Consider the following 72,089-nt stretch of genomic DNA (forward strand, 5'->3'; position numbering starts at 1 on the left):
AGAAAACGAAATCCTGCCTTTGGCATGCCTCTATGACCACCACTATCACCATCACCATCATGCTTGTGGTTCCCATCCTTGAGACCGGAGGCAGCGTCTCCCTGCCTCCAACCTGTGCTTTGTTCATTTTGGCTGATAACACACAGAATGTAAAACTTTTAATTATTCAAAAGAGAAATGGGGAAATAATACAGAAGAGAAAAAAAAAAACAGTAGAAAGGGGGAGAAGGACCTTGGCCCAGTATAACTATGGAGTTTCTTCCAGCTCACAACTCATTTTCCTTTAGTTAAATCTTTTGTGTTTACATACAAAACTGGCTAATTGTGATGTAGGAGGCTTTTTTTTTTTTCTTTGAATGCCACTGGAGGTGTGGCAGTGCAAGGCAAAGTTACGGTCAACTTGTACTTGTGGGTGAAGGGGGTGAGGAGATGGGGGCTGGTGATGTCATTCAGAAGCGAAGTACTACTCAGTATTTTCAAGGTGAAAATAAACTGGAGAGGAAACAGATCACCCTCTGTATTGTATGTCACCATGGATTTCTCTGCCACACAAAAGGCGGCCAAGTTTAACATGTGTGCATTTCACTGGGCTGACTGTTTTTTAATTTGTTTATAGAAATATAGTTGACTTACAATGTTGTGTTGATTTCTGCTCCACAACAAAGTGATTCAGTTATACATATATATTTGTATTCCTTTTTAATATTCTTTTCTATTATGGTTTATCACAGAATATTGAATATAGTTCCCTGTGCTCTACTGTAGGACCTTATTGTTTATTCATCCTATATATACTAGCTTGCAGCTGCTACTCCCAAAGGCCCAGTCCTGCCCTCTCTCATCCTCCCTTCCTGTTGGCAACCACAAGTCTGTTGTCTATGTGTGTGAGTCCATTTCTGTTTTGCAGATAAGTTTATATGTCTCATATTTCAGATTCCACATGTAAGTGGTATCATAAGGTGTTTGTCTTTCTCTTCCTGACTTACTTTAATTAGTATGATAATCTGTCTAGGTCCTTCCATGTTGCTACAAATGGTATTATTGTATTCTTTTTCATGGCTGAGTAATAGTCCATTGTATATATCTATCATGTCTTTTTCACCTTTTACCTTTCAGTGGATATTTTGGTTATTTCCATGTCTTGGCCATTGTTGATAGTGCCTGTATGTATCCTTCCAAATTAAACTTTTGTTCAGATAAATGCCCAGTAGTGGATTGCAACTCTATTTTAGCTTTTTTGAGGAACTTCCATACTGTTCTCTCTAGTGGCTGCACCAATTTACATTCCCACCCACAGTGTAGGAGGGTTCCCCTTCCTATATACTCTTTCCAGCATTTATTATTTGTAGACTTTTTGATGATGGCCATTCTGCCTGGTGTGAGATGATACCTCATTGTAGTTTTGATTTGCCTTTCTTTGATAATTCTGATAAGTCTGAGTAAACTCCGGGAGTTGGTGATGGACAGCGAGTCCTGGCGTGCTGCGATTCATGGGGTTGCAAAGATTTGGACACGACTGAGTGACTGAACTGAACTGAACGGATAATTAGCCATGTTGAACATCTTCTCATATACTTATTGGCTCCTATTCTTTAATTGTCAAAATACCTTTTCTTTCAACAGCTATGTGTGAACCTGGATGCAAGTTTGGTGAGTGTGTGGGACTAAACAAATGTAGATGCTTTCCAGGATACACCGGGAAAACCTGCAGCCAAGGTCAGTACTATAGACCACGGTGGTGATACAGACCTACCCCAGGGCTTTCAGAATCAACTCAGGCAGTGCAGTCGTGTTTGGGACACAGTATAGCACTCAGGATTCTGTAGTATGTAACTCCGATCTTTAAACAAAAGTGTCTTCAGAATAAGATTTTTCAATCTCTTCTAAAAAACCTCAAAGTCATTCTGATGCTTTTGTTAGGATGCCAGATAAAAAACAGTATTTTCCCTCTGAACAAATAATGTTTATTGTTTTTTTTAAGCTAAGGAAGCAATGCATATATTTTATTTAAGAAAATCCAACAAAAAAAAAGGATATAAATTAAAAAGTGAGTGTGAACATCCACAGTCCATCCTCCACCCATAGCTAAGAGTTTGACCTCCATCTCTGCAGTTTATTTTCTGTTATAGTTACAAATATGGATATTTCTCATGGGCATTTTTGCATGTCAGCACAAAGAGAGCTGTCTCATACTTTTTAAGGCTGTATCCTAGTCCCTAGGGCAAATGTTTGTGTCATTTACGTAAATATACTTTAACCACTATTATAGAAGTTGCCCCCAATATTTTGCCACTACAAATAGCACTATATCAGTCATTATCCTATGCATATCCTTGCACCTTTGAGTATTTTTATAGGGTAAATAACTAAAAATGGAATTGTTGGGTTGAATGACATGCATATTTTTATTGTAGTTGATATATTTTAAAAGGCAATTTATGACTTTTGTCATAGGCTGTTTATCTGAAGATAATAAAGCAGTTATAATATTAAGAACAGTGGTTCTTAAGGTAGCCAGTTTTGTCCCCTAGGAAGACTTGCCAGATAAAATACGTATCCCTAGTTAGATTTAAATCTTATTTTCAAATGCAATTTCACATAAACAACAAATAATTTTATAGTGTATGTAGGTTGCAAATATTGTATGGGACATTTACCCGGGCATCCTGTATTTTTATTTGATAAATCTGGAAGTCTTACCCCCGAGGTCATCTGGCGGTGCCTGGAGACATTCAGAGGGGTTTCTACTGACATCTAGTGGGTAGAGCCCAGCTGAACATCTATAGTGCACAGGGCAGCCCCCCTGCTAAGGGTGATGTGGCCCCAGATGTCCACAGTGTGGAGGAGCCTAGGCACCAAGAAACCTGTGCTAATTAAGAAAGGGTCCCCAGTTCTATAACACAGTTAAGCAAAGAGCAGAAAATCCAGTTCAGCTGCCATTAGGAAAGATCCCTTCCAGGGTTCTAGAAGGGAGAATGGAATTCCAGAGGAAGCCAGGGGTCTGTCCCACTCTGTCCCCCTGCCCCCAGCTCACTGCCAAGGCCAGATGCTCACATAGCCTTTCTCTGTGCTGGCAGACCTGCAGGCTCAGGGAGGAGCCTCTAGCTCTCCTGTCCCGACCCCAGGACGGGAGCCAGCACCGCCAAGGGGCTCCTTAGAACTGTGTCCAGAAGGCTTGAGGGAAGTGCGGCAGGAGCCATGCTCTCAGAAGTAATAATTCAATCATGTCCCTTACCAGAGCTTTTCCCACCTGAAGACCTGGTTTTCCATATGTCTTGGATTCTGTACCAAGATACCTTCTCAAGAGAGTTGGAATGGAGAAGGTGTTTTTTCATGCTGCTTTTCAAGTCCTGGCAAAGTATTCACTTTGAGGGAGTGTCCAGTGGCTCAGATGTGGGGCTGTCTGGCTTTTCCCCACAGCCTCCCTGCCCCAGGGCCACCTGATCAAAGTCCATATATATCCACTGATGGCCACAGGCCTCAACCCAACTGATGTCTTTCCCCAAAGTGCTTCTTGCAAGAGACGCCTCTGACTTAGCTCCAAGTGATGGGATATCCCTGGCTTTCGTGTTATGTCCAACCAGCATTATTTAATTCATGCATTTGAAGCAGTTAGGATCCATACAGGAGATGGTAGTGTACAGGGGACTGGCAGTGGAGAAGGGGGTTCAAGTTTCCAGCTAATGTGCTGGAAAAATCTCCATGGAAGGTTCTTCTCAGAGGTGAAAGCAGCCACTTACTTAGTTTCCAGAATGGCCTTTGCCATTACTATGTTGAATTTTGGTCTTGATTGGAATTTGGTTCTTTTCTCCTTTCTATATCTGCCTTGGGAGAGATACGACATGTGGGACCCACATCACCATGTGCCCAAAGACGAAACCCATGATGGCTTTACAAGATTTTTCCTTATGTATCATTTTTTATTTTAATAAAAGCTACTTCATTCTTAATGTTTCATGTTTTAATCCCTGAAAAGCTCAGAGAAGAAAGCCCCTCTCAATCTTCCCAGGAGGTAACCATTATAAATGTATAGAGCCTGGTCTCCCAAGGTTTTTTTCCCCTGCCTGTGCCACATTGCTTGCAGGATCTTAGTTGTCCAACCAGGGATAGAATGCAGACCCCAGCTGTGAAAATGCTGAGTTTTAACCACTGGAATGCCAGGGAATTTCCCTAGGAAATTTTTCCTATGCCTATTTTAAAAATGTGGTATCTATATACATATTTTTGTAACCTTCTTGTGTAACAGCATCCTCTGAGCACCTTGATATGGGATTAAATATTGTCCTGTGACCTGACCACGAGTAATAGCTGCCTAGCAGGGCTCCCTCAGGAAAGGTGTGAGACAAGGCCATTTGTCCATCATGAGGCCGCTCAAAATAATAACTGAAAGGAGATTGTGCTGTTGGCATCTGTCACAGACTACCTGGAAGAGCTTTAAAGGCAGCAGTATCTAGATTATGTTTTAACTTTTTATTCAAGTAGGAAACACAAAATTGTACACCTGTCAACAATGTACAACTGCATGAATGCTAAAGAACACCCATGGAGCTGGCATTCAGATCAAGAAATGGAAACTTAGCCTCCCTGAAGACCCCTCATGCTCCCCTCCATCACTTGCCCCCAGCCCCCAACAAGGGACTGTACCTTGTCTCTCACACCAGAGTCACTGTGCCTGGATTGTTTTGTTTCTTTCACTCATGCCTGGTTTTCAGTGTGCGCATTTGTGTCCAGCTTCTCCCAGTCAGGATCATGTTTGTGAGTTTCATCCACAGTTGTTTGTACTTGTGGTTTGCTCAGCCTCACTGCTGTACAGTGTTCTATTGCATGAGTGTACAAGTCATTTATCCATCCTTTTCGGAGGAGAGATTTAGATTCTTTCTGGTTTGAGACAATTCAGAATAGTGCTACTGTGTTCATTTTAGCATGAGATTTATGGTGGTTTAGTTGCTCAGTCGTGTCCAACTCTTTGCGATAGCCTGCCAGGCTCCTCTGTCCATGGGATTCTCCAGGCAAGAATACTGGAGTGGGCTGCCATTCCTTTTCCAGGAGATCTTCCTGATCCAGGTATCGAACCCGGGTCTCCTGCATTGCAGGCGGATTCTTTACTGACTGAGCCACCAGGTAAGTCTGGTGGGCATGTACCCATGTTTCTGTTGGATATTTGCCCAGGAGTGGAATGGCTGGCTCACGAGTGTCTGTATCTAGCTGCCACACAGTTTTCCAGAGTGGTTGTGCCTATATTTGCATTCCCTTCAGCAGTGTTAGATGATTCAGTTTGGTCCACATTCTCACCAACACTTTAATGATGGTTGGAGAAGAGGCAAGTCACCACCCTTTGTACCTACCTCCATAGCTGGCGTCCAGGGAGGCCAATCCCATTCCACATCTGGGTGTTTCCTCCTTCAGTTCACCTTTCTTCATTTCCTGACTGCCCCCTGCAGATGTGAATGAGTGTGGATTCAAACCCCGTCTGTGCCAACACAAATGTGTGAATACACACGGTAGCTACAAGTGCTTTTGCCTCAGCGGCCACATGCTCCTGCCGAACGCCTCATGTTCCAGTAAGTTTCAGCAGCTGGCCTGCTGTCAGTCAATCCAGAGGCTTGACTTTTGGCATTTAATGCTTGGGACAAAGTTAAATTAAGTTATTGGAGTGGAAACACCCCCCCACCACCACAGAGACTATCACATCACCCTAGACTAAAACATCTTTGCGCACTTATTTTTTTCAATTTATTTATTTTTTAATTGAAGGATAATTGCTTTACAGAATTGTATTGATTTCTGCCAAACATCAACATATATGTGTGTGTGTGTGTGTGTGTGTATGTATATATATATATATATATATATACCCTCCCTTTGGGACTTATTTTTAATTGTAGTAAAATACGTATATTGTGCAATTCACCATTTTGACAATTTTAAGTGTACTTCAGGCATTTACACATTCACAATGTTGTGCAAACCATCACCGCTCTCCAGAATATCTCCATCACCTCAAAAGGAAACCCTGTCCCCATTAGCGGTCAGTCTCCACTCATCTTCTCCTCCACCCCAGCCCTGCATTCTGTCTCTCTGGATTTGCCTGTTCTGGCCTGGTCGTTTTTAAATAAAAAGACTAACTAAGGGGAAAGATACATTGAGTCTCTCTATATATACACAGATGAATTAGAATTCTTAATGAAAAAATATACATACTGAAAATATAAGCATATTGTTTCAGAAAGGTGATAAATCTCAGTTCCATCTCAGGACATCAGTTCTTCCCACCAGCTATCTTTCTCACGCCCCTTGCCCCATGCTCAAAGATTAGTGACTCTTGTTGGAAGTCCATTCCAGCTCACATTCCTGGAAAGAAAAGCCCTTCTCTGAGAAAGAGAACCCGTGTCCTGTGGGAGCCTAAATGTCTATATCCGTTCATTTATTGAGAAGGAAGGCTTTTCAGATTTTATGTTGCAGCTGAAAACCAAATCCATCTGCCCTGCCACCCCCAACAAGCCTGCAGCTTATGCCTTCTGCCAGCTTCCCATGGTTGCAGGGTCCTCTGACTCCCCAGCCTATCCTGGGCTCTCCCTCCATTGGTTGTAAAATCCAGGCTCCTGCATAGCTCACTTCCCCCACCCCTGCCTCACCCTTGAGCTGCTGGCTCCACTTGGCAAAATGCCCCAACACCACTAGAGTCTCCATTAGCAAGCATGTTTAAGAAATAAAGCAGGCATTCAGAGAGTTTTTTTTTTTTAATTTTGAGTATTTTAAAAAAATATTTATTATACATTAAACAGAAACCCCCAAGAAACAAATATGTAGCTTAATGAATTCTCATAAAGCCAGCATCCATGTAACCAGTACCAAATAGAACTTTGCCAGAACTACCCCCTTCACCCCCCAGCCCCTTGGGAACAACTGTCCAGGGTTTTCTAGTCATCACGTAACATTTTTAAAAAGATACATGCTAATGGATGTTTCTGAAACATTCCACAAAAGCCTTTTTAGTGCCAAAAAAGATATCTTTCTCCAAATGGAAGAATGAAATGAGGTAAATTTCGAAGATTAATTTTGAAAGGAGACAACTAAAGAGAAAAGGAATAAACTAGAAATATAACCATTGGTCAGTGTTTGCTACATTACCATGGTCTGTGTGTCTGTCCTGGTGCCCTCTTTGTCTATTACTATACATGTGAGGGTTGCCTCTGCCTCCCTGTTTATAGCTTCCAGTGGCCAGGTGGCCCTGAGTGTCTCTCACGGATGCTGATTTTACTTACCCAGCCCTTTGCAGTCTCCTTCGTCCAGCTGGTTGACTGGCATGTTATAGATGCGGGTGTATAAAGAGAGGATATTCACTGCGCTCCCCTGTTATAGGCACTTTTGATCCATATGTACTGGAACCCTACTCGGGATATGTGTTTTTGTGAGATATGGTCTATTTAGCAATGAGTGACAGAAAAATCGAACTAAATTGTCTTTACTTTTAAAAGCTGGAGGTAAGCAGTTCCAGAACAGGTCAGCAAGGACTCTTCAGGGTGAGATGGCCTCTGCCATCTTCAGGGTATTGATTTCATCCTCATGCTTGTGGCCTTGTGGTCACAATATGGCTGCCCTAGCTCCAGATATCACACACACATCAAAGGTAGGCAAGACAAAGGGAAAAGGAGAGATGCCAGGAAACAAACGCCTCTTTTGTGTCCATTGTCTAGTCATGCAGCAGGATCTTTTCCAGAAACTCCAACAGACTTATCTTAATATCTCTTTGGCTATATTCGAATCATATGGCCACTCCCTTGTTGTTGCATGGGAAGCTAGGAAAGAGATGTGTAACTGGCTTTTCAGCCTCAGTAATGGGAATGGCTTTTGGGTAGCTGATCAGCCTTATCTGCTGCGTGTTTTAATACATGCACCTAAAAGACAAGGTTTAATGATTTGAGTGACTCTCACAAAGGCTAGATATGAATGGAGAGGTGAGTAGAATTGGCATCTTTTTACCCTATTTATTCAAATGAATCATCTCTATCAGAGGTTGCATTTCAGCCAATAGTAGAGACCAGCCAGGTGACTTAAAGGAGCTTGTATAGGAAGAGAGAGAGAGGCCATCTTTGATGACTGAGGGGTGCATGCTCTGCCTAAAGACAGTCAGGTGCAATGCATTGGCCAACAGAATCAACCATGGGGCCAAAAAGACACCACTCCTGCACAGATTCCATTTGGATCTCGATCTGGGGCTCAGATGATGAAGCTTATCCTCTGATACCATTCCACGTGTTACATTTCATATCTCAGGGGTCAGGGATTGTTCCTTAGTGAGCATTTTTTTATCATCTCCTGGGGAAAAGGCTAACCCATGCCTCTTTTCACAGACTCTAGGACGTGTGCCATGACCAATTGCCAGTACAGCTGTAAAGACACGGAAGAGGGACCATGCTGTCTGTGTCCATCTCCAGGCCTCTGCTTGGCCCCCAATGGAAGAGCTTGTCTAGGTAGAGTATCTGGAGTTACCTGCTCCCCTGACTTCTCCCTTTACTCCATTCCTCCTTTTTCATCCTTCACAACCTACTTGTTGACTAGACATCGAAAGTTCCTGAAATGACAGATTTATGTCCATTTCCATGACATTTATAGCACGAATGTTCTAGATGCACTTTGCTGTGCTAGAGGAAACACTTTTCTATAATTTGTTGGGTTGCCTCATGCCATAATGGAAAAAGATACAAGTAATTTTATTTTTGTGTATTTACCCTGCACTTTTTACTTCAACTACCAAGTTGTATATACTCTTAGTGTATTTAACTATATTGCACTAAAGATAGATAATATTATGACCAAGTTAACACATAGCATTAATATGGGATGTCAGACCAAACAGAATGTTGAAAGAGTTGTTAATCTTTTTTGATGGAAACAAGCAAATAGCACTATGATTTCATATTCTAACTTCTGGACTACAATAGAAATATTTTTCAGTTGAGGTGGTTGGTGTTTATTTACCATAAATGTATTGATACATAACTTGATAAACCATATTTAGAAATCTCACTCAAATAGATCCTAAATCAGTTAACCACTTTAATAGAAGTCTGTATAAATTAACATTTTGGTTCTGCTTTTTGAGAGCAGGCAAATATTTAATCCAATTCACAGGGTTTAATGCTCTTCAGTAAAATCAGATTTATGTCAAGGCTAATTCTTGACCAAATGAATCCAAGTGTTCACCCACCTCTTTGATTTGTCGAGTGCCATTTGCATTGCAGGAGAAACTTGATGTACATGAAAGTGATCCCTGAAAAATAATTTTGGTCAATCCAACACTTACTCGTTAATTATATCAAGAATGCAAAAAGAACAATAAGCCAGCACCAAATTTCTTGTTTAACCACTGTTTCAAAATAATGATGGTTCCAAATTTACTTGATTTGACATCTGAGAGTTAAGGCAAAGTCTGAGTCTTAATGGTTTGGTCAGCATAGCTGTCAGCCCCTCTGTGATGTGACTTTCCATGGTAGCAAAGGAAGGAAGCCTCTTGTCTCCTAAGTTGCATCATGGCTTCATTCCACTTGACCCACAATTTATGTATCACTACATTCTTTAAAAACCGTGTTTCTATGATTTGGGACAATATGACAGGATTTGGAGGTGGTTGCTAATGAAATAATTCTTTCATAAAATGCAAGCTTTGAATGTTTGTGTATTAGGTTTGCCATGCAATATCCATAGCTGGAAGAATATTAATTCCTTCAGCAAAATGGAGCATCTGTGTACCAGGTGTTGCCGTATGTTCCCTGCCCCAGGAAAGGCAGGGCCTAATGAGAGAGAAAATGTGAATAGAAGTAATGCCATTACAGCAAGATAATACCTCTAAAATAAGCTGTACAAAGTGATAGAAATCCAGTGAATGTGCCTCGGGGATCCAGAACTCTTCCCGGGGGATAGGACGTTGGTAGCAGAATAATCAGAGTTTCCAGTGAAGAAACCACACGTGTGTGTGTGTGCTGTGTGCTCTGGGTGTGGGCACAAGAGTGTGTTGGAGAGAGGGTGCTTTCTTGGTGTGTCTGACGTGTCCTGGTTCTCCATCCTAGACATCGATGAATGTGTCTCTGATAAAGCCTCTGCCCCTACAATCGAAGATGTGTGAACACATTTGGAAGCTACTACTGCAAATGTCATGTTGGATTCAAACTGAAATATATCAGTGGCCAGTACGACTGTGTAGGTAAGAAGCCTAGAGACTTTCTAACAGGTATTTATACATCAGTTCAGTCTATTAGTTGCACCATCTACTGTACTGACCAGCTTAACAACACAAAGAAAGCTATATTTTTCTAAATTTTGTCATTTGGGAACTCTGATGACATGAATTACATGAAGCCAGGTTCATCAAAATTTAAAGTAAAGGATCGCAGTCTCTGTAGCTCTATTATGGAGATAAATAGCTTGAGATGATTTTTGTGGGTTTTTTGAAAAAAATTGATTGGTATCCTTTTGTTTATATTTTTGGTTCTATCTCCAGGTATAACTAAAAGTGCTGTTACTTCAGTTGTGTCCAACTCTTTGTGACCCTATGGACCGTGGCCCTCTAGGCTCCTCTGTCCATGGGATTCTCCAGGCAAAAATACTGGCATGGGTCACCATTTCCCCTTCCAGAGGATCTCCCCAACCCAGGGATCGAACCCACATCTCTTATGTCTCCTGCATTGGCAGGTGGCTTCTTTACCACTAGCACCACCTGGAAAGCCCTGAAAATGAGGACAGTGAAGCATATTTATATTTGATAAAAGAAGGAATAACAAGTCCTGCTTAATCTTGACCTCAGTGGCCCTTGCCTAAGTCTTCCTCAGGAGTGGCTTTAGAAAAATGAATGAAGGAGGTGCAATGTTCTCTTTCCTCACTCCTCCTTTAACCCTTCCATGGTTCCAGCTCTATGTCCCCTAAGATGTTCGCTTTCTGGGGTCATCAAGATGACTCTATGATAAGACTGAGGTATTTCTCAGCTCTCGGCCCGATACGGGTGAAATCAGAAATCCTGTCCCTTAGGGAAGGAATTCCAAGTCTCAATGAGCAAGTGAAGTGGGGTGTTTGGGGAGCCCTTGCACGGCTTCCCATTGCCCTTGATAGAGCGTGGATGGGGCTGGTCCTGCAGACATCTCGGCCCCCTGGGGATTCCTGTATACATAACGTGCCCATGACACACATGTGTGCATAACACGGAAAGCTGACAGCAGCAGGGAAAGTAGGGTTTCTTTCCACCCTAAGCTCAGAGCTGACCAGGACATGTCCTGTGTAATTGTGTTGGGGAAATATCCATTCCTGGGTTTTGAACACATTGTATGAAGCCTCCATAGCTCTTCCCTCAAGCCTAAAGGCCATCCTAATCCTGCTTGGAACATCCCCACTTCTTGTGAGCTGGGATCCTCCAAGATGCTCCAGAACCCACCATCTCTGGTGTCCATCTCCAGGCTGTGTCACAGAGTTGGAGCCTGTTTCCTGAGACCTAGAGGGAGATGCCACAGGACAGGGTGGGAGTCCACACGGGGAGCTGTCAAAGGAAGCAAATCTTTGTGATTTAACAAGTGATTAAGATCAGCATCTGAGCCCCCTTGTGGCTGAGGTAAAAACAATAGCCTAGGGGACCTCCCGGTGGTCCTGTGGTTAAGACTCTGCACTTCACGTGCAGGGTGGCACAGATTCAATCCCTGGTCAGCTAGCTAGGATCCCACATACCACATGGCATGGCCATAAAGAAATTAATTAATTAAACAAGCAAACAATAGCCTGTTTTGTGTGCATATTCCCCAGGCAAGAATACTGGAGTGGGTTGCCATTTCCTTCTCCAGGGATCTTCCCAACCCAAAAATCCAACCCATGTCTCCTGCATTGGCAGGTGGGTTGTTCACCATAAGTGCCCATGGGAAGCCCTGGAGAAGTATAGCAAAAAAGCAGGAGGGAAAAGAAGGCCAAGGAAGTTGTCACATGGGTGGAATTCAGTAAACTTTCTGAGTCTAAACCCAACAGATGAGCTCAGACCGGCCTAACCCCTGCTCCTGGCAGCCTGTGAACAAAAGGTTCACATTTTTCAGATGATGTCAGTGCTTCCTAGCCCGTCTTGTTCTTTGTGGGCAAGGAGTCCCAAGCCCTTCCATGTATAGAATTTACTTTCTGATATTGTTATTTAGTGGTAAGTTTGGCTGATGACAATGTTATGCAATCAAGCCTGAACAACTTAGAGATGTCAGGAGCCTTGATAAGCAGGAGAGGAGGTTTCTGTGGGGGAGGTGAGCTGCAGACACCCTCCCTCCATACCGGGCAGCAAGCAAAGCCAGGGCTTTGGGCCAAGGTGCCAGGCATCCTCGGCTCTTCTCAGCTCCCTGGCCACACAGGGTTCACTGGCTGAGTGGAGTGGTTGGCCCTGGAGTTACTCAAGTTCAGGGAATAGTCTTTCAGCAAGTGCTGTTACCACAAGATGATTCATGCGACTGTTCACATTTTCAGATATAAATGAATGTGCTGCGAATACCCACACGTGCAGCCTCCATGCCAATTGCCTCAATACCCAAGGATCCTTCAAGTACAAGTGCAAGCGGGGGTATAAAGGCAGCGGACTGCAGTGCGCCCGTAAGTACACTTGGTCACCACATCTTCGCTCTTCTCTATAAAGCATTTGCTCCTTGTCTCCTTCCTCCCTTCCTTCTCTCTGCTCCTTCCCCTCTGGTGTGTTGGGAGCAGAAGGGGAGCAGGATGCCTGCATATAGTGTTTGGAAACTTAACTCTGCCTCCGACTGGTCTTCTCAGCTAATCAGACCACACCTCCTGTTCTCACAGAAGTTGTAGGCGCTGCAATTAAAGCACCACAAGGATTCTGAAGGTTCTTCTGCTCACGACATGTTTTCAAATACTGAAAATAAAATTTGAGGACGATGACACTGAGCAAATGTATCAGTCAGGACAGGCTCGGTTATGGGGCAATACCAAACATTCCTGAAGAGTCAGTGGCTTAGAACCGGAGAAGGTTTTTAACCATGTGAGTCAGGACTTTTTTCAGAACGTATAACTGAAAAAAAAGTACAATGAAGTGAACCTCCCTTTGTCATCCTCCTCAAGCCTCTATTCACTTTTTTTTTTTTTTTAAAGTAGAGTCAAGTCTCATGGTTTTGGCTGATGAATTCTTTAATGCTCAGCTGGTAAACTCTGAAACAGTCAATGAAAACATCACTGCTGTCAGAAGCTGCACCAATAATCACAGTTTCTTTTGCCACTTGTGCTATACCCAGAGAGAGTTGTCAGGGAGTTTCTTGTCCACATTGTCACTTAGGAATGCAGGCTGACAGAGGTCCCACTGTCTTATGGTACCATGGTGTCAATCCGAGGCTGAGGGTTCAACACAGCAGTTAAAGAAGTGTGGACAATCATGATTAAGCTTGGAAGCAGGGGAAGAAATATATCTAATTCTGTCACGCTTCCTGAAAGAGAAGAAAACTAGAAATCATGGTGAGCACCCGGAATATCTTCCAAGACCAGCCAGCAAAGATTACAGGTTGGTCACGTGCATGACCAACCGTGTCCCACTCTGTTTAGTCACCTGGGCTTATCCTTTGATCATGTCCCTTTTAGCATTGGCTCATTGTGTGCCAAGACTTATTGGCCACCCTGACTCTACTCTCTCATAGATGCCTTAGGAGCATAGCCACATATTCCAATAAATATGGCTGTAAGTCGTCCCTTGACCTGTATCCCATCCTCTACCCCCACCTGGCTGTTACTCCTGATGACGACAGAGCTGAACTCAGTGATGGCAAAAATAAACAGCCCACACACCATGATGGACTCTGAGCACCACACTCATAAAAGATTCATCATACCCCAGCAGCACTGGATGAAATGATGTACACAAGAGTATAAGCAATGAAGATGAAGTATAAGCAATGAAGAAATCACATTCTGTGAAGAACTGCCAAAAGAACTGGGCAGCATTTAACCTGGAAGAAAAAAAAAAAAAAGGTGTGGAAAAGCAGACACAGTGCCTGTCAATATTTTGAGGAATGTAAAGTAAAAAAGCCAACTCACTGGAAAAGACCCTGATTCTGGGAAAGATTAGAGGCAGGAGGAGAAGGGGACGACAGAGAATGCGGTGGATAGATGGCATCCCCGACTCAATGGACATGAGTTTGAGCAAACTCCAGGAGTTGGTGATGGAAGCGAGGCCTGGTGTGCTGCAGTCCATGGGGTCACAAGGAGTCGGACATGACTGAGCGACTGAACAACAACAAAAGTAAAAGTGCTTTCCCATAGCCGAAGTAGGCCAAGGGCGGGACTGCATTCTCTCTGACAAATTTCCCCATCAGGGATCTCAGAGTGAAGAGAACCTGTGGAGTGGGGACCATGGCCTCCAGGAGGGCCCCCGCTTTGGTTAGAGATGGGATTCAGCAACTCCTCGGTCTCCAGTAGCTTGTTGCTGTGGTTTCCATCCCTCTGTGTAGACGTGCCCATGGTGTCCTTCTGGAACTTTATTCAAAGAAAGGCTGAGAGACTGGCTTCCTGTGCAGGGATGTGCATGGGTAGGTGGGATGGCGGGAAAGATGCCATAATTTTGAAAGACCTGCAGAGAAGGGATGGAATCAGTAAACCTTCCACACAGTATCAGTGGTCAAGGGCTCCCTCACGCCACCAACTTTGCACATGTCCATTCTGGCCTCGCTGGTCTCAGGTCGTCTGGTCGACAGCCCAGCTTAGGGCTAGGAAGGCCTGAATTTGAATCTGAGCTGTACCCCGTGCTGCCTGTGGTCTTTGGCCAGGTGCTTCACCTCTCTAAACTCAGTGTCTTTCTATCTGAAATGGGCCCCGTGGTGGCCCTTTAGCGAGTCCTCAGAAGGGGCCAGGCCACCATCCCTTGGAGACCCCTGACTCCAGTGAGGTGGGGGACAGTTCTGTGCATGTCCCAAGCCCCAGTGCAGTGGACTCTGCCTGCATTTTGGCCTTGCGCCTTCCTCCCAGAGCTAAAGCCCCAAATTCTCACCCCCAAGGATAGTCAGTCCTCAAGCCGTGGGGGCCGAGGATCTACACCTCAATCCCCTAGCCTCCCCCGTGCAGCGGGACAGCTCTGAGGTGGGTTCTGTGCTGGTTCCCAGATGTCCCTCGACACCCACAGTGATTACCTGTCCATCGAGGCACCATTTTCAACTCTCCTCCCTTCCTGTCTCGCTGTCCCTCTTACCCCTCTTCTACCTTCTGGAATCACCTGTTAAGTAAACCACCTGCATCCAAATCCTTATCTTGGGTTATGTTTGGGGGCCCCCACATTCCTCCCAATACTTCTCTCATAGGTTCATTGAGACTTTAATGAGGTTGTATAGACAGAGAGCTTAGTTCAGCTGGACACATAGTAGATGCTCAATAAAATTAGCTCTGGCTCAGACTGTTATTAGCACAGTTTCAATCATATTCATTAAGGTCTAGCTCCTCCTGACTCTGAAATCCTGTAAAAGTAAATGAAGAAAAATGCTGTGCATAGAGAAAAAAGAAGCACTGGAAAAACACTTGTGTCAGTAAGGGAGCAACTCAACTCACCTCCACGTACTCATCCCTGTCCCCAGACCAAAGAATCACAGAGATTAGGAAGAACTGGCCAAAACAGACCTGGAGTGCTCTTCCTTCTTAATCACTGGCTCCCTCTTGAAACCACAGTGTGTCACCAACGTCCAAATGAAGGCACTGTTTGTAAGCGAGCAAGTGGGTAGCTGTTTGCAACCCGTGTTTTGTTATTGTAGCCCAGTGTTTAGAGATTTTAAATCCCCCATCAACCCAAACAGTTTTTTAATTTTAGTTTGTGTACAGTGTTGTATTAGTTGCAGGTGTACAGCAAAGTGACTCAGATATATATGTGTCTATATATATATATATATATATATATATATAGTAGTGAGTGTATGTTAATCCCAGCCTCCTAATTTATCCACCCCTCCACTTTTCCCCTTTGATAACCATAGATTTGTTTTTGAAATATGTGAGTCTGTTTCTATTTTGTAAATAAGGTCATTTGTATCACTTTTTAAAATTAGATTCCATGTATAAGTACTATCATATGAAATTTGTCTTCCCCTACCTGACTGACTTCACTTAGTATGATCATCTCTTGGTCCATCCATGTTGCTGCCAATGGCATTGCTGTGTTCTTTTTTGTGGCTGAGTAGTTTTCCATTGTATATATGTGCCACCTCTTCTTTATGCATCCCTCTGTTGATGGGCATTAAGTTGTTTTCAGGTTTTGGCTGTTGTAAATAGTGCAATGAGCTTAGCACTGCATGTATATTTTTGAATTACAGTTTTCTCTGGATATATGCCCAGGAGTGGGATTGTTGGATCATATGGTAGTTCTGTTTTAAGTTCTTAAAGTACTCTCCATACTGTTCTCCACAGTGGCTATATCAATTTACATTGCCACCAAAGTAAAGTATAAAGTATACTCCAAAAATATAGGAGGCTTCCCTTTCCTCCATACCCTCTCCAGCATTTACTGTTTGTGGACTTTTTGATGATGGCCATTCTGACTGGTATGAGGTGATACCTCGTTGTAGTTTTCATTGCATTTCTGTGATAATTAGTGATGCTGAGCATCTTCTCATGTGGTTTTTGGCCATCTGTATGTCTTCGTTGAAGAAATGTCCATTTTTCTGGTTGGCTTGTTTTTTTTTTGACATAGAGTTGCATCAGCGGTTTGTTAATGAGCTGTTTGTTATTTTGGTCAACTTAACATTTCTTATACTAAGAAAACTTTTTTTTCTTTGGTCACCCAACTCTAAGCTTATTTAGGGGAACAGTTTAAAATAAATTTTTCTTGATTCTTCAAAACCTCAAACTTATCACAATGTTCTGTTTGATATCTGAAAACTCATTAATTTTGTTGCTATCCATTCTGCAGCAGAATCATTTCTCTAGTCTTTTGCCAAAATGTTTATTTACAGAAGAAAACTATCTTCAGGTCACTCACTATGTTATTTTCTCAGTCATTTCCATTCTGCTTTGATTGATTCTCTGTAAAATAAACAGCCATGTCTCTTTTCAAAATTGATCTTAACATCTTAACACACATTGCTTAAAGCATGGCCAAAATCCATCCTTACATGCAAAGAAAAGTTATAGAAAATTGAGAGAATCACATCTAATCAGTGTTCAGCATTATAAAATGCTGTGTTGTAAAATACATTTGTATCTGTGTGAACTGCTTGTATATAATAATAAAGTAGCTTTTATTATGAGTGTATTGTTTTTGAAAAAGTCCAGACCCTAGATGGCAGTACAGAAGAGGAGTTAGTCAATTATCCTTATGCCCCATCTGTATCCAAAGAACAATGTGACCTAAATGTGGATGTGTGTATTCTTTTACTGCTCTTATACGTATGTGTATGTATTAGTCTCTCAGTCATATCTAACTCTTTGCAACCCCATGGACGGTAGCCCACCAGGCTCCTCTGTCCATGGAATTCTCCAGACAAGAATACTGGAGTGGGTAGCCATTCTCTTCTCTAGGGGATCTTCCCAACCCAGGGATCAAACCTGGGTCTGCTACATTGTAGGCAGATTCATCTGAGCCACCAGGGAATATGTGGGTATTAATAATGCACCATTAGATAATGTGGTCTTAGTTTGACAGCAGCTAATACATCATTCTAAGGAAATCAAAACTCTAGTACTACCCAGCTTGGTTAGTAACAGTCAATTTAAGAAAGGACACTGTGTCATTTAGTTACCAAGAGCATGGCTTCTGGAATCAAATTGCCTTGGCTTGATTGCTGGCTCCCTAGCCTACTGCCTATGGTCTGAGAGCAAACTAGCCTTTCAGGATCTCAGTTTCTCTCTTCAAAATAGTGTGTGCATGCATGCTAAATCGCTTCAGTCATATCAGACTCTTTGCGACACTATGGACTATAGCCTGCCAGGCTCTTCCGTCCATGGGATTCTCCAGGCAACTGGAGTGGGTTGTCATGCTCTTCTCCAGGGGATCTTCCCAGCCCAGGGATTGAACCTGTGTCTTTTATGTCTCCTGGGAAGCCCATAATAGTATCTGACCCTTAATACTGTTTTGGCTACTACATGAAATAATCCATACATAATAAATAAGCATCCATGTGTAGGGCTTGACTCCAGCCCAGAATGTATTAAATGCTCTATAACCATGCACTCATAGGAGGTGTAATAGTGACAATGGCTTCTTTACCAAAATTCAATCATGGTTCCCATTGGAAAGCAGCTTCTTTAGTCATTGAACATATGCTTTAATCATTAGGAGTTCACATTTTACAGAGCATATTCAAGAATATAGGTGTGAATACAACGAGGCCATTCCAATACTTTTTCCTTCAGTAATAACATAAGCAGAAGAGGTATGATCTGGAAAAGAATTTAACTTAGTAGAAGATTTTCGATATTCTGGTGATGAATTCTAAAAATAATAGTAGACACAGGCCCAATATATGTTGGCCACTGATCTTAGTAATTGACATGTATTCACCCATTTTAACCTTATAAATGCCCTCTTTTTAACCTAGCATTTTTTTAAAGTCAACTTGTCATTTATTTATTTATTTGGCTGTGTCAGATCTTAGTTGCAGCATACAGAATCTTTCATTGCAGAACACGGAGTCTCTAGTTGTGGCATGTGGGCTTAGTTGCTCCATAGCATGTGGGAATCTTAGTTCCCCGACCAGGGATTTGTGCTATATAGTAGGGTCCTTATTGATTATTTTACATATAGTAGTGGTGTGTATCTGTTAATCCCAAACTCCTATTTTATCTCTCCTTCCCTTTCCCCTTTAGTAATCATAAATTTGCTTTCTATGCCTGTCAGTCTATTACAAAGATGCATTTTTAAAAAGAATTTAATTTAGTGGTGAGAAATACGAAATGAATGTAAAACTAAATATAGATGCCTCTCTATAAATAACCAATAAGTAAAATCATTTAGCTTTTGATACTAGTTGGTTGAGGTGAAGAAATTCAACGATACGTATACACTGAATCAAAAGTCAAAAATTTGTAGGTCACAAATGACTCATTGTAGGCAATGTACGTATGGTTCAACATAGTGCTAGCTATAATTTTTTAACATCACATTTAAACAAATTACAGGGCTCCCTGGGCAACAGCAGCTTTGACAAATACCAATGTGAAAGCGGAAATATTAGAGGATTCTGGAAATTTCATCACGTCGTGATCTGTAACCCAGCTTGGTAGGAGCAGGTATTTCATCATCATAGTTTATGAAGCAAAATGAAGGTTTGTCTTTGAACAATTAAGGGAGTTAAGATTCCGCTGTAACCATTGGAACCACTTAAAACAGATGCAAATGCAGTTCTTTCTAAAATATCAGATGATTGAGCCTCATATGTGTTGATTCCGGAAGCATTCATTGACTGCACTTTGACGTTTTTTAAATGCTCTGTTTTTGTGAGAGATCTGATTATTGGTCAATGTGGAACTTCTCTTTTAATGTTGGTTTTAGTTATCCCCGAGAATTCTGTGAAAGAACTCCTTAGAGCACCTGGTACCATCAAGGACAGAATTAAGAAGTTGCTTGCTCACAAGAATAGCATGAGAAAGAAGGTAAAAATGAAAAACATCACAGAACCCAGAGGGACGCCCACCACAAAGGTTGACTCGGAGCCCTTCAGCTCTGAAGAGAGCATTTCCAGAGATGGGAACCCTCACGGAGAAAAGAATAGGAATGAAAACAGAAAGAAAGAGAGGCTGGAGGATGAGAAAAGAGATGAGAACCATGTGGAGCAGGAACAAAGCCTTCATGGAGATGTGTTTTGTGAGTATCAAGTATGACTTTTGTTAATTTATGCATCTTATGAAAAGTGAATTGTAGTTTTCCCTGGCAAATGACAGGAAAGAGGAAGATGCCGTAACTAAAACAGTGAAGTGAAGTGTGACAGTTAGTCGCTCAGTCGTGTCCAGCTCTTTACCACCCCATGGACTGCAGTCCGCCAGGCTCCTCTGCCCATGGAATGAGTAGCCAATCCCTACTCCAGGGAATCTTCCCAACCCAGGGATCGAACCCTGGTCTCCTGCGTTGCAGGTAGATTCTTTACTGTCTGAGCCACCAGGGAAGCCTATGTAAGATAGGGTCAGCTTTAAATCTGAAGAAGCAAGGTTCTCTATACGGTCTGGAAACTAACATCTTCTGCAGATACAAAATCACATTTGCTGCTGTGGGATGCACAGAAGGTCAGCCCTTTCAATTTACCTGGGAGGTGTCCTATTTGATGCAGCCCCTCCTGCTCCTGACCAAGGAAGCCTGCTTGTCCTTCCAGCTCAGTCATCTGGCTGCCCAGCTGTGGGTGCAGCACACTCCTAAACCCCAGAGAGATCCCGCCCACCCAGGTAGATCTGCTAAACTCTACCTTTTTCCTTCTTGAAGGCACTTTTTACAGACACACTCAGTGAAAGGAGAATGTCAGAGTTGTGTGGTTATAATTTTAAAAGGTAAAATAGAGGAACACTATATATAGAGCTTAAGCTTCCGTTTTCTACATGAGCCACAGAATCACCATTGTCACCGGTGACTGTACAGAGCCATCATCAGCCTCGGCCCCTGCAGGGGGATTTCCATGTTGACCCAGCCTGGGACTTTCCCTTCCATTCTCACCAGGCATCTGTTGCTCCCTCTCTATTTTGCCTTGTCTGTGCTCGCCCCATTGTTATTGTTATTGTTGTTCACTTGCTCAGTAGTGTCCAACTCTTTGTGACCCCATGGCCTGCAGCATGCCAGGCTTCCCTGTCCTACATCTCCTGGAGCCTTCTCAAACTCATGTCCATTGACTCAGTGATACCACCCAACTGTTTCATCCTCTGTTGTCCCCTTCTCATTCTGCCTTCAATCTTTCCCAGCATAAAGGTCTTTTCTAAGGAGTCAGTTCTTCCCATCAGGTGGCCAAAGTATTGGAGCTTCAGCTTCAGCATCAATCCTTCCAATGACTATTCAGGATTGATTTCCTTTAGGATTGACTGGTTTGATTTCCTTGTGGACCAAGGGACTCAAGAATCTGCTCCAACACCACAGCTTGAAAGCATCCGTTCTTCAGTGCTCAGCCTTCTTTATGGTCCAACTCTTAGATCTATATATAACTACTGGAAAAACCATAGTTTTGACTATATGGATCTTTGTCAGCAAAGTCATGTCTCAGCTTTTTAATATGCTGTGTTTAGGTTAGTTAGGTGATGCCTAATGGGGTCCACTGGGGGCACCTTTCAAAAAAGATGTTCTAGATGTGGAAACTGGCACCAATATGAATGCTTTGGAAATGTTAGGGAAACACTGCTGTAACATAATCTGTAAGTAGAACACAGCTGTCCCTTAGTATCCCCGGGGGATTGGTCCCAGGCACCCCCACAGACACAAAATCCATGAATGCTCAAGTTTTATATAAAATGGTGCAATATTCATATATAACCTAAACACATCCTCCCCTATACTTTAAGTAGTGTCTAGATTACTTAAAAGACCTAAAACAATGTAAATGCTGTGTGAATGGTTTCCTGGTATGCAAGGCAAATTCAAGTTTTGCTCTTTGGAAATTTCTGGATTTAAAAAAAAATATATATTCAACCTGTCATTGGTTGAATCTGTAAATGTGAAGCCCATGGTTACGAATGGCCAGCTATATATGATAAGCCATATATGATAAACCCTCTTTGTTCATTGATTCATACCTTCTTAGTATGTGGGGCTTTAGGGATTTTTTTTTTTTTTTTTTTTTTACTGATCAAGTGTTCATTGTTAGCTCCTAAGGGGAATGAAGCGAGTGAAGTTGATCTGGTTCTGGTCCAAAGAAAAACTACATCATCCCATCTGAAACACAAAGGTGAGTAACATATATTAGGAGTGAGTATATTTTAGGAGTAATAGCACTCATAAAGAATATTGAAGAATGGAAGCAAGCATTACCTGGCATCTTTTAATTTTAGAATTTAGACAGAAATAAAATATCTTTTCTGGAATAGGGGAAAATAAGGGTTAAGAAGAAAGGAAAGTGAGAGAAGAGGCCATGTGTTTGTACTGGCTTAAGATAAATGTAGATGGACAGCCTGGATTCCAATCTAGTTTAGGAGTCAGGTCTAGTTCCAGCCCTCAGTGTCTGGGGGACTTGGTCAAATCACTTGTGACTCTCAGTTTTACTTTCTTAAAAATGGTCATGATTGTAGAATTTTTGTGGCAGCCACATCAAATGATGTAATGTACGTGAAAATGCTTTGCAAATCATTAATGCATCAACAACAAGTTGCTGCCCTTTATCTCTTTAGCTTTTCCCCTTTCTTTGCCCTTCCTTTATTCCTTAGTATAAACTGCAAAAGCCCCCCATTCCAAGCCAGAGTCTGGGATTCATTACAAATCAGAAACCTCTCAGTCTTCCCTCTTTTTCCCGGTGGTAATTTCTGGCACCTACATCACAGGTCAAGACTTTTTCTGTAAAGGGCCAGAGGCTGAATATTTCAGGCTTTGTGAACCGTACACTCTCTGTTGCATCTGTCAGTTCTATCACTGCAGCTCAAAAGCAGCCACAGTCAATATGTAAATGAATAGGCTTGCTGTGTTTCAATAAAACTTTATTTGCAAGAACAAGCAGTGGGCCAGGATGTTAGTTTGCTGACCCCAATCTACATAAAAGTAACTGGAGGCACTGGGTCAAAGGTTGTTCTAGCTGACCCTGTAGTCCACGCAGTTGTTAGGATTTGTTAAATGAACATTTGTTAGATGGAGCCCCTGGGTGCCAGATGGTTCAACAAAAGACCACAAAATAAATTGAAATAGACAAGTTTATTATCCAGGTCTTGGGGAACGACATGGCATGGCCTCCAGGGGCCCTAGAGGGAAGTCCAGGCAGAACATGGGGCACACGCCTCTCTGAGGGTCCATGTGTGTGTAGTGCTTTGGGCTTGTTGGGCTAAGGTTGCATTGATGGATTCCAATGAAAACATTGGGGTGTTAGTAAGCTTCAGGGGGGTCTTATCTAAGGCAGACACAAGGCCCTGGGAAGCAGGAGAGGGTTTCAATCACAGGGGACATTGGGAAAGTCATATGAGGAACTCACTTTTACAAGTGACTCCATGGGCTTGCACTTGCGTGAGGGCTAATGCCAGTTTAAGGCCCTCACAGATTGCAGGGCCAAACAAAATGGATACCAAGATGGCCATACTTAGCTAAACTTTTTTTAATTGAAATATATTTGATTGACAATGTTGTGTTAGTTTCTGCTGCACAGCAGAGTGATGCAGTTATACATTCATAGGTATATATTTATGTTTGCATTCTTTCCCATTATGGCTTGTCATAGGATATTGAATATAGTTCCCTGTGCTATGCAGTAGGACTTTGTTGTTTACCCATCCTATAGATAATAGTTTGCATCTTTTAGTCCCAAATTCCCTAAACTCTTGACAGCAACTGCAAACATGGCCACGCCTTCCAAAGCTCCCAATGGTAAAACATTTCCTAATCCGCTTAATGATGCTGAAATGCACCCTTTTTCTTAGTAGATTTAAATATCTCAGTTGACTGCACCTTTGACCATGGTGTCTGTGACTGGAAACAGGATATAGAAGATGATTTCGACTGGAATCCTGTGGACCAAGATAATGGTATGTAGTCTTCAGTGATCCATGTCTTGTGGTCTGGCCCTAGAATTAAAGGTATCCAATGATTCGAGCATAATTGTTCTCATGGCTTGTGAAGTCAGGGTTGTTTGTCACGTTTAGAAGCTTTTAGACCTTCCCAAGTCTCCCCTGATAAATGATTGACTTAGTCCATTTCCCACCCACCTACCCCGTAAAAGATTCTCCAGCAAACCTCTTCCATATTCACTCCTCTGCTGCTGAGACACAGATGTAGGGCTTTGTATGAGTTTTAAGAGTATTTGGGAAAAGGTAGAAAGAAGTTGTTTCTTTTCCCCAGTTTACCAGCTATGGTGCTCCGTGGTTGTCTTTTGAGTTTAGGAGGAAGGGGAAAGGAATCTGGAAAGGAAATATTAATATGACCTCTCCCTAACCCTGGAGTTTTAGGAGCGTCACCCCTCAGAGCACTGAAATCATAATAAGCAGCAGATCAGCACTCTGAACTCCTGGACTGGACTTGCCCACCTATTGCTGGAGGATTTCTTTCATTCCAATTAACCTTGAATTTTTCTCTGCTGACGCTCTGAGTTGCCTACTTTCCACTGTCTACTATTGATGGCCTCTAACTTCCTTTGAGGCAGAGCATTTGGACGGCAGATCCCATTTGGATCATAAATAGAATTTTGGTCATTTAAGGCTGACTCTGTAATTAGAAATAACTGTTATACTTTCAGGAAATCTGGTTCTTTACCCATCAAAGTGTTTCTTTGGAGAGGTATATGCCCAGCCCTCAGGTAAAAGATACTTCTAGATCCTTCCCTGACACTGATTCCTCCCTGAGAGCCTTCCTTGCAAGCCCTTACATGCAATCAGGAAACCTGGGTATCTCCTGACAAAAATTCCTTTAGAACGTGGGATTAAGGGAAAGGATAGAAGTTCCCTATTTACAAACACCTGATTTGCAAATAACCCTGAGGTTCACTCAACATGGGATGAATCAGCATTTTCAGAAGGCTGAAATCTCAAGGACAGATCAAAGTGGGCTTGAACTGGACTAAAAAGGAAAGCTACCACAGTGGGTCACAAAAGACTGTAGCTAGTAGAGCTGCTAGATAAAATGTAGGATGCCTCAATTTCAGATAATCAGCGCATGCTTTTTAGTATATCTCAGACATGTTGTTTATGTGAAATGCAAACTCCACAGGGCATTCTGTACTTTTATTCTCTGAATCTGGCAAATTTACTAACTGGGGAAGTAGACCAGACAGTCTCTGGGTCCAGTGAAAACTAAAGCAATGTCAATCTGGGCCCTGAGAATGTCTCTAGGAGTTGGACTACCAGAAAACTCCACCCACCCACCGTGTCTTTCTCCTGGCTTCTAGAGGAATATCTCCTTTCTGTCAACTTCTTCAAAGCCCACCCTATGAGAGTTTTTGTCCAAGTCCATCAAAGCCACAACCAGAAAGCTGCAGATGAGCAAACATCCACTACACTGGTTACAAAATTCTTGGGAAAAGGTTCTGAGAAACAGAAGGTAATCTGTGTTCCTGCCATCTTCAAACAGAACTTGGAGTGATACATTGCACATTGTGGCTCAGCTCCATGATACCGTTAGTACAAATTCATGTATGTTGTGATTTAAATACCACACTGTGGACCCACCTAACCAGCTAGCCATCGTACCTACAACTCAGTGGAGAAATGCATTCCAGGATCAAACAACCAAGGTGGAAAGTTCTGGAACACAAATTTTCTGTTAGCTGAAAATTATCTACAGTGATCAAAGATCATTAAGTTAGATTCTTACCCCATACCTACTACTACCAAGCTTTGTGAATGTGAGCAGATTCTTCAGTTTCTCTCTCAGTTTCCTTCTCTACAGAGCAAAGAATTTCAGCCCTAGGATTCTAAAATTCATGTTAGCATGAAAATTTTGTTCCTAAATATTTGAAATGAAAAGGACTTGAGCTTTCCCCGTAGGCACCTAGTGTTCATTTTTTAACAGCTATTTTATTCACTGTAGCCAAACCCTTTGCAATGGCCTCATTAACTGTGGGTATTTCTTCTCTTCCAGCTGTTGGCTACTATATGGCTGTTTCAGCCCTGACAGGTCAGAAGAAGGACATAGGCCGTTTGAAACTTCTCCTCCCCAACCTGCAACCCCACAGCAACTTCTGTTTGCTCTTTAATTACCGGCTGGCTGGAAACAAAGTAGGGAAGCTTAGAGTGTTTGTGAAAAATAGGAACAATGCTCTGGCTTGGGAGAAAACCAGGAGCATGGATGAACAGTGGAGGATGGGGAAAATTCAGCTGTATCACAGAATTGATACTCCCAAAAGCGTAAGTAGAAAACTATATAAAATGAGATATTTACATTCTTTTTCAGTGACTTAACAAACAAAGCAAAACACTTAACTGAAGTACCTAGGCCTTGGGGCTACAGAGATGAATAAGACTTTCCCCTCCACTTAAGAGCTTATATTCTGGAGTGAAATAGGCAAGGTATTTAACAGCACAACTAACGATATTACTTGTCAGATGCAGGCATATCATATTCTGTGGAAATGAAATGCTCATGTGTCAGGCTCCTCCCACCAACTTCCTTCCAAACCAGGCTCTAAATTCCTTACTACATAAAAGCACATCCTGCTCATTGACTTTATGCCCAGCACTTATCACAATGAATGGAAACTAGAAGGTCATTTTCCAAAATACTTATTTTATTCAAGTATAGTTAGTTTATAATGTTGTGTTCATTTCTGCTGTACAGGTGATTAAGTTCTACCTCTGTATACAGTAAGTCCCCTGCATATGAATGAGTTGTGTTCCTAGAATGCATTTGTAAGTCCAACAAATTTAGCCAAGGTACCCATCTAACTCAATTGGCTATATAGTACTGTACTGTAATAGGTTTATAATAGTTATCACACAAATAATACATTAAAAAACACAGAAAATAAAGAAAACATTTTAAATCTTAGTTTAGTTCACTTCAGTTCAGTCACTCACTCGTATCCGACTCTTTGCGACCCCATGAATCACAGCACGTCAGGCCTCCCTGTCCAACACCAACTCCCAGAGCGCACCCAAACTCATGTCCATTGAGTCGGTGATGCCATCCAACCATCTCATCCTCTGTCATCGCCTTCTCCTCCTGCCCCTAATCCCTCCCAGCATCAGAGTCTGTTCCAAAGAGTCAACTCTTTGCGTGACGTGGCCAAAGTACTGGAGTTTCAGCTTTAGCATCATTCCTTCCAAAGAAATCCCAGGGCTGATCTCCTTCAGAATGGACTGGTTGGATCTCCTTGCAGTCCAAGAGACTCTCAAGAGTCTTCTCCAACACCACAGTTCAAAAGAATCAATTCTTCAGCGCTCAGCTTTCTTCACAGTCCAACTCTCACATCCATACATGACTACTGGAAAAACCATAGCCTTTACTAGACGGACCTTTGTTGGCAAAGTAATGTCTATGCTTTTGAATATGCTATCTAGGTTGGTCATAACTTTCCTTCCAAGGAGTAAGCGTCTTTTAATTTCGTGGCTGCAGTCACCATCTGCAGTGATTTTGGAGCCCCAAAAAATAAAGTCTGACACTTTCCACTGTTTCCCCGTCTATTTCCCATGAAGTGATGGGACCAGTTGCCATAATCTTCATTTTCTGAATGTTGAGTTTTAAGCCAACTTTTTCACTCTCCTCTTTCACCTTCATCAAGAGGCTTTTTAGTTCCTCTTCACCTTCTGCCATAAGGGTGGTGTCATCTGAATGTCTGAGGTTATTGATAATTCTCCCGGAAATCTTGATTCCAGCTTGTGCTTATTCCAGCCCAGCATTTCTCATGATGTACTCTGCATAGATGTTAAATAAGCAGGGTGACAATATACAGCCTTGACGTATTCCTTTTCCTATTTGGAACGAGTCTGTTGTTCCATGTCCAGTTCTAACTGTTGCTTCCTGACCTGCATACAAATTTCTCAAGAGGCAGGTCAGGCATCTGAAGATGTTATTCCCATCTCTTGCAGAAGCAGAAGCAGAAGCAGAAGATATTAAGAAGAGGTGGCAAGAATACACAGAAGAACTGTACAAAAAAGATCTTCATGACCCAGATAATCACAATGGTATAATCACTGACCTAGAGCCAGATATCCTTTAATGTGAAGTCAAGTGGACCTTAGACAGCATCATTACGAACAAAGCTAGTTGAGGTGATGGAATTCCAGTGGAGCTATTTCAAATCCTGAAAGATGATGCTGTGAAAGTGCTGCACTCAATATGCCAGCAAATTTGGAAAACTCAGCAGTGGCCACAAGACTGGAAAAGGTCAGTTTTCATTCCAATCCCAAAGAAAGGCAATGCCAAAGAATGCTCAAACTACTGCCCAATTGCACTCATCTCACACGCTAGTAAACTAATGCTCAAAATTCTCCAAGCCAGGCTTCAGCAATATGTGACCCGTGAACTTCCAGATGTTCAGGCTGGTTTTAGAAAAGGCAGAGGAACCAGAGACCAAATTGCCAACATCCACTGGATCATCGAAAAAGCAAGAGAGTTCCAGAAAAACATCTATTTCTGCTTTATTTACTATGCCAAAGCCTTTGACTGTGTGGATCACAATAAACTGTGGAAAATGTTACAGTACAGTACCTCAGAAAGCACAGTAGTGCAGTACAACAGCTGGCACATTGGGGCTGGCATAAAGTGGACAGGCAAGAGGAGTTACTGATGGAGGAGGGAGAGGAGGTGGGAGATGGTAGAGCTGAAGGATTGTCAGCAATAGGAGACAGAGGACGAGCTGGAATGTCACTCACGCCTGACATGAATGGAACGTACGTTTGCATCTCTGAAAGCTAGAAACTTGAAGGCTCATATGTAGGGGACCTAACTATAATTCTTCTTAATCTTTTCCATTATGGTTTATCACAAGGTACTGAATAGAGTTCCCCATGCCCTATAGTAGGACCTTGCTGTTTATCCAGTCTCTAATAGTTTGCATCTGCTGTTGCTGCTGCTGCTGCTGCTGCTGCTAAGTCGCTTCAGTCATGTCCAACTCTGTACGACCCCATAGATGGCAGCCCACCAGGCCCCGCCATCCCTGGGATTCTCCAGGCAAGAACACTGGAGTGGGTTGCCATTTCCTCCTCCAATGCATCTGCTAATCCCAAATTCCCAATCCACCCTCCCCCACTCCACCTTGGTAACCGCAAGTCTGCTTTCTATGTCTGTGAGTCTGTTTCTGTTTTGTAGATAGGTTCACTTTTCTCATATCTTATTTTATTTATTTTTTGGCCCCAATGTGCCACATGCAGTATCTTAGTTCCCCAACTAGGGATCAAACCCATGCCCCCTGCATTGGGAGTGCAGAGTCTTAACCACTGGACTGCCAGGGAAGTCCACATTTGTGTCATATTTTAGATCCCACATGTGACTGGTATCATATGGTGTTGGTCTTTCTCTGTCTGACTTACTTCATTTACTGTGATATTCTCTAGGTCCATCCATGTTAGTTCCTGGACCAGGGATTGAACCTGGGCCCTGAGAGTGCAAGCTCCCAGTCCTAACCAAAAGACTTTTAGGGAATTCCCAGTTACTATCTTATATATGATAGTGTATGTATATTAATCCCAGTCTCCCAATTTATCCCTCCCTACCCCTGTCCCCTTTGGTAACCATGTTTGTTTTCTATGTCTGTGGCTCTGTTTTGTAAATACATTTATATGTACTATTTTTTCCCACTATTTTTTTTTACATTCCATATATAAATCATATCACATTTTTGTCTTTCTATGTCTTACTTCATTTAGTAGGACCAACTAGATCCATCCATATTGTTGCAAATGGCATTATTTCATTCTTTTTTATGGCTGACTAATATTCCATTACACCACACCTTCTTTTCCCTTCATCTGTGGATGGACATCTAGGTTGCTTCCATATCTTGGCTATTGTAAATAGCTCTGCAATGAACATTGGAATGCATCTGTCTTTTTGAATTACAGTTTTCTCAGCACCCAGGAGTGGGACTGGCCTATCATACAGTAGCTCTGTGTTTAGTTTTTTAAGGAACTACCATACAGATCTCCATAGTGGCTGTACCAATTTGCATTCCCACCAGTGGAGGAGGAGGGTTCACAACGATAATTAAATTTCTTCTAGCCTGGGTTTTGAGAAGAAAACAGTATTATTCCTTTAGTTTTGCTTTTTTTTTTCTTCTAAAAGGGAAGGAATTCCAAAATTTCCTCTTAAACTTTACTATTCTCAGCTTTCAGGGCTTTTCAGATTCTTTTAGGTGTTGCAGGAGCCCTGTTTTCTCCAATTGTAATTCAGTCAGTGTAGATACCAGGCATCTGGAAAATACATTACCATATATTCAATGTCAAAGCCTGTTTCTATGGAATAGGGGCATATGAATTGAATTCAGTTTAATAGCAATTAAATAGTGGGACTTTATCATTGCATTAAATACTTGCAAGTAATTTTTTATTCCCTCTCCATTATTAGATCATTTTTGAAGCTGAACGTGGCAAGGGCAAGACTGGAGAAATTGCAGTGGACGGTGTCTTTCAGGTCTCAGGCTTATGTTCAGATGGCCTTTGACCTGTGGATGGTTGAATGCTACTGTTATCTTTTATATCTTTATATTTGGCTTTTACGTCAGTTTTCTGTTTTTTGACAATATATCATAGGTCACCCCCCTACATTTTAGAAATTGTGGTGTTCAAATAGACTCATTATTGTAAGATACCTTTCTTGTATATGATATACTGATATTTGCTTTAAATATAGTACCATTGTATCTTCTCATTCATTTCTGAGTCTATAAAACTTGGATGCATCAGTTCAGCCCTCCCCACCCCAGTACATGTGATGTGTCTACATGACTTGGTGAACCACTTTATGTAACATTTCTAGAATTACCCAAAAAAAAAAAAAAGCAACACAGAGAAATGTTTAACTATTTGATTTTTATGGCACTTCTTGGAAACTATAACATCATGCTGCTGCTGCTGCCACGTCGCTTCAGTCATATCCGAGTCTGTGCAACCCCATAGATGGCAGCCCACCAGGCTCCCCCATCCCTGGGATTCTCCAGGCAAGAACACTGGAGTGGGTTGCCATTTCCTTCTCCAATGCATGAAAGTGAAAAATGAAAGTGAAGTCGCTCAGTGGTGTCTGACTCTTATGACCCCATGGACTGCAGCCCACCAGGCTCCTCCATCCATGGGATTTTCCAGGCAAGAGTACTGGAGTGGGGTGCCATTGCCTTCTCCTAGACTTTTACCCAAGAGGCTTAGCCAGATCTTTCACAACCAAGTTTGTATATTTAAGTCCTTTGTAATAATAATATCCAAATAATCACCTTGTGTCATGGTTTAAGTTTGTCTAAGTAAGAAAATGTGTTGTTGATTGTATGTTTAATTATGTGTATCGTTATTTGCTTTGCTAGAAAATGTGTTTTATATTCTTTTTTCTGTGAAAACACATATTATTTTTAACTTATATTATTAAAAATTCTTAAAATTACTTGCTATTATGGAAACACACAACTGCTTTCTTAGGCCTCATAACTATGATGCCAATTAGCTTAAGTTGTTGAATTAAAGGTCTCCAAGAATTATCTAAAATCAAAATTATTCTAGTAACCAGGTTCCAAAAGACTATTTTGTCTTTTTCTCTTGTCTATTTCTCTTTTCTTCCAAATTCAAGAACTTCTTTGTGTGGTAATGAATCCTGAGTGTACATTCCTGTGGATAAAAGTATATTCTGTTTTAAGATTCTAGGTTGGAAGGTGGTTCAGGACAGCTCCCAAACAGAAGATTCCCCAGATATTTGCCTGTTAGCCCTGGAAGTGACAAAGGAATTGACCTGTAAAAGGAAGGAAAGCGAGAATGTGTCCACCTACTAACCCTAAAAATTTGTAGCCTTTTTCTTAGAGTTTTTTTTATATTGAAACTTATAGTAATCCTTCTTCTTCTTTGTCTTTTTCTTTTAAATAAGAAGGATTATTTAAAAGAAAAAAAAAAAGACAAAAGGAAGGATTACCAAGGGTTTAAATCAACCTTTTAAGATGGTGGGAAAAAATACATTGTTTTCATTTAGTGTGAAGTTCTTTTCCCATAGAAAGTCGACACAGGACTGTGGGATCTGTTAGGATAACTACTAGTTACAGAAACCCCCAAAACAGTGTTTCTAGTGAGACCAGATGAAGAACTTCCTGGCTTAGTGAAATCAGCCCACAGAATTGTAAGACATAATAACATTATAAAATGGTTGTGTTAAGGTGCGAAAATGAAAATGTGGGGTGGTTTGTTACATGGCAAAAGTTGACCGACACAAGTGATTTCTATTATATGACGGTGCTAGAACCTGAAGAAGACCTCCCCCACTGTGTCTCCTCAGTGACCAGGGAAATTTGAGAGCATAGTCATGGCTTAGAGTAAAGAAAGATAGAGAGGAGACTGTGCAGTGAAGGCCAGTCAGTGCCCCAGTAACCCATGTGATAGGAAGAGATGTTAAACTGAAATGAAATAGGGAGGCCTGCAATTATGTTACATATAGGGAGAAAATCAATATGAAGCTGATTTAAATCGAATTTAGTAATATTGCACATTTCTCTAGTATCTGTAGCAGAGACTTCTAGTTGCCTACCCAATAGCCTTTCTCACCTTTTTCCTTACCAGTATGACCATGTATAAATATATATGGGGGGACTGCAATATGTTCAACTAAAAGGCTGTGTTTCCCAACCTCTCCTACAGATGAGGGGGCTCACTGAAGTCATTGGTGAGGCTTCCAGGAAGGATCATTAAAGAAGGCTCTCAGCTGGCAGCTCCTTTTGCCATTTCCCTCCCTCCTTCCTGCCTGCAATGTGATTGTGAAGGCAGGAGCTCTGGGAGCTGCCTTGTGACCATGAGGGCAAGGGCCACAGCCTATGGTGGAGTACACAGCTGGAGGAAAGCTGGGTTCCTGATGACATGGTGGCATGTCTACACTGTCCCACACTGGTCACTGCTTGACGTTACATGAGACAAAAAGAAATCCTCTCTTGGCCTATCTAGGATTCCAAACAAAACACAATCCGATGTCATGTGACCATTCTTCTTGAGCCCCAGAGGGCTGCCTTGCCATGTCCACTGCAAGAACACAGTCTTTGGGACCAGCTTCTTGGACGTTAAACACCAATATCTTGTTTCGAATTCCAGTCCACAGCCTATAATCATGGATCTGTAGCCTGCAGCAGCACGGAATCCCATTGGATTCCTTTGGCGAACCTAAGGTCAAATATTTCAGCCACGACTCCCATACCTGTGGACCCTGGCCACTACTCAACATGGAACTCCCCTTGTCATTCATCCTCTCCCACTCTCTCCCCCCTCGCATTATGGGCTCCCTCCTCTGGACACTAACTCCCACTCATTTCTGCCCCTTCCCCATCACACCTGCTCCTCTCCTAAACAAGGAGGAATACCTTCAGCTCGGGCACTTGATGCGTCCCGAAGACTGCACTGATCTCTAGCGTGGCCTGATGTCACCTATATTTTTGGTGCTCTTCTTTTTTCCTCAGGCACAGAATACTTGTGGGATTACTCTGGAATTCTTTTACCTGAAGATGTTTTCAGATGTCAAGAACCGTAGCCCTACTTGCAAAGCTAATAAGTTGACCTGTCACAGTTTTATTAGGTATCAGTAGAAAAGACAAGCCTCCTGGGTCAGAGACAGACTTTATTTCTCATGGGACAACAGGTAGCATGGGCCTCGGTCAGTCCACTGCCCCTTACCCCCCACCCCGAGTCTCCCAGCGGGTGGGCCAACAAAGAGGCCCATCCAGAAGGATGCCAGGTACAGGGTGAGTTTGTGTCCCAGCTGAGGAGTCCTGAGTTAAGGAAAGCCCCACACTTATAAGGGGACCACTAGCCCACCTGCCCAAACTTTGCCCTAGAAGGAGACTGTTTTTTTGGCTTTGTCAGGAAACAAATCTGCTCTTGAGAAATAAGATACTATCTCTCTTCTCCCAGGCTGTGTGCCGCACCACTCTCCTTGATAAGACAGCACAGAACAAAAGCTGCCAACGCCTTTGTACGGAAAACGGGCAGAAACACACGAGACCCATGGAGAATGGCCTCCCGACAGCAGCCTCTTAGGACCTTTCAGGAGTCAGTTGGGTGAGGGGATGGCAGTGCGAAAAGCTGGGTAGCAGTGTGGACTCCTGAGAAGTTTAGAACTTGGCAGTTAACATTCTCACCTTTGATACTACTGCTTTCTGGAACTTACTTTTCCAGGACCAATGTTTAAATCTTTTTCCAATCAGACTGGAAGAAATAAGGTGAATTAGTTTCTGCAAAATAAACAGACATAAAGTAAAAGCATTCTATGTTCTGAGAGAGAACTATCAATTTTTTTAAATTTGTTTGTAATTTTATTTGTATTTTACATTGGGGTAGAGTTGATTTACAATATTGTATTTCAGACGTACAGCACAGTGGTTTAGTTAAACATGTACATATATCCATTCTTTTCCAGATTCTTTCCCCATATAGGTGATTACAGAATATTGAGTAGAGTTCCCAGCACTATACGGTAGGTCCTTGTTGATCATCTATTTTATAGAAATGTGTATATGTTAATCCCAAACTCCTCATTTATCCCTCCCCCTCACCTTTCCCCTTTGGTAACCATAAGTTTGTTTTCAAAGTCTGTGAGTCTGTTTCTGTCTTATAAATAAGTTCATTTGTATCACCTTTTTAAATTCCACATGTAAGTGGGATATTTTCAACCTTTTTCTTTTTTCCTCTTCAAGTCAGCGAAACAGTGACTACAAATGCCAGATCACTGTGTTTGGTCTCCACGCAAAGCCTTATCCTGTGCTACATGGAGGCAGCTTCATTCTATGTGGCCAGGGAACAGCAAAGCAGTTAGCAATTTGGGATTTCTGTAAATGTGTACAGATAGGGGTTCTTCCTTCCTGTGGAAAATTGAGTTGTAGATTGTAATAGTTATTTATGACCTGTGGGGAACTCTTACATCTCTAAATATGCTAGCCTGCTTCATAAAAATTCCATCCTTAGCACACATGTGAAAAAATTCTGTACAACAGTTTGCAAATCGACTTTTATCTAAGAGGCAGTTGTGGGGCGGTGAGAGCCCCTCCTGGAGCGGAGGAGGGCTCCCCGAAGTGGGTTTAGAATGGAAAGGTTACATCTGCCTATTTTGGACCGAAACCTGTCCTATGTATATCTCTAGTCGGTTTAGGAGTGTTATAGAAATTGTTTTCCATTTCTAGGTCATGGTTTTGTTTGTTATGGTTTCTCCCACTCTGTGGCCACTTTCTAGACGATGATGGGTGGCGGATTCAGTGCAATTAGGTGAGAACCAATTACTCTTTCCTTCTCAGTAATTTCTTTGAGAGCCTATATGTGTATTTCACTGGCAATGTTGCTCAAAAAACATTTGGAAGTGCCTTTTTAGGGTACAAAAATCATACAGAAGACTTTATATGTCAACTTATGGTCACGCATCATTTATGACCAAAAACAGCACTCCACTCCTAGGTAAATATTCCATAGAAACACATGATGGCACTGTGTATAATAGTCATACTAAAACAACTCAAATATGCATCATGTCCCTTTTGAGTAGAATGGATAAATAAACTGGTATATTTATTCAGGGAAATATTAGCAAGAAATGAGAATGAACAGACTAATACTACTCACAGGAACACTGATGAATTTCTGAAATATGACATTGATCAAAAGAAGCCTGGGAATTCCCTGGTAGTCCAGTGGTTGGACTCCATGCTCTCATTGCCGAGGGCCTAGGTTCAATCCCTGGTTGGGAAACTATGATCCCAAAAGCCACACAGCACACTCGAAAAGTAAACAAACAAACAAACAAACAAAGCACATACTGTATGGTTCCATATATATGTTCCCCCCAACATACACTTATATGAGTTTTGAGATCAGATGCAATGAATCTAGGGTGGCGAAGTTGGCATTGTGTTTACCCTTGGAAAGGGTGCCAGGAAGGAACACAGGGGGACTTCTGGGGGTGGTTATTGCTTCACATAAGTGAAAGTGTTACCCCTCTTTAAGATGAACCTCATCAGTGTGACTTGGGGCCTGCTGATGGGACATGAGTTCATCTCTCAATACAGGCAGGTTGTGACTGTAGTTCCACAGACTCATGCATAATCCAGCCATTGATGACTTTGACCTTGGGGATGTCCCCTAGCCTGCCATCCAGGATACCCAGGGACCTTGGCCTGGAGATAAATGGCTTTGGAACCCACCCCCAGCTCTTCTTGGCCATGCTACACAGCATATGAGATCTTAGCTCCCTAATCAGGGATGGTGGAAGCATGGAGTCTTAACCACTGGGCCACAAGGGAAATCCCAGCATTGGAATCTTGAGGAGTGAGTTCAACAGGCCCAGGGGTTCAGGCTTGAGGGTCTTCTTTCCCGCTGTTGGGTGCCTGGAACCCCCATCTCTGCCCCATTTGTTGGTCTTTCTGGACACTGATAAAAGTTTCCACATCCCCCTTTGTTCTCCCTGTCACTGTCCTTTTAGAATGCTTTTCCTCCTGAATTTGAGCTGGAGTCCCCGAGCTCCCCTGCTGAAAGGGACAGTTGGTCCTTGCCTCCCTTGGTTTCCAGCTCCTCTCTCAGAGTTCCCGCAGTGCCCTCTTGTGGCAGCTTCCCTGTGCGTGCGTGGCTGCCAGCAGGCAGAAGTCAAAGAGGGCTGTCTTCAGCATCTCTTGCTTCCTCTTCATCCCATTTCTCCTCTCCCTAGTATTTTGTGAATTCATGCTTCTTTCTGGGTACCCAGAACCTTCCAGTCACTCGCCCCTGAGCTCTTGGAAATCCAAGCTTGCAGGCCTCTCATTCTCTCCCTGTTCACCCCGTCAACATTGACTTGTCCTCTGTCCCTTTCTGTTGATCTCTGACAAATGAAAAGGAAACCGCCCTTATAAAAAAAACTCAGGCTTAAGGAATAAACAGCTGGAACTGTAACCACACTAAGTAATTGTTGTTGTTGTTTAGCCACTGAGTCGTGTCCCACTCTTTTGTGATCCCGTGGATGGTAGGACGCTTGGCTCCTCTGTCCATGGGATTTCTGAGGCAGGAATACTGGAGTAGGTTGCCATTTCCTTCTCCAGGAGGTCTTCCTGATGACCCAGGGATCGAACCTACAGGTCCTGCATTGACAGGCAGATTCTTTACCACCAAGCCACCAGAGAAGCCCAAATAATATTTACTCTTTTGTAATAGTAGCTTCCACTGCCTTAATACCAAGAAACAGGTAAGAAGGCACTTTCAGCACTGTGTAAGATCAGAGATTCTCCTCTGATGATTCAGATCACACAGCTGCATTAAGATGGAGGCTGAGTCAGTGTTTGCTGGTAGCCAGTGACAGAAAACAGACCTCTGCTAACCTACAGTAAAGGGAAGTTACAGTAAGGAAAGACAAGTGTGTAGGATGGAAAGCCCAGCAACCCAGCCTTGGAAATAAGCTCCAGGGCTAGAAGTGGATGGGAAAAAGCCACTGTCTCTCAGGAAGCCACCATCTGCTGGAAAAATCTCTTACCAAGTTACTCTCCATGTTGTTCCACAAAAGTCACTTTCCAGGGAGGGGTGTGCGATCAGGCCACCTTGGATCATGTAGCTGCCCCCTGGCTAGCCACGGAGCAGGGCACCTGATGGGCTGTTCAGAAGGTGGGATGAAAGCTGGGTTGCAAAACCTGTCCGAGTCCACCACATGAACGCCGTCACATAAAAGCTGGTATTGAGTACATGTAATTGTCCCAGCCAACATAGCAAGCTAAGTGATTTACTCTTGTCATGACAAGGAGTTGAACACATTCATCGTCTTCAGCAGCTAGAAACCTAGGTGGTGTTTGGGTCAGGTTTGAAATGAATAATAACAGAAATACTATTGTATGCACCAAATGATGTAGCAACTACAGTGTGGTAGGTTGTTATGGGGGGAAAGTGAGGCTAAAATGCAAAAACTGCTTCTCTCGGGCACCATAAATCAGAATGGTATACTTCTGGGCAGATGCATCTCAGAAGACCTGGGATGAGCATGGTTCTCCTTCATATTCTCGTTCCTGATGAATGGCTGCTTCTGGCAGCACGCCCTTGGGATGTGGGGAAAGGGGGTCTGTAGATGCTATGTACGGTGGTGAATCTGGGACAGTAAGCCTTCAGGCTGTGGGGTACAAGCACAAAAGACCAAGGAAGCAGCATACGTTAATGGATTTTAGTTCACTGCTTACATCTTGGGCTTCCCTGGTGGCTCGGATGGTAAGGAATCTGCCTGCAATACAGGAGACCTGGGTTCGATCCCTGGGTTGGGAAGATCCCCTGAAGGAGGGCGTGGCAACCCACTCCAGTATTCCTGCCTGGAGAATCCCCATGGACAGAGGAGCCTGGTGGGCTATAGTCACAAAGAGTCAGATGTATGTTGCTCCTCTGATGAAATGCTCTTACAAAACGACATCCTTTTGAAAGAAAACCGTGAGAACCAAATGCAGTGGGGGCTCTCATAGAATAGTCCACATCACAGGTAGGCGCGTTCCTCATGGTAACAAGTCACTGACAGAGTGACGTTCCAGGGGGTGGGCTTCGGATCGAACTTATTAACAGCAATGCGGGAGTCAGCTGAATAGACAGGCGGCGGTATTTGAGTTGGTCTCTTTTTATCCATCTCTTTTTGTACTTTTTCTCTATTTTTCTGATTACATGGATTGTGAAGCCCTCCCCTGCAAACAGTGACCAAGTAGTATCAATGTTGTTTCTCTGCCTCTTGAATGATATGTACCACCAAGTAATGGGAGCCTGGCTTGTGGATCCTTCATTGTCTCCTACTCTGTTGCCACAAATCTGTGGTAGAACTTCCCTTCCAGAGAAAGGGCAGAATGGACAGAAGGTGTGGGAGAGGAGAACAAGAGGTATGGAAATGACCTCCGGGTCACCCCTGGGGCAAGAGGATATTAAACGGGAATTTCCTGACTTTGATTTCACCTAGATCAGAGCTCAGTGTTTAAGTACCTGCTGGGCACTCTTCTAGAGAGACAGTCTACATGGGGCTATGTGGGGAGCCCAACACTACATCTGCCAACCGTGGTTTGTCACCCCTTTTCAGCTGATGCACAAGAGAAGACAAAATTAGAAGATGGTTGTTAGAATTCTAGAAACTTCCTCCAGCCTTCCCGGCAAGTGGAGGGGAACTTGAGAGAACCACTCAAGAGAGACTGACAGATGCTCCTGAACTGAATTGAAAGGGCACAAGGTGCTTGATTCCCTGGAAAAACCCTACAGGTGAGGAGCTAGCAGGGGCTGCTTAAGTCTACCTCTGATGGCAGAGGGAGCAGCCTCTGCTTCCAGGGCTTGTGGTAGAGTGGGGAGGGGGACAGAGCTGCTAGGACTTTCCCAAGGGCTAAGTGCATAGCAAGCAAGTAGCTAAGGACCTCATTTAAGAGGCCTGTCTGCAGGTGACCTGACTCAACAGAAGGCTGGGTGCAGCATGCCACTAAATGCAGGAGCTGGTATTCAACCACTGTACCGTCTGAACCAGAGAATGGGTGAGTAGGGGCCCCCCAGCAAGGGGGAAATCTCCAAAAAGTATCCCCAAAGTGAGCACACAAAAGAGGCAGCCTTTGAATATCAGCATCCGGAGAGCTCCCATACCAGGTAACACCATCGTTAATTAGTTTCCTGTGGCTGCCATAAAAAACTGGGTGGCTTCAAACAACGGAAATCTATTCTCTCAGTTCTGGAGCTACAAGTTCAACCTCAAAGTGTTGGCAGGACCATGATCCTCCAAAAACCTCTGGGGAGAATCCTTCCTTGCTTCTTGTGGCTCTAGGAGTCTCTTGGCTTGTGGTTGCATCACCCTGATGCCCACCTTGATCTTCAATGGCTTCTCCTCTGCCTCTGTGTCTTCTCTTCTGTCTTTTCTAAAGATACTCATCACTGGGGTTAGGGTCCACCAAGGTCATCCGAGATGATCTTATCTCAGGATCTTTAACTTAATTATATCTATAAAGAGCCCCCCCCCCCCACTTAAAAAAAAATAAGGTGACATTCATAGGTTCCAGTGTTAGGAAATGAGTATATCTTTCTGGGGGAGGTGGAGCACCATTCAATCCACAATACTAATCAGATAAAAGTTTTTACCTCTCCTTCTTCCTGTCCTTATCCTGGAGAGACCAGAAGATAGCACAGGAAGCCAAGAAAGGGTACAAGAAGGACAGTGAAGGAATAGATTCCTGTGTCATTTGCTGGTCCACAGAGTTACAGATCACACCTGAACTGAGGGAGCATTGGTGTTTGAATTGGTTAAGTAATCGAAGATCTGATTAGAATGGACTTTTTAACAACTTAAGATTGTTTCTTTATACTGAAAGTGACTAGAAAAATCTATGAGGAGGCAATGGGAAGGGGAATTGGATAGAGGTAGTCAAAACACACAAACCTCCAGTTACAAGTTAGCTGCTGCTGCTGCTGCTGCTGCTAAGTTGTTTCAGTCCTGTCCAACTCTCTGCGACCCCATAGACGGCAGCCCACCAGGCTCCCCCATCCCTGGGATTCGCCAGGCAAGAACACTGGAGTGGGCTGCCATTTCCTTTTCCAATTACAAGTTAGCAGTAGGGCTATAATGTACAACTGTGATAAAGATAATTAACAATCACTGTATGTTGAATATGAAAGTTGTTCAGAGTAAATCCTGGGAGCTTTCATCACAAGGAAAACAATTTTTTCCTTTTATTTTTATATGAGATGATGGATGTTCACTAAGCATACTGTAGTCACCATTTCATGATGTATATAAGTCAAATCATTATGTGTACATTTTAAACTTAAACAGTGAAAGTGAAAGTTGCTCAGTCGTGTCCAACACTTTGTAACCGCATGGACTCTACAGTCCAAGGAATTCTCCAGGCCAGAATACTGTAGTGGATAGCCTTTCCCTTCTCCAGGAGATCTTCCCAACACAGGGATCGAACCCAGGTCTCCCGCATTGCAGGCAGATTCTTTACCAACTGAGCCTCACGGGAAGCCCAAACTTAATACAGAGCTGCACGTTAATTATGTCAATAAAACTGGAAGGAAAAGAAGAGCTGTGGGATTTGCTCAAGCCTCAAGCTCCAGCCCTAGAGCAGCCAAGATGTAGGAAGAGAGCCAACAGAGAGTGTTTCAAGGCAGTGGTGAGAAAAACTTTAACGTTTCTCCTTACTTATACCCTACAGAGCTGGGGCGGTTCATTAAATTAGATTAATAGGTTTCTCACTTTGTTCTTGTGCTGGAAACAATTTCACAGCGATAGCCTTTTGAAACTAGTCTCCTAGATTACATCTAGGATAAATCTGCAGTTCTTCAAGTTTTTAAGACGGAGTCGCTGCTCCTGCGTTACTGATTACAGTTTTAGTCCTGGTCCTGTCTCCCCTCCTTCTAGGTAATGTTTATCACGTGGCTCAATCATACAGACACCCTGCTTCCTTGAACCATCCCCCAAGATACCCTAGAGTAAAGGATCAGCAAAGAAGGCTGCCACTTTCTCTAGTCCTACCATCAGGGTGTCTTTACGGGATCCTGGCAGGGAAAGAATGTGTGGGGTGGGACACGCAGCATGCACAAGGCTCCTTAATGAATGTCTTCTGCTTTCATATCAACCGATGCATGCGAGGGGTGCAATAAGTACTTGTTGAATTAATTACCACGTTAAGTAAACTCATTTTCGTCCTAAGTGTTGTCAACATTTCACCGAGCACTGTCTTGATGGGAAACAGAAAGGGTAGTTCAACAAACTTCGATGCTCAAAAGCAACAGTGGGGCTATTTGTTTATTTCTTTTATTTTTTTCAATTCGTGGCTGGCTGCAGATTGCCGGCTCCAGACCAGGACCAGATTTGGGAGCTGCGGGGGGTGGGGGTGGGGGTGGGGGTGGGGGTGGGGGTGGGGGTGGGGGTGGGGGTGGGGGTGGGGGTGGGGGTGGGGGTGGGGGTGGGGGTGGGGGTGGGGGTGGGGCCGGCCTCTTGCCGGCCTCTTGCCGACCTCTTGCCGGTCCATCGCTCTGTGCAGACGCCACTTTCCTAGCATGCATGCATTGAGTTCTTGTTCTCCAGTCTGAGGGATGATTGGTTGAGCTTCCATGGTCCCGCCCTGGGACCAGAAGCCCTCTCAGGCACCGAGGACACTGAGGACTTCCGGGTTTCGCATGTGCTTCTCGGTGAGTGGAATTCAGGTTTCGCCAATGTCTGTTTGGCTGCACACAGGCGACCCAGTTGGTCCCAGTGGAAGCCCACACCGCTTGGGGAGGCTCTCAGTGTGCCGGGGCCGGTAGACCCGGACGTGCTTTCGCCTTCCCCTCTGCTCCAGCCGAGCGTGGGTAGATCCCTCAGGGCCGCCACTCCCTGCATGCTAGGTGCCAGGCTGTCACCCTTGGAAGTCTTGCAGCCGACTTTGCTTGTCGCTCCACCCCACCCACTGGAACCCGAACCCAGGCCAGAGTGGGCCCTTGTGCCAGTCCCTTCCCCTCGTCCCTTCTGCTCGCTGCACATTTGCTATTGGTCATCATAAAGCGGAAGGGCGCTAGAGCGGTATTGTGCCACTTCAGAAACTGCGACGCTCCTGACAGCATCATTTCTCGCCATAGAGGAAGAGGCTGCCTGTATAGCCAGAGGTGTACCTGGGTTGTGACTAGAAATTTAAATTTTTTGTTTAGATCTTAGGTCTAAACTCTTCTATGTTATTCCTGATTTGTTACCAGCTTTGGGGCTTCCCTGGTGGCTCAGAGGTTAAAGCGTTTGCCTGGAATGTGGGAGACCTAGGTTTGATCCCTGGGTCTGGAAGATCCCCAGGAGATGGAAATGGCAACCCACTCCAGTAGTCTTGACTGGAGAATCCCATGGAGGGAGGAGCCTGGTAGCTAAATCCATGGGGTCACAAAGAGTCGGACAGGACTGAGCGACTTTGCTTTATTACTAATTTCACCTGTTTATTTTTTTTTCTGTGGCCACTAGAGATTTTTAAATTCTTTGGCTTGCTATTATACTGCTGTTGGACAGCACTGGCTGCAACCAAATCCAGCCTTTCTGCCTTTGAAAAAGAGATTTATTGTAGCAAAGCCATATCCGTTCATTTATATATTGTCTGTGGCTGGTGTGTCTGACTCTTTGGGACTCCATGGACTGTAGCCCACCAGGCTCTTCTGTCCATGGAATTCTCTAGGCAAGAATACTGGAGTGGATTGCCATTTCCTTCTCCAGGGGATCATCCTGATCTAGGGATGGAACACGGGTCTCCCGCATTGCAGGCAGATTCTTTATGGTCTGAACCACCCACTAACACAATTTTTATTGTTTGTGGCTGCTGTTCTGCTACAAGAACAGTGTAGCTGAGTAGTCCATACAGAAGCTGGATGGACTACAGAGCCTAAAGTATTTACCATCTGGCCTTTTATAAAAAAGTTTGCTGAACCTCTGCTCTAAAACAAGGTCAGGTATGGTAGATACATGTAAACCTCTTCATTGTATATATAATGAATATATATTATTCCTCTTCATTGCTGTATAATCCTCAGTTGGGCTTAGTGTGTGACATAGTTCTAAGAACTTTGTAAGGACTATCCCTTTGATTTCTCATATTAATCGTGTGATGTTGCATTCTCCCTCCACCCCTCAACATACTCATCATACTTCTGGGAACTGTACCTTCTAATCCTTCCTTATCCCCAAATGACTTGACTCCTGGGGTCCTGATTAGCCCACAGGAGGCACTGTGCTGCTTTTGTTTTTTAACTCGAATATTTTTAAAGGATTTTCTAAACTAAAATTGAGATAAGTTTGGTTTCCCATGGAAGAAACTGACGGGCTTAGGCGCAGTGGGTACAAGCAAGCCAGTCTGTGGTTCAAAGGATGATGCTCACAAGCAGAGAGGAGATAACTTGTTGAGTAATAATGAGCCCTGGCCAGGTGTTTGCCAGATGTGTATCAGTGACTAAATCAGACATCATTCTTCTGTGGTCGTGTAGGAAAAGCAGACAAGAAAAAATTATTTAGTGTGATTCAGTTCAGTTCAGTTCAGTCACTCAGCCGTTTCTGACTCTTTGCGACCCCATGGACTGCAGCACACCAGGTTTCCTTGTCCGTCACTAACTCCCAGAGCTTGATCAAACTCATGTCCATTGAATCAATGATGCCTCCTTTGTCTTCCTCTTCTCCTACCTTCAGTCTTTCACAGCATCAGGGTCTTTTCCAATGAGTCAATTCTTTGCATCAGGTGGCCAAAGTTGGAGCTTCAGCTTCAGCATCAGTCCTTCCAATGAATATTCAGGATTGATTTCCTTTATTATGGATTGGTTTTGTCTCCTTGCAGTCAAAGGGACTCTCAAGAATCTTCTCCAGTGCCCCAGTTCAGAAGCATCATTTCTTCGGTGCTCAGCTTTCTTTATGGTCCAACTCTCACATCCCTACATGACTACTGGAAAAACCATAGCTTTGACGAGATGGATCTTTGTTTGCAAAGTAATGTCTGTGCTTTTTAATATGCTATCTAGGTTTGTCATAGCTTTTCTTCCAAGGAGCAAGCATCTTTTAATTTCATGACTGCAGTCACCATCTGCAGTGATTTTAGAGCCCAGGACAATAAAATCCCTTACTCTTTCCATTGTTTCCCCATCTATTTGCCATGAAGTGATGGGAGCAGATGCCACGATCTTTGTGTTTTGAATGTTGAGTTTTAAGCCAGCTTTTTCACTCTCCTCTTTAGTGTGATATGCACCATGGGGGAAAAATGTACAAATATTTGATGTTCTTAACAGGTTTCCTCCTCTGTAAGATGGCGGTAGCCCTGTACCTGTGAAGATGGAGATGAGCGTCTATAGCACACAGACTTACTCCATGTGCAGTGCTTTCTGCTGTTAGGAGGTAAGTGCAGGAATGAATGCAGGGGACTGGGTACACAGTGACACTGAAAACATTGCAGTCGCTGGTTGGAATTTGTAGAAAAGGTTTTCAGGCGAGTTGTGCATAGCACGTTTTTTGTTTTAAACATTTCACAATTTAATGAGGCTCCCTCCAGCAGAATGTGAAGTCAGAGAGGTGGTGTGCATTCAGCCCAGGAGCATATCGGGAACTGCCTTTGGGTGGAGGCCCACGAGCTGGATCAGTCCTGCTGCAGGAGAGGAGTTGTGCCTGTGTGCTCAGGGCCGTGGTGATGGCTCTGGTTTAGATCACAGTCACCTGGAGAGCTTCAATGTGCCCAGGCCTGCCTGCAGAGATTCCAATTCATTCTGTCTGGGGTGAGGTCCTGGCATTGTTTTTGTTTTGGCTGTGTAAGTTCTCCAGATGACACGGATTGGCAGGCAGGAGTGAGAACCACACACAGGCTCAGAGAGCTAGTGGAGCAAAGGCATTGAGCTGGGGGATGCAAGTGCCTGCCAGTGATTCAGTCAGATCACAAAGGACGCTGGAAAGGGGCTTTTCACTACTGGCCAGGGACCTTGGGCTCCATCCTGAGAGCAGAGGGGAACCTCTGAAGGGCCTTAAGCAAGAAAAGGAGGGAGCCTTTTGCTGAAATCTCTAAGAGAAGATGATCCCTCTAACAAAATGTCTTGTGTAGAGTGAAAGCAATAAGAACTGGAGCCGACCAGATAGCAGGAAGTAGAGGTTTGGTTTGTGTATCCCTCCTACGTGTGCCCCTTAGCAGCGGTGTCTGTCCTTGTATTTGCCAGTTTATTGTCTGTATTCTGCTGGGCTGTCAGCTCCTTTATGGCAGAGAGTATCCCATTAGGTCCAGCATCTATCGTGTATGAGATACATAGCAGATATTTATTCAGTGAACTGTGTAGAACTCTAAACTGGACACACAGCCTACTTCATCTTTTTATGGAAGTTCTCAAAATTTTATATCCCAGTTGCTTACATACTACAGCCTCCTAAGGCAATAAATTGCTTTCTATCAACATGACTGTCCTACCATGAGAATAGAAAGTTTGACATCATTGAAATGCTGCAGAAATTATGGAAGAGAGGCGCACAGTTCTTGAGGTACTAGCCTACTGTATTCCCTGTTTGCCTGGCAAAGTAATAAAGCCACTTTTTCCTCCAAAAAAAATATATATATATATATGACAGTTTCTCGAAAAATTAAAAATAGGATGCCTATATGATCCAGCAACCCCACTTTTGGGTATACACCTGACAGAATTGAAAGCAGAAAGATATTTATGCATTCATGTTCATGGCAGCATTCTTGACAAGAGCCCAAAGGTGGAAGCAATTCAAGGGTCCATCAGCAGATGGATGTATAACACAATGTGGTCTACCCACCCAGTGGAATATTATCTAGCCTTGAAAGGAGGGAAATTCTGACAGACACTCCGATGTGGATGAACCTTGAGAGCATTATGCTGTGTGAAATAAGCCCGACACAAAAAAAGCAGATACTGTATGATTCCACTTATATGAGGTATCTAAAGTAGTCGAACTCAGACAGTAGAATGATGGTTACTAGGGAGTGCAGGGTAGAAAGAAGTGGAGAGCTGTTGAACAGGTGCAATTTGTTTTGCAAGACAACTAGCATTCCAAAAGCTGGTTGCACAATAGTGTCAGTGTACTTAATGAACCATCCATGTCAAAATGGTTAAGATCATAAATTATATGTGAATTTTTACCGCAATTAAAAATTTTAAAATGTAGAGGAACAGTAAATAAAAGGGTTATGAAATGAAGAGCAGAGTGCTTATATATATGAAACCTTTAACTTCAGTAGATTTCCATGAGTAAAGAAAAAGTTTCAACAAACAATGCTTCCATCTCCCTGAAGCCCTGAAGCTACAATTAACTTCGCCTTCTGAATCTCCTTAAAGCTCTGACCTTTCATTGAGAAATTCGACCTGAGTTAAAGATTGCCTAACCTCCTTGGGGGAACTCTAGACCAGTGTCTTATTAACCCCCTTGCTGACATCCAGCCCAGTTCAATCCTGCTTTCTCAGGTAATGATATGTACAGAATGAGTGTAGAACATGAGGAGACTGAGTCCTTGCTAGGAAACGTTCCCACACATGGGGGAGGGTTCAAGTGCCCTGAGCTCCTTGTGACCGGACCGTCGTGACTCCCTTGCTTGACTTCCTCCAGGTCCCGAGATCTCAAGCGGACAGTGCTGAGAGCAGAAGTCAGCAAGTGAGGGTGTGTATTTTTAATTTTTCTGTGCTGTCTTGCCTGCTCTTTGTTGACTGGGCCTTTGATTATTAGGAAGACCCTTTCTACTGTTGCAGTGGATTTCAATGAAATAATGACATTTACAGCAACATGGATGGACCTAGAGATTATCATACTAAGTGAATAAGTCAGAAAGAGAAACGCAAATACTATATGATATCACTTATCTATGGAATCTAAAATATGACACAAATGAACCTATCTATGAAACAGAAACAGACTCACAGACATAGAGAACAGACTGGGGTTGCCAGGAGGACAGGGTGAGGGCGGGAAGGATTGGGAGTTTGGGATTAGCAGATGCAAACTGCTGTATACAAATGGATAAACAACAAGGTCTTACTGTAGAGTGCAGAGAACTATATTCAACATCCTGTGATAAACCATCATGGAAAAGAATATGAAAAAGAATATTCATGTATAACTGAATCACTTTGTTATACAGCAGAAATTAACACAACATTGTAAATCAACTACAATAAAATTTTAAAAGGAACAATATATAAGTAAATGGGTAGGATTGTGTTCCAATAAAACTTTATGTACAAAAAAATTAATCAATACATAGATCTTCATTCTGATCATTCAGAAAAAGAAATGGAATTCACAAAGGAAAAACAAGGATCTTGAAGTACCAGTTCTCGATAATTAGACAATACCACTTACAATCCAGAATCAGTGGCCCATTGAGTTCTTGTTATCTGACTTTAAAAAAGAATAATAAATAAAAAAGACCACCAGGTGGTAAAAATACAAGACCCAGAACCTTGATCATGTGCACTATGCAATGGGGAAAACCAGTAGGAACCTCAGAGTTGTGGCTGTGGGTGATCACCTGTTCCTATTTGGGGATCAGGTTTGAGGGGAGATGGAACTGTTTGCAGTGCAGCAGTGGGCTTCTGAGGAAGGTGAGAGCCGATATGAATGCAGTCACAGGTGAGGTGAGGCGCTTCCCTTCTGGTGTCCTGATTCCAAGGGGCAGTAGGACTGGGATGATCCATGAACCATGGCATTTTTCAGTAAACAGATCTCTGGAACATATAGGGTTTATCATGAAATTGTAATAGACCCATAACTTTTCTGGTTAGGAAAACAGTGCATGTGTATACATCAATAGAAAATATAAAAAAAGAGTAAAAGAACAAACAAAAATCACTTAAGAGCTTGCCATTCAGAAAGTAACACTGTCAGGAAATTTTTAAATCTATTTTCAGTCTTTTCTCTTCTCATGTGATTTTTAAATAAAATTTGGATCAGACTTTAGATCCCACAAGCTGTGCAGCACGACCAGAAAAAAATAGTAAAGATAAAAATAAATGGAATTAGATGTTGTTTTTATTTTTATTAATTTTTAGCTTTTTTTTTTTTTTGGTCACACTGCACAGCTTCTGGGATCTTGGTCCCCCGAACAGGGATTGAACCCAGGCCCTCAGCAGTGAGACTACTGAGTCACTGGACTGCCAAGGCATTCCCTCGATGTTGTTTTTAAATAATAGCTTTGTTCAGATACAGTTTTTATACCATAAGTTCACCTAGTTTAAGTGTACAGTTAATGGGTTTTTTAAAATCATATTCACAGCTGTGCAATGGTTACCACAGTCAATTTGAGAGAAGAATTTGTATCTCCCCCAAGAAAAGCTGTGTACCCATTAATAGCCACCACCTCTTCATTTCACCTCACTTGTTCCCCGATTCTCTCCATCCCAGCCCTCGTCCACCATGAATTTACATTCTGTCTCTAGATTTGTGTATTCTGGACATCCCATGTAAATGAAATCATACAGTATGTGGTCTTCTGTGTCTTCAATTTAGCATAAAGCTTTGAAGGCTCATCCATGTTGTCTGTATCAGAATTTCATTTTATTGACAACATCCCATTGTATGGATATATTAGGGTTTGTTTCTCGATTCCTCAGTTGATAGACATTTGGATTGTTTCCACTTTTTGTCTGTTATGAGCCATGCTGCTATGAATGTTCATGTGCAAGCCTAAACATTTGGAACCTCATCATTTCTTCTAAGTTTGCAGAAAATTCTTACTAAAACAGCCTCCATATCTCTCATTTCCTTAAAGTAAATTTTTAGAAATAGAATTGCTGACTAAAAGGACCTTAAACTTTACAGCACTTGTCAGATGGTATCTAGGAAGACTGCATTAACTATCTCTGTAATCACTTCAGTGTTGTGAACCTGTGTGTCTTTGGTGATTGTTATTTAATATCATGTGCTATAAAACAAGAGTCCATGCAGTCTGGAAAAGATGATATCCCTGCCATCAAAATGCTTATGTTCACATTTAGACCAAACAGGCAGATACAGATCCAGGGGTATTTTGTAGGCAAGGTTGTGTGCATTAGGTGGAGAGACAAAGAGACGGGTTAGATAAAATGAACTTTTGCCTCCTCGGGATGAGGTTCACACAGACATAACCAGCTTTTTACATCTACAAGTGGTGGTGGGGTGGGGGAGGGTGCGGAGAAAGGAAATGGAATGAAACTCTGGCCTAGGGACCCATTAGTCCAAAGTCCTAAACCCTCTGGATTGCAGAGTCAGAACCTTGACCCCAATGTTCAGAAGACTTAGACGTCAGCACCGTGTGGCCTGGTGACTGTTGGGGCCCATCTGACCTGCGTTCAGCTGCCTCCCAGCCTGTGGTGTTTCATCATTTCTGTAGATTCCTTGGGACTTCTCAACAGCATCTTATTTTGGCTCTGTTTTTCATGCTTTTATATTCAGAAAAGTCCTACTTCAAGACTATAAAATCAGGGAATTCCCTGGCAGTCCAGCAGTTAGAACTCCATGCTTCCACTCCAGGGAACCCAGGTTCAGCCCCTGATTGGAGAACTAAGATCCCACAAGCCACAGTCAGTCAGTTCAGTTGCTCAGTTGTGTCCGACTCTTTGAGACCCCATGGACTGCAGCATGCCAGCTCTCCCTGTCCATGACCATCTCCTGGAGTTTACTCAAACTCATGTCCATTGAGTCAGTGATGCCATCCAACCATCTCATCCTCTGCTGTCCCCTTCTCCTCTCGCCTTCAGTCTTTCCTAGCATTAGAGTCTTTTCCAGTGAGTCGATTCTTCTCATCAGGTGGCCAAAGTATTGGAGTTTCAGCTTCAGCATCAGTCCTTCCAATGAATATTCAGGACTGATTTCCTTTAGGATGGACTGGTTTGATCTCCTTGCAGTTCAAAGGACTCCCAAGAGTCTTCTCCAACACCACAGTTCAAAAGCATCAATTCTTTGGTGCTTTCTTTATAGTCCAGTTCTCCATCCATACATCAATGCTTTATAAGCTTTCTTTATAGTCCAGTTCTCACATCCATACATGACTACTGGAAAACCATAGCCTTGACTAGATGGATATTTGTTGGCAAAGTAATGTCTCGGCTTTTCTTTTTTGTTTTAATATCCTTATCTCTTAGTCTTTATTAAAGGAAAACAGAGATGAATGGAAAATGCCATCCTAACAGCATGAAGATCAAATTAAGGAGTGAGATTGCAGGGAAAAAAATATTTTGTACTGACCTTTCACAAACACTTACTCAGATACAAGAAAGCACACCCCACACTTTTTTTTTTTAACCCTGAAATGATTTTGGCTTTTAGATTTCTAAATTCTCTATTGTCAGAGTTTACCTTTTTTTTCGAACACCCACAGCACTGATGTTAATCAAGGTTACAAAGTCACTGATACTAAAATCTTACCACCAAATAGAAGCGGCTACTTCTTAGTGTGGAAATTAAAATACCTTATATCTTTTGTCTTTTAAAAACAGTATAAAATAATCTAGTTTCCTTCTGTTGATAGCCATGGAAAGTAATCAATACTTCAGTGACTGCTGCTGCTGCTAAGTCGCTTCAGTCATGTCTGACTCTGTGCGACCCCAGAGACGGCAGCCCACCAGGCTCTGCTGTCCCTGGGATTCTCCAGGCAAGAACACTGGAGTGGGTTGCCATTTCCTTCTCCAATGCATGAAAGTGAAAAGTGAAAGTGAAGTCACTCAGTCGTGTCTGACTCCTAGCGACCCCATGGACTGCAGCCTACCAGGCTCCTCCATCCATGGGATTTTCCAGGCAAGAGTACTGGAGTGGGGTGCCATTGCCTTCTCCATGTCTCTGCTTTTCAATATGCCATCTAGATTGGTCATAACTTTTCTTCCAAGGAGCAAGTGTCTTTTAATCTCATGGCTGCAGTCACCATCTGCAGTGATTTTGGAACCCAAAAAAATAAAAGTTTGCCACTGTTTCTACTGTTTGCCCATCTATTTGCCATGAAGTGATGGGACTGGATGCCATGATCTTAGTTTTCTGAACGTTGAGTTTTAAGCCAACTTTTTCACTCTCCTCTTTCATTTTCATCAAGAGGGTCTTTAGTTCTTCTTTGCTTTCTGCCATAAGGGTGGTATCATCTGCATATTTGAGGTTAATGTTATTTCTCTCAGCAATCTTGATTCTAGCTTGTGCTTCCTCCAGCCCAGTATTTCTCATGATGTACTCTTTATATAAGTTAAATAAGCAGGGTGACAATATACAGCCTTGACGTACTCCTTTCCTGATTTGGAACCAGTCTGTTGTTCCATGTCCAGTTCTATGTGTTGCTTCTTGACCTGCATACAGATTTCTCAGGAGGCAGATTGGTGGTCTGGTATTACCATCTTTTTAAAAGTTTAGGTTCAGCCCCTGGTTGAAGAACTAAGATCCCACAAGCCACAGTACAGCCAATAAAAGCTATATATTAAAAAAAAAAGTAAAACTATAAAATCAGCAAGGACTTCAGTTTAAATAGCTGAACACGGGGGAAAATAGTCTGGCCTCCTCAGCCTTTCCCCATGGACGCTGACATTGACATGTTTTCATTCCCAACATAACCACCAAATTCCACACACAGGAGTTGACTAGTCTTGATCTGGAAAGGGCATTCATTTGTAAAAGTAGAGATGGGAAAGTTACAGCAGCTCTTTCAGCAAGCCTCCTTTAAGTGATTGTTACTGCAGAGGCTGTTTATAGGGCCACTATTTTTGTTGTTGTTGTTGTTGTTTTTAACTATGGAGACTCAGACTTTTGAGACTGAACCATACTGCATTGCAGATTGCATTTTCTAACATGTCACACCCACTTTTATTACCTAACTCTTTCTCTGCCTGGCTCAGATGGTAAAGAATCTGCCTGCAATGCGGAATACCTGAGTTCTATCCCTGGCTTGGGAAGATCCCCTGGAGAAGGGAAAGGCTACCCCCTCCAGTATTCTGGCCTGGAGAATTCCATGGACCATATAGTCTCTGGGGTCACAAAGAGTCAGACAAGACTGAGCGACTTTCTTCTTCTTTTTCTCTGCCTAGGTAACTGGCAGAGAGCACGATGCATGTATGATGGAGCTGTGCCTGGCAAACACAAGCTTGAGAACATGGAAAGCCCTTTTTTCTTGGCAGCTCTAACGATGTCTGACAAGAACCAGATAGCGGCCAGAGAGTCCCTTATCGAGCAGCTGATGTCTTAAAGGAATTTTGAGGATCTCGGCCATCACCTCACTGTGCTGGAAACTCTGCATGTGACTCCAGAGCACCTTCAGGAGACGAGGGTGGTAAGGGCGGTGTACAGAGTCCTCAAAAACTGTCCCACGGGGGCTTTGAAGCAGAAAGCCAAGCGTCTGCTGTCAGAATGGAGAGCGCTGTATAAGGATACTCTCTGCAAGCCGGAGGGCAGCCCTAAACTATTTCCTCTGGGTGGAAGTCAAGAAGAAAATCAAGGTCTTCCTCCAAATCAGGAGGAGGAGGTACGGGGTGGCTCCAGGTATAATTTTCTGTTCACAACCCCAGATGTGGCAGGAGCTGTTGAAATGATCATGCCAGAAGATAGCTGCAGCGGAGTGGAGCCTAAGGCAGTGCCTTTCAGTGCCTGGGACCCTCAATCCACTGACCTGGCAGTGAGTGGGCAGCTGGACCCCATAGTGCCTGTGAGAGCCAGATGCACAGAGCTGCTGTACAAAGCTCTAACTGCTTCCTCCCCAGGCCAGTCTAGAGCCCACGTGTGGCCCAACTTGGCACAAGAAATCGAAGCGCACGTTTTTGCCCTTCATCCCAAGAACCTCCAAAAATACAAAACATGCATCCGCAGCAAAATGGCCAATCTAAAGAACCCTTGCAATTCTCACTTGCAGCAGAACTTGCTCTCTGGGACCATGTCTCCGAGAGAATTTGCCAAAATGACCGCCATGGAGATCGCCAGCCAGGAACTGAAGCAGTTGAGAGCCTCCTACATGAAATCTGCCTTACAGGAACATTACCTGCCCCAAGTGGTGGAGGGCACGCCGACGAGGAAAATAAAATACGAGGGCTGTGAGAAATTCAACTGCCAGGTCACTGTCGTCCCCAGAGGGACACTCTTCCTTCCAAGTTGGGTGAGGAATCCAGGCCCAGATGAGGAAATGATGACCTATGTCATCTGCAATGATGGGAAGCAGTGGTATCATAGCAAGTGGGTGTGCTTGTGATTATAAATAAATGTTCTTTTAACAGCAGATAACTGAAGTGATATCTTTTATCTGTACCACCTTTTTATGCTTGTCTTTTAAATCTTATACATACTATTCTTTTTCTTATTTGAGGTATAGTTAATTTATAATCTTTTACTAGTCTGAAGTGTATGGCAAAGTGATTCAGTTCAGTTCAGTCGCTCAGTGGTGTCTGACTCTTTGTGACCCCATGAACTGCAGCATGCCAGGCCTCCCTGTCCATCACCAACTCCTGGAGTTTACTCAAACTCATGTCCATTGAGTTGGTGATGCCATCCAACCATCTCATCCTCTGTCATCCCCTTCTCCTCCCACCTTCAGTCTTTTCCAGCATCAGGGTCTTTTCAAATGAGTCAGCTCTTCGCATCAGGTAGCCAAAGTATTGGAGTTTCAGCTTCAGCATCAGTCCTTCCAATGAACACTCAAGACTGATCTCCTTTAGGATGGACTGGTTGGATCTCCTTGCAGTCCAGGGAACTCTCAAGAGTCTTCTCCAACACCAGAGTTCAAAAGCATCACTTCTTTGGCAATCAGCTTTCTTTATAATCCAATTCTCACATCCATACAAGACTACTAGAAAAACCATAACCTTGACTAGATGGACATTTGTTGGCAAAGTAATGTCTCTGCTTTTTAATATGCTGTCTAGGTTGGTCATAACTTTCATTCCAAGGAGTATGCATCTTTTAATTTCATGGCTGCAGTCACCACCTGCAGTGATTTTGGAGCTCCCCAAAATAAAATCTGACACAGTTTCCACTGTTGCCCCATCTATTTGCCATGAAGTGATAGGACTGGATGCCATAATCTTAGTTTTCTGAATGTTGAGTTTTAAGGCAACTTTTTCACTCTCCTCTTTCACTTTCATCAAGAGGCTCTTTAGTTCTTCGCTTTCTACCATAAGGGTGGTGTCATCTGCATATCTAAGGTTATTGATATTTCTTCCAGCAATCTTGATTCCAGCTTGTGCTTCATCTAGCCCAGCATTTCTCATGATGTACTCTTTATATAAGTTAAATAAGCAGGGTGACAATATACAGCCTTGATGTACTCCTTTTCCTGTTTGGAACCAGTCTGTTGTGCCAAGTTGGGTGTGTTTTAGGGGGTAGGATTTTGTTTGTTTTTTATTTTGGTGTTTTTTATTTGTACCAGAATTTTGCAAACTGAATGTGCACATTAATGGAAGCACTTTAAATGGAAATTCCTTTATTCTCCAATATCTAAAAATCTTAGTTGTCTTCCTCATTTTGTATCAACTTTGTCAGTGAGTTGTAAATATATATAGAAAAATAGTAATCCTTTTTTTTCTTTTTGTCAGTGAGAGAGCATTACATTTTCTAAGTTTATGGCCTTCCCTGGTGACTCAGACGGTAAAGAATCTGCCTGCAATGTGGGAGACCCAGGTTTGATCCCTGGGTCAGGAAGATCCCCTGGAGAAGGGAATGGCAACCCACTCCAGGATTCTTGCCTGGAGAATCCCATGGATAGAGGGATAGAGGAGCCTAGCAGGCTACAGTCCATGGGATCACAAAGAGTCGGACACAAGGGAGCAACTGATATATGTATATGTATGCATGTCTTCTTCATTTTGTATCACCTTTGCAGTGAGTGTTGCAACTATAGATAGGAAAACAGCAACCAATTTGTTTTCTTTTAGTCAGTGAGAGAGCATTACATTTTCCAAGTACAGATAAGAGTTCTTTTACATCCTATGCTTATCTCCTGAAAAGAAAGGGGTTTTCTTTTAAAGTGCTCATGGGGTAAAGGAGCTCTCATTTGTGTTAAAATCATTTTTACAAGGACAGCAAGTCCAAAGGCCCCAGGATGGGAGGGTGTCTGACACAGACAGGGCACAGGCAGAGTCTGTCAGAGCTGAGGCACAGTAGGAGGAAGGGGATGAAGGATCCAGGAGATGCCAGGCTCATGAGGGCCCTGGGGAGTCATGATGAGGACTTTGGAATTTTTGCCAAGCTTGATAGGAAGCCATGGTAGCTGAGGGTGGGTAGTAATCCAATTTGAATGACCTCAGGATACAGCTCTCTGGCTGCTGTGTGAAGGCAGATGAGGAGGGAAGCAAGGCAGGGGCCCCAGTGTCATTTAACTGGTTTCTAGCAAGAGTGCACAAAGACTGCACTCCTTGCATCCTTACAGTTGATGGAGTCCTCGGTGATGGGATTGAGGACATGCTACCCCATTTGGCACTTTGGCATAGTGAATATTTTAAGCTGAAGGAATCTGAGAAATGGCAGGGGCAGGAAGGTCTCTTGCTTTTTGCCTATAGAAAAATTTAATCAGATAAGTGAGAAAATGCAGAAGTAAAGGAGACACAATAATAATATTTTCAGTTCAGTTCAGTTGCTCAGTCATATCCAGCTCTCTGCGACTCCATGGACTGCAGCACACAAAGCTTCCCTGTCCATCACCATCTCCTGGAGCTTGCTGAAACTCATGTCCATTGAGTTGGTGATGCTGTCCTACCATAATAATAATAATTAAGTCATTAAGAAATGTCAAGGACATTTAGTTCTTCCTCAAGAGCTATAGATAATATTCTGAGCTATATCCTTTGAGTTGTTTCATAGATACTAAAACCCTTACCATGTGCAAGAATGTAACTATACAACGACCAGGCTGTAGTCATGACATAAGCTGCAACGGTTCTGAGAACTGGCCTCAAAAAATGGGAACAAACCAACCTTGGGACCTGAAGATTAACTGTACTTAAAACAATCAAGATTGACACTGATCAGACCACCACATGATCAATTTCAAGATAGGACTGTCAGAGTTGACTATGTTGTTTCTACTTGTAGCCCCCTCCCTCCATCTATACACCCCTGAAACTCCCCTATGAGCGCTCTTGCCTGCTGATTGTCAGTAAGGAGTCGGCCTTTGGAAATGAGTTCACCCTGCCTTCTGAAATAAAGCAAACTTCCTTCCCACCAATCTTGCCTCTCAAGTATTGGCTTTTGAGTGGTGAGCAGTTGGACCTAACACTGATGTGGGACTGTACTTAGTGACTGGTTTCTGATGAAGAGATTATGGTGGGAGGGATGGAGAGTAACTTCTGAGATTAGCACATAGGAGGCATTATAATTTCCTCTTTGTTCTCTCTCTTTTGTAACTCTTAATATGTAGGAAGTCAGCTGACACCTCATAAGGACACTCAAGTAGTCTTATGGAGAGTCCACAAGGCAAGGAGCCCATGGCCATGTGAGCACACCATCTTGAAAGAAGATCCTCCAGTTGGGGTCAAGCCTTTCAATGACTGCAGCCTCGGCCAACAACTCAACTGTAACCTGGTGAAAAACCCCAGGCCCCATTTAGGTACACTGCTCCTGGATTTCCCATTCACAGAAACTGTGAGACAATAAATGTTGTTTTAAACCACTAAGCTTTGCAGTATTTTGTTGAATAGCAATAGGTAACTGTAATATATGTGGGGACCAAAAATCAAACAAAGGGAAAACTTGAACGACAAGGTGATGATCTTTATAAAGGTATTTGCTGCTTTGGTATTTTGATTTTTAATTTGTGTTCATCAAATCTGAGATACTATGGACTATTATTATGTACACTAGGGGCAAAAATGCTGCCAGGTAAACTAAACTATTGCTCATTATCTTAAAAATTATTTTGTGCAATTGTGTGATAATTCTGAGCATGAATTGGTCATAATGGGGTTATTGTTAAAGAATTCAGCCAGCGATGCCCTGCTTTGCTCACTACTGCCCTCAGATCAAAGCTCAAATTCCTTCCCCAGACATGCAGGGCTCCTCACAGAGCCCGCGCTGCCTGTGAGCATGGCAAGCTGAACACGTAGACTTGGCATCCTCCGAAGCCCTCCACCAATGACTGCTGGGAGCACAGATACCCCAGCTCCTGTGCCTCAGGGGGGATAATTCTAAGGCTTGGGCCCTACTCTCTTCTAGAACTCCCCAGCAGAATTCAATCACAATGGTAACTTATTTATATAACATGTCTTTCCCTTCTCTGTCCTACTAGAACTAGCACTTTTGGGGACAACCTCCCAAATAAACCGTGTACACTTGAATTCTGGTTTCAGAGTCTGTTTGTGAGAGAATGGAAACCTAGAGAGGAAGGGCTTGGGAGAATGGAGCACCAGGAAGTCCCCACTTATTCTACACACATACCTTGATGGTGCTGGGCAAGCATCAAGCTCAACAGGCTTACTGGTGATAACATGTGAGAAAGTACTTTGTAAGAACGTCAGCTTCTATGTACTCAATTTTTCTTCAGAAACAAATTTGAAAGTTTGGAATGTCACTGTTGTTAGGGCAGAAGACCAAATCCAATGCAGTTCTTGAGGAATTGTCTAATTTCAATTTTCTCCATCCCACTGTCTGTCAAAGTGACCCAACACTTATTTCTTAGGATTGAAGAGACAGTTGACTGAAATCACACTGAAAAAGTGTTGACACATAGTGATTCAACAAAATTGGCTAAATGCCAATCTGATTTATTAAGACTAGATAATATACTTATTCATTTTAATGTTTACATAACCTTAGATTATGTACATAAATTACATATAAATAGGACTTTAACACTCTTTAAACCAATGAAACTGTTGAAACAAGACTGCTCATAAATGATTTCTATACTGTACTTAGGCATTTCATGCTCACCATTTCCTAGAAACACTCAGCTCTTGAGTTTTGGGTATATTCCCACAAAGCTTGGTTTTAAGAATAAAGGAATGATACGCCAACCACTCACAAATCACTAAAATCATGTTTAAATATAAGATCCAATCCATAAAACCAAGAACAACAGACTCATAGCTCAGACTTCCTGTGGCAGGCTGAATGATGAACCCCCAAAAGTTGGTCATGTCATAATCCCTGAAACCTTGAAATCTTACCTTATGGAACAAAAGGGAAATTTCATATGTGCTCTTATGCATCTTAAGACAGGGAGGTCACCCTGTATTTTCTGGGTGGGCCAGGTATAATCACAGGGTTCTTTTTAGAGGGAAGAACATGATTAAGGGTCAGAGAAAGGCAAAGGGACAAAGGAAGAAGAGATGCAGTGATGTGCCTACAAGCCAGGTACTGTTGGAGCATCTATAAGTCTAAGAGACAAGGAATGGATTCTCCCGTGGAGCCTACAGAAGGAACAAACCCTGCCAACAGCTTAGTTCTAGCCCCATAAGACAAATTTTGGACTTCCAACCTCCAGAACTCTAGGAAAATAAATGTACATCCCTGCTCCACCCCTGCCCTATGCTGCAAGGCTTGTGGGATCTTAGTTCCCCAGCCAGGGATCGAACTGATTTGATCTTAGTTCCCTGTGCCCTCGGTAATAGAAGCAAGGAGTCCTAACCACGAGACCACCAGGGAAATCCCAAATTTATGCTATTTTAAGCCACTAATTTTGTGGAAAATTGTGACAATGGGACTTCCGTAGCAGGACTCTGAGAAGAATCAATTCTCAAACAGGGTGTAGTTTGCAGAAAGCAGGCCTCTGTCCATGAATACACGAACTCAGTAATTCCTTTATCGCTCACATTATTGTTACTTGAACTCAATAGAGAAAAGAATGTATATTGCATAAATATAAGAAGGGAGTTGTTCCACACATCAAACTCAAGAACAGGAAAGTTAATAACATATTTATCTTATGTGCCCAAGGCAGAAAGGTACCAATGTTAGGACCTGGAATGCTGGAGATGGAGTTCAGATCAGTAACTGTTCTAGACTAACACCATGCAATAGAAATATAATTCTAGCAGCCATATTGTTTCAACTGTAAAATAAACAGGTGGAATTAATTTTAGTAATATATTTTATCTAATGCAGTATATCCACAACATTATCAACATGTATTCAATAGGAAATGATTAGTGAGATGCTTTATGTTCCTTGTTTTTAGAAAGTCTTCAAAATCCAATGTATATTTTGCAATCACAGCACATCACAACTTGGACTGGTTATGTTTCAAGTACTCAACAGCTACATGGGGCTAGTGACTACTGTATTTACTGTATTGGACAAAGCAGGTTGAGAGCATCTAAATAGTCCCAAAGCTCAAATGGCATTAAAATTCATGGGGGTCACATAGGGAAACAGGCAATATTTTTAAGAACTCTGTATGGTGTGTCAGCTACAAAATTACTGAATCACTATGTTGTACACTTGAATATAATACTGTAAGTCAATGATACTTAGAGTATTAGTTTGAAGTAGCATACAAGATAAAAGTAAAGGGTTTATGCCAAATTCTGATGCTGAAGATGAAAAAAAATTCCTGCTGTTGAGGATTTATTCACTTGATGACTGTTAATTGACTGGACTTCCCTGGTGGCTCAGAAGGTAAAACATCTGTCTACAATGTGGGAGAAACAGGGTTTGAGCCCTGGGTTGGGAAGGTCCCCTGGAGAAGGAAATGGCAACCCACTCCAGTACTATTGCCTGGAAAATCCCATGGACAGAGGAGCCTGGTAGGCTACAGTCTATGGGGTTGCAAAGAGTCAGACACTAACTAGTAGTTAATTGACTACTAATACAGTAATCACCATTTAAAAGGCATATAATCTTCTAGGTCACTGAAATTATGGTATGGTGTCTCAATTAAAAAATACAACAATGGGTGCCTATCTTAGAAATCCCTATAAAGTAGTCAGTTTTTACTAAAAGTCATAAAACCTCAGGAAATAACCAGTGGACACGCTCTTGTGCTACCAGCACCGTGCCTTTCCTGTAAATGTGCTGTCTGTAACCTGGGGGCTGGAGGTGATTACACCTGGTCCCTGGGCAGTTCCTGAAAAACTGAGCATGAGACGTTTCCAAGCATGTGGCACAGATAATGAGCATACCAGCTCGTGAACCTGAGACCACAGAAAGAAACCACGGTTCACATCTTTAAAACTGTGAAACTGCAGAATCCTGATGTCAAGCCTCCATTTTAATATTCTTGGGTTTACCTTGGGAGCTTTTCAACTGCTGATTTAATTTGGTGGCCCTCTGAAACTGAGGCTCCTGGAGGTCCTTTTGTCCACTGCTAGAACAACTATTAGTCTCATCTCTAAATAGCACTTGATGTTTCTTAAGTGGGCTTTCTAACAATGCCAGAACCTCCAGCATTCCAGGAAATGTGATCATGAGCAAATTGCATCTCCTTACATTTTTATCACAAACAGGAAATTGACACTTGAGATCATACATTCTAAGAACCGGGTCTGAAGCTTATTCTATTTGAACTTCAAAATCCTTTAATATTGTGACTGATGCTGATGAAAGATTTGTCCTGTACATCAAACAAAGATAGCTAGGCTCACCTTTAAGAAGCCCATTCCAAACCAAGGCTCTCAGCCAGCTCTCACAGAAACTGTTGACTAAAAAAATGAATAGTGCAGAGGTCCTCGCTCACCTGGAGACAACTGTGCAAAACCTCCAGCCCCATATCAGTACTTTGGGCAATGCCTGGACCCAGTTCTGATGGTCACAACCTAGGAAAATTGCTACTGATCTAGTGTGCAGAGGTTACAGAGGCTGCTAAGAATCCTACAGTACATAGGACCGCTCTCTAACCACCTTGAACAAATAATTGTCCCGCCCAGCCCAATAGTGCTCAATAGTGCCACAGTAGAGAAAGAAACTAGGGTATGCCTGGGAAAGCAAGAGAACCAGGAATACTTTTTCAGTGAGTGATTCCCAAAAGGCTGTCCTAGGGCTTCTCTGGTGGCTCAAAAAGTAAAAGGTAAAGAACTCTCCTGCCAGTGCAGGAGATGTGGGTTCGATTCCTGGGTGAGGATGATCCTCTGAAGAAGGAAATGGAAAACCACTCTGATATTCTTGCCAAGAAAATTCCATGTACAGAGGAGCCTGCGGGGCTACAGTCCATGGGGTCACAAACAGTCGGACATGACTGAGCAATTAAACAACAGCAACAGCACAGCACTGGGGAAGAGCAGGGACTCCAGACCAGATGGCCTGGGTTTCAACGCTGGTGTTTTCATTTACTGACTGTGCCACTTGGGGCAAGCTACTGGACTTCTCTGTGCTTAGTTTTTCTCTTCTACAACACAGGGATTATAATAACAGTATCTTCCAGGCAGAGCACTTACAGGTTTTAAATGGGTTCATAACCCTCACGTGTTTAGGATAGTGCCAGGCTTACAAGATGCACTATAAGTTTGTATTTATTAGGTGCCTTTGCTGATCTCTGGAAAAAGAAGTTTCAGGGCTTAGAATTGTTTGTGAGAAGTAAAGAAACAGCTTTAGACGCTAAATTGCCATGGCAAGAAGAGAGAGTCAATTTCATCTGACAATCCTGGCCTTTCTTTGCAGTTCATCGACCTTAATCATAAAGGCATTGAGTAGAGGGCTCCCCAGCTCCTCATGGCGGGCTCATTAAACCCTCACCATGGATCGTCCTCTGGTTCTCTCCCTCTTTCCCCAGCAAAACTAGCCACTGACCGTCAGTTGGCCCCCTTACAGTAGAGTGGAAAACACAGGACTGTACAAGCACGGAACACAGCAACCCACAGACAGACACGCACGCCGGCCCAACGGTGGATGTCTGCAGCCCACCGAGTCCGCACGCACCGGTGGGTCCCTCTGCCTAAGGACACAGCCAGGTGGAGCGCAGCAGATGCCAAGGAGGTTCTGCGAAGCCCACCAGAGGGGCGTGCAGGGGAGTCCATAGGCGCACCCAGCCTGACATCCTCTTTGAATTCCATCTTAACGGGCACAGATACACATGCCCACGGGCGCCTAGGGGGACGGGGCACAAAGAAAAGGGGCCAACGGTGGGGAGAGGTGGAAGCTCATGGCCCGGGGCCAATCGTCAGCCAGACACTCACCTGGCTGCCTTCCCTACTCCACTTGCCACCCAGAAGAGCAGAAGCGGGAGCGCCAGAGCCCAGGGCTGCAGCATCTTCGCGGGGTCCTCCTTCTTCCGTGCCTCCTGCTGCGCCCCCTCTGGAGGGCGCGGAACCCCGGGCACCACGAGGCCACCGCCTCCACTGCCCTCCGCTGCTCCGGGCCTCGGCTCCTCCCAGGACTCGGTCTTCGCGGGCGGGAAGGGGACGTTGGGCAACTGCGGCGGGGACGCTTGCGGCCCGGGAGAGGCTAAGGTCGTCCTGAAGAAGCTCACTGCGGCTCCTCTCTGGGTGCGCAAGGGAGGGCTGGGTGGGCCATGCACAAGTGGCTGGGAACCGCCTCCAGCACCACCCGCAGTCCTTCGCTCTATCAGTAAGACACTTCTGTCTTACTTTCTGCGCTTTCATACTCTGCGAGGTTTTCTTCCCAGATGGCAAATCACGGGCGGCTAGAGCTGGAAGGTCACCAGGTCCTGGGCGACCCCCTCAGCTGACAAGTGATCTCTCCTGCTCATTTGCAACAGCTTTCCTGACGTGGGGGCCGCCAGAGTATACGGTAATACAATAACCAGTGCAGAAATCATGGTAGAAACACCAGTGCTATATGAGCTCAGAGAATCCACGTGGGTATTTAGAGGTTCTCTGTTTTGACAACAACTTATTATAATAGAATGAATGGCTGGTCCCTCCTGCACCCACTCCCTGCACCCACACTCTGTAGCTTCATGGTGGGCAGAGCCTCTGGACCCACACTTTGGCTTTGGACGTGGCTGTGTGACTTGCTTTGACTAATGGCATAAGGACCAGTTCCAAGCCTAGACGTTAAGACCTGGGCCTCTAATATGGTGGTGAGAAGACCAAGCCCTAGCCAGCCTCTTGACTCAAGGAGAATGAGGATCAGGGGGAACAGAGTGACTTGGTCAACTGCAGACCTGTAGCAAGCCTAGTGTATACTAGCAACCCGCAGATGCATGAATAAACTCAGTCACAGTCAGCAGCCCCAGCCAAGCTACTGAGGCTTATTGGGATAATTTGTTACACAGCAGTAACAAACAGTCTGATACACCTGTGACCTGGTATCAGAAATAAAATGAAGAATATAGAGAAAGAGGAGATTTGTCTTGACTGTAAGCTTGACTCCTGGTTACATAATGGGTATATACCTTAATTCGAGGCAGTGAAATATGCAAAATGGGGATATGGCAGATGTCTGTTGCAGACCATGGACATCCATACTGGTGTAAGCCATGCTCCACTGGATCTTCTGTTTTATGGATGAAGACATCTTAATGGACTCAGTATCCTTAGTAACCACTTAAGCCTTGAACTGTTCATAGCTAATAGAGACAAGCATTATCCTAAACACTTTACACACATCTTACTGAACACTCACAACTGTATAGGTTAGGGGTGAACAGCTCCCTCATGTTTGAAGTGTCCAACTGAGAGGCAGAATGGTGAAATGACTTGCCCCAGTTCACAAAGCTAACAAGTATAGCACCAGGATTGGAAACCAGCGGCCACCTCCGCCTGGGCTGTGCCACTATTATACTGACCCCTTTTTTTCATCTTCTTACTCCTTTGTGACTTCAGATGTCAATGAGTCTCATGAACAAGGTAATAAGATGATCTCTTCAAGGCCATTACTAAAATCCTTTGAAATCTTCATATCATACCGAGTTCTATCAACTGAACATATCAAAATTGAATGGAAAGAATATAAAGGTATGAATGGTATACCTACAAGTATCTTAAAGCAAATACAAGATTAAATTTGTCTAGCTGTGGGTTTTCCCACAAGCAGATGCTAAGGCAAGGATTTGAGTGGAAGTAGATTGCTCTACCGGAGAAAGCAATGGCAACCCACTCCAGTGTTCTTGCCTTGAGAATCCCAGGGATGGGGGAGCCTGGTGGGCTGCCATCAATGGGTCCCACAGGGTCAGACACGACTGAAGCGACTTAGCAGCAGCAGCAGCAGATTGCTCTACAGGCACACAAAACAGTAGTAGGGGAGTGAGGGAGTGAATCGGGAAGGGAGGAAAACAATAGCAGGAATGTTTCAAGTTATCATGGGGCCACTGAAGCATCAGGCTGCAGCATCACCCAGATTGTGCATCACCACATGATCTCGCTCAACAGGCGAGGGAGCTAGGGTATTTAGGCACCATCTGAATTCAGAGATTGCCTAAAGGGCACTGCCTTCTAGCAGGGCACTGATCCTAGGAATTTTGCTTGCTGAGCTGAGGGCAGAGAGCTGAGCCAAAGAAAGCCCTTAGTCCTGTAGATGCCAACTGATGAAGTCCTATTGAAATGTTAAGGCCAGAGCCATGTGGGCAAGGCCCCACAGTGACTGTGACCTAAAGTCTAGAAATTGAATTGAACTGAGACTTAAGTTTTTACCCATGCCAATTCTCCCCACACATTCAGATCCAAATCACTCCTTCCTCCAATAACACCATTCTTCAAAAAAGTCCTACTAGAACACAACGAACCTCCCACCTGCTTAGCCCTGAGTTATCAAGGGTCAGAATTACATCTCGCATAACGTTTATCTCTCACTTTCTAGCTTTAGTTTCAGCATTTTGATGTGCTTTCTGCTTTTTTTTTTTTTCCAGAGGTGACTTTTGTTTAATTAAAGGAGGTGATGAACATGACAAGGCGACCATGAAAGGGGAAACTTTCAGAGGAAATCAAACACTCCTCCGCCAACGCACCCATTTTTTCCTGGGGCGAGCTATCGACGAGGGCATGGTCAGGAAACGTGAGGAACAGAGAAAGAAACCTGGAAAAGATGTGAAGCCAGGCTCTCGCTGGACACAAACCACCACTTAGAGGCAGGTGTTGGTAATAACCACACCGGCAGGGCTGACTTTGAAGAGAACTGCTCTTTAGACGGCCCTACTGCATTCTACAAAGGAAAAGCAATCTTTGATCAGAATCATAAAATCACCCGCCCTTTTTACAGGAATACTTATTTTTTCCCAATCTATTTCCACTTAGCCCCCTGCATGGCATAGGCGTGATGGGGTATTTTTGTATTTTGTGCTATTTATAGGCACATAACACACATATAAAGCTTTCAACCCTTATGATCTGCCTGGGGTTGAGATCCAGAAGTTATATTGAAATATCAACACCAGAAATAAAGCACTGTTGGATGAAAAGGCAGGATGGGAGAGTGTCCAAGCCAGAATTTTCAAACTTTAATGTCAATACAAATTACCTGTGGGGTCTCTTGTTAAAATATTCTCAGGTGGAGCTAGTGGCAAAGATCCTGCCTGCCATGCAGAAGATGCAAGAGAAATAGGTTCAGTCCCTGGTCCGGGAAGATCCCCTGGAGGAGGCCATGGCAACCCACTCCCGTATTCTTGCCTGGAGAATCCCATGGACAAAGGAGCCTGGCAGGGGTAGCAAAGAGTCAGACATGACTGAAGCGACTTAGCACACACTTGTGTAAATGCAGGTTCTGTCTGTGTGGCTCTGGAATGAGGGCTGAGTCTTGATTACAAAAAGGAACCCAAGTGGTGCCCAGGCAGTTTGTTGACAACAACTTAGGGCAGTGAGGGTCTAGAGACCACCTGGCCCAGTAGTTCTCAAGTTCAGCTGCATATTGGGATCATCTGGGAAACTTTGAAACTACTGATGCCTGTGTCCCACCTAAGGTGAGTCTACTGTCTGGACGATGGCTTGGCCATGGGGACAGTTGGTAACTCCTTGGGTGGTTCTATTGGAGAACCAAGATTGAGATCCATTGATCTGGACCAGCTCAGACATCTTACAGATGGAAAAACTCCATGTATGAAGCACCTTAGCTGAGGCCGCACCCAGGATGAGTTCATGTCCCTGAGTTTCCATCACATCAGCCCTCCTCTTCAAGCTTTACAACATTTTCTCCATCCCCCATTCTACCGAAGAAGAAAATGGCATCACTTCTTCACCTTCTCCATCAATTGTACCCCAGCAACATGGTCTAGAAATGGATGTCTTTTCCTAGTCTCTTTCTTTTCATGTCTGCTTGTTCCATGAAAGGAGGCAGTGAAGACGTGTTAGACTCAATGCAGACACTGTTAAATTCTGCAGGGGAAAGTGTGTCTTTAGGGACACATTGCTTTCCTTCATCCTGTGTCTGTCAAGGACTCTGTTCTCGGGGATTTATGGTAGAAAAAAATATCCAAAGAACTTCAGTCTTCCTTCCTGTTCTCCCTTCCTACCTCACAGCCTCCATCCTTCCCTTTCAATTCCTACCCTCTTTCCTTACTCAAACATTTACCAGAGTGCTACATTTCTCAGTGGTGTCTGACTTTCTGCAACCCCATGGACTGTAGCCTACCAGACTCCTCCAACCATGGAGCTTTCCAGGCAAGAATACTGGAGTGAGTTGCCATTCCCTTCTCCAGGGGATCTTCCCAACCCAGAGATTGAACCAGGCATTGTAGGCAGACGCTTTACCATCTGAGCCACCAGGGAAGTCCATGAAACATTTACCTGGAAGCTACAAAATGCCAGACCCTGATATTTATTGTCCACTAAGTGACGACACTTGGTGGAGATGGGTACTCAGATGGCCCCTGGTTCCCTTTACTCACTGGTGACATGGGCTGGACAACCAACAATATAAGAACATATGATCTTTAACAATAGGACTCTCACTTCTTAGGAAGCAGGAAAAAATGAAGGTAAGATTAAAAGAGGAAAAAAAAAACATCATGATTCATTTTTTCCTCAAATTTTGACAACTCCCCACTTGTGATTTGCGGAAGAGAAAGTAATTGATATTTGTGGAGTGATTCTGACATGCTAAACATTTTAGGCTTCCTTGATAGTTCAGTTGATAAAGAATCTGCCTGTCATGTGGGAGACCTGGCTTCGATCCCTGGGTTGGGAAGATCGCCTGGAGAAGTGAAAGGCTACTCACTCCAGTATTCTGGCCTGGAGAATTCCATGGACTGTATAGTCCAAGGGGTTGCAGAGTCGGACATGACTGAGTGACTTTCACTTTCAAACATTTTAGAGAGAGTAACTGTTTACTCTTAACAATACTGATATAAAGTAGATATCACTACACAATTTTACATCAATGGGAGGTTTAGAGCAGACAAAATCTTATGTTAAGATCACTTATCAACATCACAGAAAGAACATGGATTTTGAAGTTAGATATCACTGAAGATTAATCTTGCCACCGGATTTCATTCTTCATGACATGAAGTGGTGATGGTGGGGAGGGGGGCAGGGATCTGTTCACCACCAGCAACAGTGAATAATGTTGTATGTGGAGGGGAGGGGAGTATGTTCTAGTGAGGAGCAATAGGAGTTTCTTCAGATTTTTAAGTGAGTCTATGACCCTTTAAAAGGAGAGTGAAAAAGTTGGCTTAAAGCTCAAAATTCAGAAAATGAAGATCATGGCATCCGGTCCCATCACTTCATGGGAAATAGATGGGGAAACAGTGGAAACAGTGTCAGACTTTATTTTGGGGGGCTCCAAAATCACTGCAGATGGTGACTGCAGCCATGAAATTAAAAGATGCTTACTCCTTGGAAGGAAAGTTATGACCAACCTAAATAGCATATTCAAAAGCAGAGACATTACTTAGCCAATAAAGGTCCATCTAGTCAAGGCTATGGTTTTTCCAGTAGTCATGTATGGATGTGAAAGTTGGACTGTGAAGAAAGCTGAGTAGTGAAGAACTGATGCTTTTGAACTGTGGTGTTGGAGAAGACTCTTGAGAGTCCCTTGGACTGCAGGAGATCCAACCAGCCCATCCTAAAGGAGATCAGTCCTGGGTATTCTTTGGAAGGAATGATGCTAAAGCTGAAACTCCAGTACTTTGGCCACCTCATGCGAAGAGTTGACTCATTGGAAAAGACTCTGATGCTGGGAGAGATTGGGGACAGGAGGAGAAGGGGACGACAGAGGATGCAATGGCTGGATGGCATCACCCACTTGATGGACGTGAGTTTGAGTGAACTCCGGGAGTTGGTGATGGACAGGGAGGCCTGGCGTGCTACAATTCATGGGGTCGCAAAGAGTCAGACATGACTGAGCGACTGAACTGAACTGAACTGAACTGATGACCCTTTAAATATGGTTACTGTATAGAAAAATCCCCTTGTCCATGAATAAAATCTTATTGTCTGCATGTGAGCTCCCTTGACTTTCACCAAATTCATGTTTCCAACTTAAGGCACTCAGTCATCAGGGGCTTTTCTGTCTTTATTGGGGGACGGTATGGCTTGAATTCATCCTGAGCGCTTCCTTCCTGTCCATTGTATAAACATCTTTTGCTATTTTCTTGTTCACAGTTCAGTTCAGTTCAGTCACTCAGTCGTGTCTGACTCTTTGCGACCCCACAATTGAATGTAATAATATCTTGGCATACACCTACCAGGCTTGTCTATTTACTTTTTCCTATGTAAACCCTATAGAATGATTTCTGAGAGCTAAAGCCAGGAAACTCAGTTTAGACAGGTCTTAAGAGTAAAGGCTTTTACTCAAAGTCACTCCAACTTGATTTGGGAAAGTTGGGTTGACAAATATTCTGTGAACTCTAAGATTAGAACTATATTTGTGACCTTTTTTTAAAAAAGATAAAAATAGGAAAATTTGTTAAAACGAAAAAATTTTAAACATATTTATCTCTCTATTTCCAAAAGGTCTCATACATGGTTTATAGATTTATTCATTCTTTTAACAAACATTTAATGTCTCTGGCCATCATGGGCTAGACAGTGTTTGGTTGAGGTATAAAGATGACTAAGACATACACCCTACCCATAGGTGACAGAAATGTAAATATACTATTAGAATAAATAACCTAAGTTGTAAAGAAGTACTTTAGGGTGTTGTGGAAATAAAAAAGTGAAAGTCGCTCAGTCGTGTCTTTTTGCAGCCCCATAGACTATACAGTCCATGGAATTCTCCAGGCCAGAATTCTGGAGTGGGTAGCCTTTCCCTTCTCCAGGGGATCTTCCCAACCCAGGGATCCAACCCAGGTCTTCCTTATTGCAGGCTGATTCTTTACCAGCTGAGCCACAAGGAAAGCCCTCAGAAATAAAAAAGGGAAAAGATAACTTCTTTGTGTTCTATACATGCAAATGTCTGTCCCTGTTTGACTCCCTGCATTCATGAATCATCTTATAAGATGATTTTTAGATGGAAAGGTTTCTAGAAAATAGAAAACCCTGACAACTGTATTCACTCAGATAATAACTTGCCCCAAACCCACTGTCCTGACTCACAGGAGTTCTGCTATTCTTGAGTGAGGCACTATTTGGTTAAAAAAAAAAAAAAAAAAAAAAGCCCAGAACTGGAAATTAGAAGAATCAGAATTTAGTGTCAAGTTCAATCCAGTATGCCTGTTTGGGTCTCACTTTCTACATCTATATTGTGCTTGCAAAGGATTCTGGGGGCTTTCCAGGTAGCTTGCTGCTGCTGCTAAGTCGCTGAAGGGAAAATCCTCCAAATGGGACAGAGTGTTCATGGTGCAGGGCCTCCAGTTTCTGTTGAAGCTGAGTATGATCACTATCTCATCGTTCAATGTAAAAGTCAAGGCCTGAAAGTTCTCAACAATGCATGTTTGTGTCACAGACTTGGGGATTTAAACCACATTTCTCTGAATGGGGGACTGGATCAGAACCTGGCCTGCAGTTTTTGTGCTTTGCAGCAATCTCCTTAATCTTGGGATCTTCCATTAGGGAAGAGTCCTCTGGGTTGGCCTGAGGTTTATCTGGAGAGCCAAGAGGGCTATGCAGCCGTCCCCGGTGGTACTAGTGGTAAAGAACTCGCCTGCCAATGCAGGAGACACAGGAGCTGAGACCCAGAGCCCTGGGTCAGGAAGATCCCCTGGAGGAGAGCATGGCAACCCACTCCAGTATAATTGCCTGGAAAATTCCATGGACAGAGGAGCCTGGAAGACTGCAGTCCACGGGGTTGCAAAGAGTCTAACTCGACTGAGCGCACACACACACGAGAGGGCTGTATAGTATGACAGTTATGCCCCTGGAGTGGCATTACTGGCTCCATTCCTCCTTCCTGTATGAAGTAGGGGTGACAATCTGGTTAGTCACTGTATTTCATTCCAGGTCTGCTCAATAGCACTGTGTGTCTAAACATAAAAGAAGGTGCTACTATAGAGTACAGAGAACATATGCAATATCCTGTAAGTCATAATGGAAAAGAAATGTTTCAGGAAAGATTGTGAGTGTGTGTGTGTGTGTGTGTGTGTGTGTGTGTGTGTGTGTGTGTATATATATATATATATATATATATCTGAACCAATTTGCTGTATAGCAGAAATTAATACAACATTGTAGGTCAAGCACACTTCATTAAAATTTTATTTAATTTATTTATCTGGCTGTGCTGGTTCTTAGTTGCAGCATGTGAACTCTTTGTTGTGGCATGTGGGATCTAGTTCTCTGATCAGGGATCAAATCCGGGAACCCTGCATTGGGAGTGCAGAGTCTTAGCCACTCAACCACCAGGGAAGTCCCTATAGTTCAGTTTTAAAAAGATTTTTTTAAGTAAAATAAAGAGTCCTTTCCAGAGAAGGCCATGTCAACCCACTCCAGTACTCTTGCCTGGAAAATCCCATGGACAGAGGAGCCTGGTAGGCTGCAGACCATGGCGTCTTAAAGAGTCGGACACGACTTCAATTTCACTTTCACTTTTCACTTTCATGCAGTGGAGAAGGAAATGGCAACCCACTCCAGTGTTCTTGCCTGGAGAATCCCATGGACAGAGGAGCCTGGTGGGCTGCCGTCTATAGGGTCGCACAGAGTCAGACACTACTATAGCGATTTAGCAGCAGCAGCAGCAGCAAAGAGTCCTTTGATCTGAAAGTTGCTGAAGTTGGAGATTCCAATGGCTTTCACCAACCCCCTCACCCACCAGCCCCAATATGGTCTCTTAGGCTTCCAAGAATGCTATTTTCCTGGTGAGGACATCACCTTTCTTCTGGGGAAAAGTCTTCCCCAGGCTGGAATCCCAGCCATTAAGATAAATGTCCAGATGGTCCAGTTTTCAGTCCTTAAGGTTCTGACAGGTTTCCTTCACCAGCTTCTCTCAAAGAAGATGGACCATAACTTGTTCATGATGAAGAGGTCCCCCTGCTTCACACCTTTCTCTCAGATGGCTTCTGCCATCTTATTCTTCTTCTGATAAGACACAGGCACAGTCAACGTGGTGGTTTCCTGCACCAATGGCCTCCTTCACAGGCTTCTTGACTTTGCCGGTGGGAGACTTTCATGTGTCCAGGCCCACAGTGGATACCCTGGCTTCAGTATCGAGCACCAGAGGTGGCCATGGTCAGTGAAGACACAGTTCTGAACAAGGAAGTAGGGACCCTGGGCCCTGGTAAAGAGGATTGGCCCTCCCGCAGGGACTCTCCTTAGCGTGTTCACTTCTGTATTCCTAGCACTTAACACAGAACTTGGCAGGTCACAGATGCTCCATAAGCACAGGTGAATGAATGAGGCTTTTCAAGAGTAATTCCTTTATCCCTTTACTGCCCCTTACTGCTTCAGTGACTGCTCCTTCACACCATAGGATCTAGGCTATAAGTGATAGGGGGCAGTGCTACCCGATTGCCAGTCCGGAAAGTGTGAGTTACTGGTCTAAGCTGAGACACAAAGCTTATACCAAAATGTACATCTGATATGCCACTCAGCACAGTGTTTATCAGGATGACTTTTTTTTTTCGTAGTAAGATTTCATTGATGAAAGAAATTGCACTCCATTCTAGCACAGGCTTATCTCATAAAGCAGTGTGTGCACTGGTGCCTGTGTTCAGGATGCACTGTGACCAGCACAGACACGGGGGTTACACAACTAATAAAATATGTTTTCTGACTTCAGAAAACTCATAGGTAGGAGAAATACACAGTTTAAGACACAATTACCAAATTCTGTGTCA

General features: G+C 43.3%; 2 protein-coding genes and 1 pseudogene across 2 annotated transcripts; 2 read left to right on the plus strand and 1 right to left on the minus strand.

Moving 5' to 3' along the window:
• The first annotated feature begins 1,625 nt into the window (after positions 1-1,625).
• On the plus strand, positions 1,626-30,319 carry LOC113887771 (epidermal growth factor-like protein 6). The gene is given in 11 exon segments (XM_027534987.1): positions 1,626-1,716; positions 5,442-5,561; positions 8,355-8,474; positions 10,071-10,097; positions 10,100-10,204; positions 12,481-12,603; positions 19,484-19,795; positions 21,768-21,848; positions 23,521-23,622; positions 25,670-25,935; positions 30,092-30,319. Coding segments are annotated over 11 exon segments (1,443 nt in total). The 3' UTR covers positions 30,188-30,319.
• Positions 30,320-52,111: 21,792 nt separating this feature from the next.
• LOC113887897 (transcription elongation factor A N-terminal and central domain-containing protein-like) lies at positions 52,112-53,309 on the plus strand. Its single transcript, XM_027535162.1, is given in 1 exon segment — positions 52,112-53,309. A coding segment is annotated over 1 exon segment (1,128 nt). The 5' UTR covers positions 52,112-52,181.
• An 8,726-nt stretch (positions 53,310-62,035) lies between these two features.
• On the minus strand, positions 62,036-71,473 carry LOC113887543 (annotated as a pseudogene).
• Between the last annotated feature and the right edge of the window lie 616 nt (positions 71,474-72,089).

The sequence above is a fragment of the Bos indicus x Bos taurus genome, chromosome X (genome assembly GCF_003369695.1).
Source record: "Bos indicus x Bos taurus breed Angus x Brahman F1 hybrid chromosome X, Bos_hybrid_MaternalHap_v2.0, whole genome shotgun sequence".
Classification (NCBI taxonomy): domain Eukaryota; kingdom Metazoa; phylum Chordata; class Mammalia; order Artiodactyla; family Bovidae; genus Bos; species Bos indicus x Bos taurus.